This window comes from Chlamydotis macqueenii, chromosome 6 (genome assembly GCF_036417535.1).
Source record: "Chlamydotis macqueenii isolate bChlMac1 chromosome 6, bChlMac1.mat, whole genome shotgun sequence".
Lineage (NCBI taxonomy): Eukaryota > Metazoa > Chordata > Aves > Otidiformes > Otididae > Chlamydotis > Chlamydotis macqueenii.
In genome coordinates this window covers 24552281-24624369 of record NC_141561.1, presented here as the reverse complement: position 1 = coordinate 24624369, position 72089 = coordinate 24552281, and positions in this window count along the sequence as shown.

Sequence of the window (72089 nt, the reverse complement as noted above, 5' to 3'; positions counted from 1 at the left end):
CACCCATGTGCAAATGAACAGCAGTAATGTTTTCATTCTGGTTTTGTATGTACACTTGAAATCTTTTATAATATTGGAGTGAAAATAAAATCCTTTATTTTTGTATTATTTGCAGTTACTTGCAATATATCCATTATATATCAGAATAGATCTGCAGGTTTACGGAGGGATAGCCCATGTAAACCTCCAGCTTGTGTCCTGGGGACAGATCCTTGCAACGCAGGGGGCCTCATTACGTGCTCAGGAACTGGTTGACATAGTCCTCCTGGAAGGAGTGAAGTTTATAGAGACATAAGGTTCTGAGACTTCAGCACTTGCAAAGGATGTCAAAGGGAGTTGTGTTTTGAATGTAAAAAGTTATGAAGTGCTATGGATGGTGATCTGAGACTCAGGTGATAGCAGCTTTTTATGAGCATCCAAAATGACTGCTGGTATTTTTGGTAACTGGTAGCTATTTCCCACTTCTTTATTCTTCTTTCAGGAAAATGAGAAGATAGTACCACACAAAATAATACTGCTTCATTTCATATATTTTGGCTTTTTCTTGCTGTTTAAGAAAAATGTGTTTATATTCTGTTGAGGAACTCCAGAGAGAGGCCCACGTAGAACTGAAAAATTCTCTATTTGGCGCTGCGTGTTCTGTGGAGCACATAGAGAAAATACTGCAGAGGTAATCATTTGCCGAATAAGGTGGGGATATGTGGAAAAATACTGCATGTAGTTGTCTCATTAAAAGCTTCATCACAGACTATGTGGAGCTTTCTACTAAACATTGAGTGTTTGGTTTGCTAATTTAGCATCAGTTTTATGTAGCTGTGTGTGTAACTGTTAACCATCACAGGATCATCACAGAGCTTAGTGGGACTGTCCTTGCAGGAAGACTGTAGTAGCATGGATATCACAGGATTGTGGTGTTATAGACAATGTTGCTTAATACAGTAACAGCCCTTTCTTTGCCTTCTAAATTGCATATGCAATGTTTTCACAAGTGCTAAGCTCACTCAGAATTTAAAAACAACCCCTCCTCTCCAAAAACTAGACAGAATTAACACTGATTCTGTTTCAGTTAATGCATTTATTTATGGAAGAAGCAAGTCTGTTACTTAAGCAAGCCCCTGGGTGCATTTACAAATACCAAACAACACAATTAATCATTTTTGGTGTATTACACTGCTAGCCATTGGCTGTGTAAAGAATATGCCCTGCATTTTCAAATACTATAAGAGAAGTGCTAACATTAAAGGCAAAATCTCTAACAAACAAACAAACCCCACAACTCTCTGCCAGCAAAAAAAAAAAAAGTAATTTTCATAAATTTGCACATAACATAAAATAACCTTTAACAGTGATGACCTTTTTGGGAAAAAAGCCTTGACTTATGACAGATCCCACTGTGTTTTTGGTTTTTTTTTTTTTTTTTTTTTTCAATTCTCCTCTGTGCTCTTGGACAGTGTTGGAGACAGAGGCCTCAAAATATTGCTGGACTGGCAAGTGTTCTGTCCCTTTAAGAGTCTAAGCTTGATTGTCATGATGGGTCTGCATGCTTCAGAGTGACAATAGTTTCAGTCTTATTTAAAAAAAATTATTGAAAAAAATAGGACTTCCTCCAGCAGCAGGCTTTCTAGATACTGAAATGGAATACGTGTTCCCCACCTCATCTGCAGCAGTATCAAAAAAAAATTCTCTGTTTGTTACATATTTTTTTTTAAAGTGCTATGATTAGATGCCAGTAGGGTGCAATTTTTGTTAAATATAGATTAGGATGGAACTGTAGGTTAAAATGTTCTAAAGGAAGAAAAATAAACAGAAGCATGAATGGTAAAAGGAGAAGAATTACCAAATGAATAATAAAATATTTAGTGCTTTTCAATTAACTGTTCAGACGATTAGTATACTAGTATATTATATAATAAAAATAATGTCTATTAATTTTTTGCAGCCATTATCTTGACTGTGATTTACTCCCCTCAAATCATTAACAATGCTATTAAAAAGGTGGATGTAGATTAACGTTCTGGGTAGTGTGCAGGAAAATAATAGGATTATGGCTGAGGGTCAAGAATTAAGCTGAAAACCAACAGATTTTAGAGGACAGAGGTGAGGGACTGGAAGGGAACAGACACCTGAAAGGAAATTAAATGAGGAGGAAGGAATACAGCAAAAACCATTATCTGACTCTGTCCAGTTCCTTACGGTAGCTGAATTGCTTTTCTTGTAAGATTCCTCCTCTCTTCCTCAAAATGCTGCAGTAATCTTAATCCTGAACAAACCTTCATTTCATGAAAGGCACGATCTTTTGGAATCACACAGCTTTTCTTCACAATGGAAATCTGTGTGTACATCATGAAGAAGATAAATATGTGTATGAATAAGAGTCCCTGGGGTCTTTTCTGAAGCAATGAAGCATCCTTGTTTCAGGTTACAATGGCAGCTTGAGGGCAGCATTTCCATCCAGAAGAAAATGGCTGTGACTCCTCATAAATAGAGGCCTTCTTGGAAAATGAGATAAAGCGTATAACCAGGAATGTGTTAACCAAAGAGAGAAGAGAAACATCAGCAAAATGAAAATGAACGGCTGACACATAGTTGGGAAAAGGTTACTAGTGGGAATTTCTTTGTCTGAATGGATGTTTTGTTATATAAATAGATGCATTTTTAGCATTATGTCAGTTGCTAGTAGTAATTAAAATTGTAATCAAATTTCCCTGGTGCTTTTCACACCTGAAAATGACAGTCCTTCATACAAATGTAAGGATTCACTGAGTCAGAATTTTGTATTAACGTTCAAATCTTATGCTCAGGTACAAGCTAATTAGACCATGCATTTAAAGTGAGATCTTTTTTTTTTTCTTTTTTTTTCTTTATAGTTTTGAGTAGAAAGGTTGGGCTGCTACAAAAGAGGTACTAGCAATGCTTTGTAACTGAAAAAAAGCATATTCTGTTACAAGGTACACAGTAGGTTTTGCATGTTCTGCACATTTTTGTAAACACAGACTGGGCAAATGTCAGCTGCTGGGAGAAAGAGGTACTAGCCAGCCTAGCAGAGAGATCCTAATTGCCTTCTCTGTGGAACAAGATGGCTGAAGGTTGTGGTCTGCAGCATGGCTGTGTGATGAACTCTCCAGTGTTTGCTTCTTGCCACCCCCTACCCTCCTTCATTGATACCAATAGCAGCAGAAGAAATGCGGACGCTTACATCCATTTTATTACACCCATTGGCCCAGGTCTAACCACTGGGCATGCCAGGGAGTGTGTTGTCTGCAGCTCTGGTTGTCCCTCAGATACCTAGTGAAGCTCATGGGTTTTCAAGTCTAGCAATTATTTTACACTTTTGCAAATAGGGAAAAAAAAATGGGATGCTACTTTTAATAATAATTAAAAACTAAGGATAAGTTGTGAAGATGAGCTGCAGCTGCTGGTTGCAAGAGCTCCTCATATTGGCTCAGCTCCTGATTCTGGATACTAGCATTCCTTCTATTGTTTTACATCCCAATTTCTGAGTGGAAATCCAGCAGAGCTTTACCTCAAGCCAGCAAATATTCCCTAGAGGAAGAATGGACTCTTGTGTCCACAACAAGAGAGAAAGAAAGCTGGACAGTAAAGAATTATTAGTAACTGGAGGTGCATGGGGAGATATATTATCTCACTATATGGTTGGTATTTTGTTTGGTTGGTTTTGAGATGTGCAGGTTTCATCTCATTACTTGTTTCACAGGTCAGGCTCATGCTTCGCTTCACACATATCTGAAGGAATGAAGGTGAAGGCCTTAAATAGTTGATTTTCTCACATTTCCATAGGCGTGGGTATGTGCTTTCAGTAATTTCTTTGAGAAAGTGTTAAATGACTTATTCCTGTGCATTCTGAGTTACAGTGTGCTTAACTCTTCAGAAGAAAAAAAAAATTGGATTGCCTACTTGTTATTCATTATAACAAACAGCAAAAATTATGATGAAATTATCATACATTATTTTTGTAGTATTTCACAGGAATTAATATATGTAGATAGCATAACCTGACAAAATAAGAGGGAACTTCTAAAAGATTTTTCTCCTCCACAGAAGCAAATAATAATTTGAACATCAGCACAATGATATAATATCATCCATCAGCTACTTCCCAGAATGCTACAAAAGAGCCAATCACTTCCTTAAAGGTCTTTGTATAGTGGCAGTTTAGAGAGCTACAGATTGAACTGGTTTGTCTGACCTAGAACACGCTCGGATAAGTCACACCACCAAATGAAGTAGTGACTGACTGGATTAAAACCTCTCCACAGAAGCACTTTTTGAGTTTTAGAATGAATGAGTGAAATATTAATAAATATGTGCTTTCTAATTTAGAGATTTCTATGTTTTGGATGTGTTTCTTTATATGTTAAAAGGACATTAATCCATAGTTGTCCCTCATTCTCAACTGCTTTCATAATAAATCAGGGTAAAGGGGTGAGTGTAAATATGAAGTACAAAGGCAATAAAAGAATTAACAAATGCCACACAAAAGTCAATCTAACTTTCATTGAGCTTGACATTCATTATCTGCTCTCAAAGAGCCTTACTTTCTGTCTTCTCATTGTTCCATGCTTCAACTGCTATCTTCATGTAAAAAAAAAATTATTGAAGAGGCAGCTTTTAAAAAATTCTGTATTCTCATGAATGTGAGTCATTGTTCTAACTCCTTCTGCCACAACACTTCTGCTGATTTATTTATTGCCAAGCCACTTGAGTTCTCTTTCTGTATCCTAGCATCTCCCTTATATGTCTTTTGGCTTTCTGCTGAGTCCTTCTTTTTGCTGTCCACCTTCTCCTTAGCATGCTGATGTGAAGTCCAAACTAACAAACCTGAACCCCTTTAGTACTGTCGTACAGCATTGTTTATTAGCCAGTGAACTACCTGCCATTAATGTATCTAATTAATGTTGGATTCATATATATTTGTGAATTCTGCGGTTTAACTATGTACTGTGTTAAAAAAAGTACTTTATTTTCTTTGTTTTATAGCTGCTGATTGAGAATTCCTTGAGAATTTGGGGAATTTTCTGTAATCTATTCTCATTGAATGAACATTCTATGTACTATCAAAAGTGGTCTGAAACTAGGTTATTATGAACCTATCCATTAATATGCTTCTTTCTCTGTCAGAGTTGAGGAAATCCTAGTCTTTCTTTCATTAGCTGAGATGGCAGTAATACACACCATTCTCGCAAAAAAAAAACCCCTCTTTCAGGAACAAACAACCTTCAGCAACATTGTATCTCATGTATCAGCCTCATTTCTGCTTCCATTGAACTAAAAAGCAATCTTCCATATGTTATCTATTTTAGTTTTATTCTATTAAAAGCAATACAATATTTGGAAAATCTCTGTTAAAGAACAATTACAGTACTATTTACTACATGCATAATGACCTAAGTTGTCTTTTCTCTCATTTTCTCTTTCATATGCTGTCATACCCAAAACAGTCTGATCTCCTACACACTGCTCCTACTTCTGCTAAAATCTATTAGAATCTTTGCTTAAGTGAGTCTTCTCTATTTCACAGGAATTAATGTACGTAGATAGCATCACCTGACAAATGAGAGGGAACTTCTACAAAATTTTTACAAGATGTTGTGCGAATATACATATATATTTGCACATTTTATTATTTGCATAGTAAGTATGAGGTAAAGGGAATTTTCTGAACATTGATAAGTTATTTTACCTGTTTATCTGGAACACTTGTTCTATTAGCTCTTCTTGTTCACTGTAATAGCACACATAGATGATAAGTTAATACTGGCACCTTTATGTCAACTTTCCTAATCTGAATTATGACTTATAAGCAATATAAAATCTCATTTATATATTCTGTGTAGGCCACAGATAAATATCTATTCTGTTCATATAAAAATCCAGATACTGCTCCAAAGAGATCAAAGTGGAAACCTGACAATAGTGAAATAGCGACTTGACAAAAATTCAAAGTGTGTGTACGCAACCAAATAGAAGAAATCTAAAAGCCTTGCTATAATGATCAGAAAATATGAATAGATAGAAATACCTTTTGGACCTTTCAATGGCTGAGTAATGCTAATATTAGGTAATGAAGTTTGCTTGAAAATAATCTTTTAATAGCATGTAATAACACTGTTTAGGTTGAGAGGGAGCTCTGAGCTTATTTTAGAGTTCTAGCGTTACTGAGGCTGCCATGGTGTCGTTATATAATTGCATCCAGCTGACTTCTTAGCAGTAATCCCAGCATTTGTTAAATAACTCAAAACAGAAAATGACAAAATGGTAGAACTCCTTCTTTCCTCCCTTCCTCTAAACATATATTAAGGCTGCCTTTTGCTGGTTCTTGTGTTTATTTTTTCCCAAATGCTTGTGATTCATTCTTAGCCTAGAAATTCCACTAGTTTCAGCTTTGTTTGCCTCTTTTTTTTTTTTTTCTTTCTCTATTCCCAGAAAAAACAAGAGGCATACAATTCAAGCACCCTTTTTTGTTTATAAACTGGATGGATACCTTACCGTAAGCATGTCCTTAGTATTATTGTTGGCACTTGTTGGTCTATTGCTTGTTTTAATTTGTGTTTAAATATATTGCATGGTAGCAAGCCACACATTTCTTGTTCTCCACTGTATCTGGAGTCATATTCTGTTAAAGTTCACTGGTGTTTATCCTTGGGATTTTGGCTTGGCCAGAGGGCAGAGTTATCCATAGAATTTATATGTGAACTTCACTGGCGTTTAAAGCTCAGTGACATTTGTAACTAGAAGTTTGATTCTAGTCCACTGCTATTCTTAATTTTACTTTGTTTATTATTGCTGCTGTAACACACGTGTTTCTGATGCCATGATTCCAGTTGTCCCTGATACCATCAACCTTACTCTCAACTTCTTAGTATGGCAAGCATTGTCTGAAGAAAGTATCACTTATCATTTCAACTGTAAAATTGATTTTAATGGGAATAGACTGAAACTTCACCCAGATCCATGAATTCAGTTTGTTTAGTTGGTCAAAGAATTACACCCTCTACTTAGATGCCATACAATTGACTTTTATAGTTGATATTTCTCTTCTGTATATGTGTGGTTTTTTTTTTAAAAAAAGAGTATTTCCTGTAATGCATTTTGACATATATCACCCATGTTATTATAAGCATATGTCTTGTCAGGTATGCATACTACAAAGCGTGCCATGTCTTCATAGGGAGACTATGCTAAAAGACAGGGTGATTAAATAGAGAATTTTGGAAAAAAGTAGAAGGACATGGAAATAAAAGGGAGAAAGTGTTTTCTGGAGGCGAGTAGCACTGCTACTAATAAAAATCATACTGTAATACTTCAATACACTTTATTTTAAATATAATATTTAATTTTATTTGGATGTAGCATAAATCCAGGGACAGCAATTGTTAGATTTAAGAGACCACAATATGTCAGTCTTTCATAACAAAGCAGAGAGAATATGGGTAGTTGTTAGTTTAAGGAAGAATTTGATGTTTTGATTGCTTTCTATGTTTTGTCAGTTTGAAGGTGATTCTGAATAAAGTACCTTTTCTTATTTGTGGAGTGGCCTGTTCTCTTCTGGGTATTATATTCCAGGGAAGATTCACTGAATACATTCCTTAAACATGACTGTGCATAAAGCATGTGCAGATCAAGGAAAAATAAATTGCTTCAGACTAATGAGTTAGATCTACATCTTTACTGTTGTTAGGCGTAAATCTTCCTGCGTATAGGACTAAATAATTTCTTGTGATCAGAACAAATTATTCTGGAGAGATGGTTTTGAATATGAAGCCAGGAAATACCCATTTAAATTCTGTTAATTTCAATAGGAAGTGCAGACCGCTATTTTCCATGTATAAAAATATTGAAAATGTGTTTTGTTTGGTGAATTGCAGTTACATGCAACAGACATCACAGACTTGAGTGTTTTGTGCCTCTATACATTTTCATATTAAGACACTATCTTGTTATTAAAGCTCTCTATGTGGGTTTCTCAGGAGACATAGGTTTAGTTCCAAGATTCCATTGTATTTAGACTGTTAAATGATGTTTGTCATCATAGTTCTGGGCTCAGCAGCTCTATGAAGGAATGTGACTGACATCTGTTGGTCTTTCTGTCATTCTCTCCCCAAGGAAGAAGCATGCACAATGTGGAATGTCTTGGTTTGCTAGAGATTTAGGTTTTTATTTTAAAATTCACAAGTTGGTATGGGCTTCTTTTAGGGACAGCAATGTCAGAAAAAAAAAATGTGCATTGGGAATGAAATGGCACAGGCTTTGCAGCAGTCCTGATTCTTTGTGGGAGTTTGCTCCATGCATTTGGATGAGCTGAGGAAGATCCGTGTTATCTAGGCAAACAAACATTTGTTGTTGAGAGTTCCACTGTTTTAGAGGAGTGTAACTGTTAGCAGCCTTCCACTTAGAGCTTGAGGTGTTTTTCTTACTTTCTCTGGGTCCAGACTGTGGAGGGAAACAGAAAACATCTTTGATATGCTTGTACTGATAGTAAGGTGAGGGAATTCTGTTACAGACTTCCTTCATGACCTTTGGCTGTGTGGTATCTGGGCTTGCAGATAGTCATATGCACCCACAGACCCTAAAAGTATCACACTTAGAATGCAGTGCTTCACTCCTGGCCAGCTCCTGGCCTAATGGTCACACAGAAGGGGCAATTTCCATGGACAGAAGAGGAGATACTTTTATACATAAATACAAAAAATATTTTGGTTTCTATTCCTAACTGCTTGTAGTTGTCTGTTGACACCATTCTTACTAGGCCTGTCTGTTGTAGTGTGGAGTTAAAGAATGAAAAGTTTTGCAACATGATTGGAAATAACATTGAAGAGTTCATTACTGTACTCATTGCAGTAGTTACGTCTACAAAATTGCAATCCAACCTCGAAAATTATTGTTGGGTGACTCATAAGTGGTGATAAATTGTTATAACAAGTCTTTAGTGAGTTGGCATTTGCAGATCAGGTCCATAATTAGTGGAGAGATCCAGAAACTGTGCTCACATACAGGCAGTTTCTGGAAAGATTTGAAGTCAGAAGGAAAGAATTTCTGGCACTTGTGTGATTACAAGATCAGGTCTATAATGACTACAGTAAGAGAGTACTGCTTTCATTTATTTTAACTATGTGTAAAATCTTTTTAGTAAATTTAAATTTTACAAAATTTTTCCTTGTGAGTATCATAAACAAAGAAGTGGAATGTGCTGTCCTTGTGCTAGTTAAAGATTCTTCAATCTATGCAATGTCTCCATCAGTTAAATAAGAGCATTTATGTACTCCTTGTTTGAGGATGACAGGATCTGCCACATCAAATAGGCCATTTGGAAACAGTGAACTCTTTCCCCACAAAAAGAAAGAAAGAAAACCAGAAATATATTTCAAGAATAGGCTATGTATCTATCTGTATGTACGTATTTCCAACTTTATAACATAATGCAATGGGATTTTAACCAAAAATCATTTCTTGTGGAGCGGAAAAGGAGTACTAAAATATTAGCACAGTTCACCCATTATATAAAGTAAAATTTGGTAATATTTACAAAAGTAATATTTTCTAAGGAATTTCAAAATGCAAAGAACACCTGGACTAAGAATGAAATGGAAAGGTGTTCTACTATTTTCAATAAAGGCCCCTGATTCTGCAGGCACTTGCAGGAGTAAAGATCTGTGAACATACTGTCAGCTTGCTCATTCTTTCTACGGCCAATTTCATTCAAAAGTTTCCACAGATGCTGAAACCTTTGGTCCTGGAAGCACTCATGAACTGTATTTTGCTCATAGGAGTAGCTTTATAGATGTTAATGGGGCTACTTACATGAGTAAGATAGGTGTTTGAATAATTTTTAAGGAATCTTTGCCTAGATATTAATGTATAATATAAGCTATTAACTAATTAATGTGCACTTGTGAATGGTGAAATGCTCCTGCAGATGCATAAGAGTCTTGTAAATTTGCTAAGACTAATCATGCAGTAATGCTACTAATATACTTAGTTGTCTTCAGGTTTGGGCCATGGTCTTCAATATAGTAGTAATTTAATAAAATTTTATTTTAGGCTTGTGACAGTTTAATGTTGAAACCAATCAATGTTTAAAAAGTACTCTTAAAAGCATCTATTTCTTTGTGCTCTCTGGGAGAATGAAAGCATGATGGAATGAAAACACATCTATAGAAGCAGCTTAGTAAGATCTTTCATAAATATTCAAGTATGCAGTTTTCAGCTGCTGCTTTGTTTCCTAAAGGGCTAAGGTGAAATCTGTGAAGTGTTCTTTGGTGAAAACATTACAGACCCAGTGTTGTCTTACAGATCCTTTCTATTATACTACAGATTCACCCAGTGGACAATATATACTAACATGCAAATGTAAACATGACGCTTCATTTGAAGTTGCTGCTCAGCATGACTGTGTGCCTTATGCTATTTTGCCTGTCTGATTTTTATTTCTCTGAAATAAAAAATAAATAGTAAGATTGGGCCAAATCTGAAATATTCCTTGACTGGGCCTGAATAAGGAGGACCTGAGAACAAAAGGCGTATGGAGATCCTTGATTTAAAGATGGCAACCTCTGAGGCATGTTGACTCACTGAGGAGATTTACACCCTCTTCCTTTGCAGGGCAAAGTACTTACGTAATTTTATGTGTATTTGCTGTTTTCTTGACCAATCCTGTTCTCTGATATATTCACACCGGAAAGTGTATGAGATTCTTGCAAATATCCAAGGAAATCTCATGCATCTATTTGTGCTTTCTGGTCCCAGATTCCCATTTGATTTATTTTCTGACACTTTTAAATAACCCCTGGGATCTATGGAAGCTTTACTGCCAGTTTCAATGGGATCATAGACCTCTTATTACATGGTAGAGTGGCACAGATGAGCTGCATACTAGTTTTCTGTAGTGACTTTTCCAACTTCCCCCACGTTATTAGGGACATGAAGGAAGCTCTTAAAAATTATAATCTAGCCTGAAGCTGTTTTGATCTTCAGAAAATGAGTATACATAAAATGCAGCTACTGTTTGTTCCTATCAGGCATTTTTAGTATTCATTCCCCATAAGAATTCCTGGCCCACTGGAACCAAGAGGAAAAGTCAGTATTTTAGAGTTCCCAGAGATCTTTTTATCTCTTCTATGAGTGAAGCATATGATATGTGCATGGAAGGTAACTGCATGCAGGGTTCAAGAGGAATCACTCTGGTGCAGATAGACTGCCCCACGATTTGGATTAATATAAACACTAGTAATTAAATTACTAGTGTTATTGTAGTGGACTGATCCTGGCTGGACACCAGATGCCCACCAAAGCTGCTTTGTCACTCACTCTCCTCACCTGGACAGGGGGATGAAAACAGAACAAAGGGCTCATGGGTCAAGATAGGGACAGGGAGAGATCACTCACCAATTACTGTCTTGAGCAATACAGACTCAACTTGGGGAAATTAATTTAATTTATTACCAATCAAATCAGAGTAGGGTAATGAGAAATAAAAACTAAATCTTAAAACACCTTCCACCCACCCTTCCCTTTTTCCTGGGCTCAACTTTGCTCCCGATTTCTCTACCTCCTCCCCACCAGCAGCGCAGGATGGGGAATGGGCGTTGTGGTCAGTTCATCACATGTAGTCTCTGCTGCTCCTTCCTCCTCAGAGGGAGGACTCCTCATACTCTTCCCTTGCTCCAGTGTGGGGTCACTCCCACAGGAGACAGTCCTCCATGACCTTCTCTAGCGTGAGTCCTTCCCATGAGCTGCAGTTCTTCACAAACTGCTCCAACATGGGTCACTTCCACTTCTGTCCTGCGGGAACAGACTGCTCCAGCATGGGTTCCCTCTGGGGCCACAGGTCCTGCCAGGAGCCTGCTCCAGCACGGACTTCCCACGGGGCCACAGCCTCCTTTGGGCATCCGCCTGCCCCAGCATGGGGTCCTCCACGGGCTGCAGGTGGATCTCTGCTCCTTCGTGGGCCTCCATGGGCTGCAGGGGGACAGCCTGCCTCAGCATGGGCTGCACCACACCCTGCAGGGGAATCTCCACTCTGGCACCTGGAGCACCTCCTCCCCCTCCTTCTTCACGGACCATATATGAAAGTATTAAGAGAGCAGTTTAACAAAAGATTTGACCCTGGAATTTGACCCATTGTCACCAAAAAGTTGGTCTAGATACTTGCATGAAGATCCAGTTCACAATCCTGCTATTGTAGACAAAAGCTTGTCATTTGACACAGAATTATCCACAACTGGGGTCTCAACAGGATACAGCAGAAATTTCTTTAGGAATTACTTATGTAAAAAACAATCAATGCAGTATTATGAAATAGGGCCCATTATATAATGCCATGTATTTCTAAATTTCTTAAACATGTTACAGGCTATTGCCATTGTTACAAATTTCTTACACAACTAAAACCAGAACTGAAGTTAGTGGGAATACTTAGTGTTAAAAGTGCAAACGGAAGTGACAAAGTTTGATTTGATTTATACAAGCATAAATGCAAAATGACCCTGCTATCATTAAAGGAATTGTGCTAGATTTACAGTAGTATAAAGAAGATAAGAAACTGGCCCAGGGTAGGCACTTTAGCAATAAAATGCATCCATTTGTAGGGTGAAAATGTACAGCAGTAAGAGATGTGAGGAAACTAGGTGGGATTCTGTCTGGCAGGGCCACGAATCATCCTAGAAGAGTCTGCTGTCTAGGCTGGCTTTCACAACACCTGTTTCTGTAAAGAATTTTAAAAGCTGGGACATAAATGTCACCTATCAAAAATTTGCCAAGGGGAGGAAGAAACAAAATGTATAGTGACCCAGGCTGTTCATGATATTGCTTAAACCACTGGCACCCATGGTGTACAGAATCTATAGAAAAAAATCTATGCCTTTTTAGTGTACAAGTGACAAAGAGTTCTTTTTGCTTATAATTTCTTTAAAATGAAGTTAATGGCAATCTTCCTTTGTATTCATTTTTGGTGGAGATTTCGTCCTCTTTCATCCTGTATGAAATTCTTTAGAGACAATTTAAAACCTTAGAAAAAGTGACGGTACAAAGAGTTGTTATGTAATAAGCTCTTGATGTTTATTTGACATCCCTGCTGGTCCTAGTCTGCGTCCATAATCTTCAAGTCTCATGCATGTGGAAGAATTTCTAGCTTGTGGAAAAAAGAAAACATTTTTTCATGGAGATCAGAGTCAGATTCTGATTCTAAAATCTTGAAAAATATCCACCTCTTCCTTACTACTATGGATTTAATCTTAAAAGATTGTCTTTCTACAGAGATAAATGGAAGTACTGGTAAGAACAGTAATACAATAGTCTGGCTGGCACTCCACTATTGTTCCGGTAGGTACAACCATCCGGAGCAGACACTTCCAGGATTGATAACAAACTTCGGTCGTTCAATACGGCTGGCAATACCAGTCCATCTTTAGTGAAGGGCACTATTAATAGCCAGGTAAAAGCATTTGTGTATTAGAAGATTCCAGTTATGGTCATATTGTGTCAGGGAGATGTCAGTGTTCTATCTCGTCTTGCTACTAATGATTGCTAATATAGTACTTACAGGATAATAGATGAGGAGGGATGGATTACAAAGTTATAAATCAATCAAAGTTTTTGTGATACAGTTATATGCTTTTGTGGCTTGTTAAATTATCAAAACCTCCAGATTGATTTTTACTTTAACAATCAATCCTCTCTACTTTTTTTAACATGCAATCAAGAATTAAATTTTTGTAACTATAAATATTGAGAAGAGTGTTATGACACTAGCAGGAAGATTTATTACATTCTGATGGCAGAGCTGAAAGGATGTATATACTATACCACTGAAGTGTCAAGATGCAAAGGTTGATTACTCAGAAAGAGTTTGTTTTACACAGAGGAAACTTGTCTGTATGTTCATCAGTTGATATGCGGCAGGAATTCATCTGCACAAATGTTTATACTCACAGATGGTCTGATGCCAGCCCACAGATACGATAACGCTGGAGTTTGTATTGGGAATGCTTATAACAGTATCTGTGATGAAGCTACAGCAGTACACAGGTTACTGTCACATCTAAGGCTGTACAGCTACTCAAATATTCATCATGGCTTCTGATAGGCAGTAAATGACTCTCAAAGATTCAGGCTTTCTGTTCACACATTTACCCAAAAGGTGAGATTCCAAACCAGGAAGTGTTTTGAGGGAAAGGGAGCAATTAAGTCTCTGGCTGTAATCAGCTACTAGCTTTTAGGTTTACAAGCAACTTCTGTGTTTGAATGCCATCCAGTAAGTATAAAAAAAATTGACGGTTGAGCTTTTGACAGACATATCCTGTGCAATTAATACAGCTTCCAAAAACCTCACATTTTTATTAGGTATATATCAGTTTACTGTGAAAATTGGCCTGTGCAATATTTAAAAAGCACAGCATTGTACACAAGAAGTTATGCCAGTCCACTGAACTTTGGATGAAGAAGGAGATTCTGAAAAGTTAAAAGGCTGCGGATCACTAGCGGGGAAGTTTTTCAGTAGCTTGTACAAGCATCCCATGTAGGTCTACGTGATGTTTCCATCATTAGTGCCACACAAGCCATGCAGAATCTGGCACTTATGTGGAATGTCTTCAGTGCAGCTGCATGCAGTTGGTAAAGTGCAGCAGCAATCTGAGATACTGAGATACATGTCAAGTGTGTTGTGTTAAGTGACTCTGCACAAGTATGGCCCATTGTAACTGTGCTGTGAATGTCCTAGCTAAACCACTTTTGCTTTAGCTAACCTGGTTTACTTCTCAAGTACAACAGGCAAGTAGCATATATATGTCTGGTTTATAAGTGCTAAGCTGACTATTATTTGCAGTTGTCTGCACATATTTTTCATTTTAAACCATTTTGATTAGGAAAACCTTGTATCATGTTAACAGAACACTTATTAAAAGGATTAAAAATAGGCTAATGACAGATATAAAAATATATTTGTGTATAGAGAGAGATTAATTTGGTAGATTTATTTCCAGTGGAGCTCCCTAGGGATCTAGGCTTGTTTTAATACCAATATTTTTGTAAAAAAAAAAAAATAGACAATGCCAAAAAGCATTAGTTGCTAAAGTCTGTAGATGAGACAAACATTAGTGAGCTAGTAAAAATAAAGAAAAAGCACAATCGTTAAATGGATCTCGGTGACCGAGTGACATGGTCACAGACCAATTATCATGTTATTTCCATTTACATGTTAGTATCACTATAGATACTATACTTGTGCTTGTTATAATATAGCAAGATATGCTATACCTAGAAGTTAAGAACATAAACAGTAATTCTGTCTTAGAATAATGTAGTACCTTATGAATATTCAGCTCAATATGAGCTGTCAATGCTGTAAATAAAAGAGGCAAAAGGTTCCTCGGTTGTATGAGAAGAAAAGTATCCGTAGAAGTAAAGAAGTACGAAAAATATTGGTAACATCAGTAGTAAGATTGTGTTGTTTTCTGGAGAGTACCCTTCAAGAGGTAGCTGTGGAAGTAAGAGAGTTCAAATGCAAGCCATGAAAATTATGCAGGTGCTAGAAAACAAGCCTTATTCTTCCAAGAAAGAAGCAAGGAATTCTACTTACAGAGCTTCTTAAATATAAGGTCAAGGAGCACACGGACACCCTTCTGTGGAAAACAAGTGATAATTGGGCTTTTCTGTCCTGCTGACAAAGCATAACAAGATCGAATGGCTGGAAGCTGTGAGAATAATTAGATGCAGGAATTGCTTGCTATGTGAAGTGGAGGACACATCATTATTTAGATTTTTAAGGAAGGGAGATTAGATCTTCTTTAAAAAAAAAATCAACCCGCCAAAAAGTAATCCAGTTGCAAGGAGAAATGCAAACACCTGTGTGTACAGGACAGGAATGTGAGGATGGCAGTGAAAGTGGATTGCTGGAGGTTTCCAGTTATCTTTTCTGTCCTTGGAGTTTTTAAATCTGAGTTCCTCCTTTTGTGGGTTGTAGCAAGAACTGAAATGCTTGCATTGCTCTCTCTGAAATATGTTTGCAGTATTTTGTGACACAGCCAGCTCTGCATTAAGACAATGGTTATAAAGAGTTCTTAAGCGTTGGAGATTCAGTCAGTCAGTCAAGAATTTCCCCAGGCATTCAATTAAGTATATAGATCCAAGGATTTTGTTTGTTTGCAGCTTCCTCTAAAGGAGGTGAGGCTAATCATAACTAGACATGGGACACCAGATAATGTGAGCCAGTGTTTCGAGTTGTACAGAGAAACCTCTTAGATGCAGCTCACTTGTCTTGCTCACGTACTTGTGCCAGACCGACTGCTGTCTGGGAGGGAACACACCTGCAATCCAGATGGGGAAGGCCCTCAATAGTGAAGGCTAGAGTTCATTTGCTGAGATCATTTAGGCATATCTCACCTCATCAGTTTCCTGCTTGTGTTGAAGTTTTGCCTATTGGACTCTTATTTTGTGCTCCTCTACCTTCTGCCTCAGCAAGTAATTTAATACCCCAGGGATGCCAAATATTTTGATTTAACTAGAAATTTTGGGAATCAGTTTGGGCCATCTGAATGAAACGTAATGGTTTCTGATTAACAGATGGCCAGCTGGAAGCATCTAATAATTCTTTCTGACTTTGAACGATAAAATTTTGAAATATACAATTTAATGACTTTTATTTAGGGCTCTTCACAAGATTAGAGTTGTGGTTCCGTTTTCTCCTTAGGTTATCTTTAAAGACACTCTTACAACTCTAGTGATTATTACTGTCCCACTAAATACCTCTCTGAAAAATCCTGCATCCTTCTCCTGGAAACTGTCAGCACTGTTTTTACTTGGTGAGAAGTGTCAGTAAAGACAGATGTCAAAGCTTCTGCTAGTCAGAATGAACTGCAGATTGTGCTCAAGCAAACTGGGAGGCAGGGGTGTTGGTACACACACACTATGGCAACATAATGCCCTGTGCCAAGGAAAAATTCCTTTGGTCATAGTATGTCATCAGTATGTGAAGCAGAAAGGGGTCCAGAGTAGCTTCACCACATTCTCTAGTTTTATTGGGAAGGAGTTAAAAATGTATGGGTTTGAAGCATGAAGACTGAATGAAGATTGTACTGCTTCATCAGAGCTTCGTGGCAGCGCTGGTTCCTAACATATGTGTGATATATGCTACTGTGCTCCGTTTACTTAATTTAACCAGTATTAGTGATGAACCTGCAATTACAACGCATTGAGTTCCTTTAACAAATGCAGCAAATGATGGAGTCGCATTCAGCTTGGCTCAGAAAAACAAAGGTGTTTTAGAGCTGGCAAAGCGTAATTCTGGTGACTGCTGAACCATTCAGTCTGCTGAAGTATAGGGTCCAGCAACATTCAAACACAGATGACATTGGAAGTTCCCATGCCCTTTGTTTCCTTTTAACTTTGCATTATGAACAAGATGTCACAATAGCTAACAGTGATCTTCTGTGACAGATTTTTAAAACAGATGCTTTTTTTTTAATGCAAAGATGGAGGAAAAGAGTGAGCATTATATGCAGTACAGTTTCTGTGTTTATTAGAAATGTAAAGACAATGAAAGAAACACTGACAAATTTGAGCATTTTTTGCTAAGCTATTACCCTCAGGTTTGAAATTGCCTAGCTGTTATAAACTGGTCTCCTGTTTCTCTATAATGTGCTGATCCATTTTAATACTAAAAACACAGTTTGGGGACAAACAGTTCATTCTGCCCAACCTTCTGAAACTCATCTTCAGATGCTTTTGGTGAATATTTACTGTTTGCACTAGTTTGTAGGTTGAATATAATCTTATCTTCCTCACTGTAAGCATCTGAACAAGGCTGTGCAGAGCAGTGTTGTCTATTTTTATTTGAGTTTTGTTACTTGCAATGTTACATTTTTCTTTTCCTCAGCTAAAAAGTGTGCTAACCATTTATTATAAACAGAAACGTGATTGCATTTACTAGACACATGATAAGAACAAAAAGTAGTGTAAACTTTTTTTTTAATTATACACAGTCAGATATGTTTGAAGTCTTATTTGAATACATTATGAGTAGTTAATAAGTTAGAGAAAGCGCAAATCAATTTTGCAAAGGATTTGCAAGGAGGAAAAGAGCTACATTTGTCATGTTTCCCTCTAAAGTAATGTGACCAATGGTAGTGCTAAAATACTTGTCAAGAAAAATCTCTATTTAGTTGTAGCCCCAAAACCTGAGCCCCACAGTTAACCCAGAAAACTGAGGCCCAGATTTACTTGTATTGAGGAAACTCCTAGCAATTAATGTGAAATGAAACTACTACATTAGATGGTCTTTCTTGCTTGTCCAGACATTAAATGAACTCTTTAAATGCATTTCTGGTTTTGCTTTTTGTTTTAGTAAGGGTGTCTGAATTCTTATTGGTGTTAAAACACTTAGAAAGAATAATAAGCTGTTTAGGATAAGGCATTTTATCACTGACATTTTCTAAGATTAGAACAGGTTTTTCAAACAAAAAAGTATTCTAGAAACTGAAAAAATAAATACCATTTGGATTATTTTTGTTGTTCTCTGCTTCTGTATCACTGCAATAAACTTCAGCTATAATGCAGATGTTTCATTGTGTATACATGCTTTACAGAAAAACACTAAGACTTCTGGTCAGCAAACAAGATAGGCTTTCCTGAAATGCTTCTCCTTTTCCAGTGCTTCCTTGTGTTTCATTGATAAAATATTTTGCAACTTCCTGACTGTGTAATGTAGTTGATTTTTTTTTTTTTAATTGATGTACAGAGGAAAAGAAAGCACCACATAAAAAGGGATTGACTACTTGGCTAGCTTAATGACATTTAGGGTTAACTCAAAATTTTGGTTTTCATCCTTTTTTGGTCAATACCCATGAAAATTTACTTTTGCTTTTACCGAGACTTTGTCTCTTTTTTTTTACCTTATGGTTTTAGCTCCAGACTCCCAACAGGGAATGCACTGTTTTCCAGCTCTTGTATTTTTGTTTAGGCCAAGAGCTTCAGCTGGATCTTTCTGTATTTCGCCCCAGGCATTTGTCTCACTTTCCTTTGACAGAAGAATAGAAAACCACATTTGTAGTATTCCTAAATTAATTGTACTTTTCCAGGCTTAAAATACTGTGACAGATCAAGAAAACAGTAGTGGAAAACTAATTCCTTCAAAAAATATGAAAAAAGGAAGTTGTGTAAGATGGTGTAATTAATCTTGCAATAAAAATAATTGTTTACAGTTAAAATTAATGTAACATGCATTCCTCAGCAGATAATAAATTATGGGTTTTCTCATTAGCATTTGAATTGATTTCCTCTAATTTCTGAGGAACACATGAGCATGTGACTAGATTAAGTTTAATTGGACTACAGCTGGTGCTGATTGTGTGTGGATAGGGTGGGGGTTTCTGACTGATTTGGCATCTTCCTGCACTGGGTTTCATTGTTTCTTCCCATTCAGCTTTTTCTGTACAGTTTATAAGGCACTGTGAGAAATATTAGAGAATTAAAAAGGAAAAGAGCCCTCTGATTTGTGAACACAGAAAAATGTAGGTAAAGTATTTCTAGAAGATGTGTGGTGTCAGCTAGCGAGCAGGCTGAAAGTGAGACAACACCGTACTTCAGAGCCAAACTGCTATGCAGTGTAACATTCAGATGATACAGATGTTATGAGAAGAGCATTTGAGAATCTTACTGCAGCAGTGTAGGGCACTGCCTAGTAGCTCTCTGCTGCTTCCTCACTAACTGATGTCACTGCTGTCATAGGAGAAAGCTGACTGAGATCTGTATTAGATTAGTTTTCTGTTTTAACTGAAACCATGAACTGGAGCGGCTGGAGCAGGAGCACACATTCTTTCTTACTGCCTCTCGTTGCACAGGCAGTAAGCCGTGTCAGATTTTAACATTTTGCTGGTAGCATTACTGGAGTTCCTCTATCAGCCCAGCTAGCCCAGATTTCTTCCTCCAACAGTGGCCACTAATAGCTGTCTACGGAAGAGCATGAGGTTAGGTCAAACATATACTGATAATCCTCTCTCTGTTCTTCTAGCCTTCATTGGTGTATGGCTCTAGGATTTCATGAAGAAAAGCTGATATCTTTGTGTTTAATAGTCCTGGATTAATTTTTCTTTCATGAAATTATCGAACAGCTTTTAAAATTCATGTTGAATCTTCAACATTCCCAGCATCCTGTCTCTAATTTTGTTAGTGTAACTGTGCACTGGTGGAACTATTTTCATTTGATACTGTCTAATTCTTGTTTTAGAAAAAACCTTTCAGCTTCTTCATGCAACTTCTGATTTTTATAGTTAGGATCATGTCTTCTCAGAGGCAGGGCTTTAAGCTAAAGAGTCCTGATCTATTTAATAATGTCTGTGTATAAGTCACTCCAAGTCCCAGTTATCTTTGCTGCCCTTTTCTTTCTGTTTTCAAATTTTGCTACAACTTTTTGAGCTAGAGAAACCAAAGGTGTATTGAGTACTCAAGAGTAGTTCTTTCTGGATCCATGCAGTAACATAATAATGTTTTCTGTTTTTTTCCTGTACTCCTTTCTGAAGACTGTAGATTCATAGGGAGTACTGTGCTATTCAGTGTCACTAGGGGTGACAGAAACAGGACTGCTAAATACAGAAAGATTGAAAAGCATCACACAAGTAGTGGATAATTTAGAGACTATGCTTTTTGTCTTCTACTTATAAGTTTCATGTACTGAAAAAGGAAACAGTTTAAAGAATCTGTGGATGACAAAATAAAATCAGTGGAGGAAGTACTGAACTTGGGGCATATGGTGAGGTTATTAATGGGAACGAAAAGGCCACAAGGTATAATGAAAAGGCAGATGCTAACTGAGCAATTTAATAAGAAATGCAGATAGAGAGCCAGACTCACTCACAGTGTAATTCAATTTAGGTCAGCATTTGAGGAAACATATGAAGAATGAATTTGGTTCATGCTGTATAATCTTGGGTTTGATTCTCTTAGTCTTCTTTTGTCTTTCAGGTGCTTTCCATCCCAGCTAGAGATGGAAAACAATGTTTACTGTTGGTTCACGCTGTACTTGAAACAAGTAACACGTGTGAGGGGAAGTAGAGAGAATGTTTTACAAGTCAAATTTAAATAAAAATATTTTAACTAATACATTCCTCAGATAGTTTTCCAGAACTGTTTTTCAAATGTGCACTGAGAAGGCAAACAAAGATATTTTAAAAATGAGTGGTGGACTAAGAGACTTTATATTCGTGGCATTTCGACCTTTCTTCCTAAGCAAGAAAATCTGTAGATAAATCAAACCTGATTAGAATGGGGAGAAAACAGGAAAAGACAATATAGCAGGGTAACACCCAAAAAATTGAGACAAGAACAACAAAAGAGAAATATGAGACATTTGCCTGATACATGTATGAAAGGAAAAAAAAAAAAGAAACAATTTTCCCCTCTTGGGATAAAGATACTAGGCAGGATTAATTCTCCCATGTGTGAGTTTGGCCAGGAATAATACAGTTGCTTTGAGAAACATATAATGGCTTCTTAAACCTCTATGAACACTGAGGAATGTAGTGTTACGTTTCATCTAAAAAGTTACAACTCCAGCAGTACATTGTATGTTAGCATCATGCTGAGATACTGGCTTACCACTAATTTGAAAAAAAAAAAAAAAGGATACCCCCTTTTCAGGAGCTGACACTGACTCTTCCAGATGGATTTTTCCTGGGCTATTTTCTGCCAAATACCGTTCAGACATTTGTTAGGTGTTAGAGGTTTGTGAGACTTAGGAAGGTTAGAACCCTAGATGTGTTGGCTACAGACCAATTTCAGACTATCTATTTCTTGGCACCAGAGCTGTTAAAGTAACATCTTGTAATAGGGAAAAAATCTCAATATCAAACCTTAAATTTCTTTGTTAAACCTAGGTATAATTATCTATTTAATTATATGTAGCAGTGTATTTATGTAAACCATTAATTATTATTTATATGACAGTACTGCCTAGACATTCGTGCTATAGACCTGGTACTTACTGTGTTCAGATCTTACAGACAGAAAAGCTGCAGATTGCATGCAGTATTTTAAAAGTATTTTTTGAACACTGTGGGTGTGGGGTTTCCTGTGCGTGCCGGGGAAGACAGGATTACCAGGGCAGTGATCAGCTGGCAGCGGGATGCCCTTTTCAGAAGCAAGGCAAGATTCGAAATAGGGAAGTAAGCAGCAGTGATGCTTTTGCAGTGCTTTCCAGAAAAAGCCAGCTGCTGGTACTGTGCCTGCAGTAAAAATAGTATGTTCCTTACTGTTTCACTTAAGCACGAAAAATAATTATGCCAACCTTAAAAATAAAATAGAACACTAGCAGTAGTTGAGAAAAAAGGAATGAGCAGTTAGTTGCAAGTCTGATCAGACCTAGTCTGTGCTGTAATTTTCTACTTTTTTTTTCTTTTGTACCTCTTTTGTCCCATATCCAGCTGTGAGCAAAAAAAAAATCCTTACTGTAAAGTACAAACATCCATCTTACATTTAAGCATTAATTTGGAGAGATGCTATGAACTGCCCAGCTTTTCAATGTTATTAGAAAAGCATTGCAGATTTCTAGGGAACATTCTGCAATCACAGCTTCTTATAGCTTCCAACCCTCACTATTTTTTTTTTCTTTTGTGCTCAATTGATATGCCTACATCCTTTTGAATTTGAAGATTTTAGCTAATCTCAAATAGTCTCTTGCTTCAGTGGCACACTGTGATCAAAGTATATAGTACAATTTGACTGCAGGAAAATGCACTGTGTCACATCTCTAATTGGTTGGGCTGTCAGTACAGGATTTTAGCCTGCCCAGAACTTTCAATCTTCTGTGCTTTATGTGCATTAAATCTTTCACCATCTACAAAATGCCTTCCCTCCCCCCCTTACTTTGTGCTGTAGGAGAGCTATAGTCCATAACCTTTGTTTTCAGTTTTATCATAAATTGAAATACACGCACACTTAAATTTTCCTAATAAATAAAGTGCTATGTTGTTCTAAAGCTGCCTTTTCACCTCATTACAGCTCAGCGGAGTGGAGAGTGATGTCATGGTTGACCCAGCACCAGCATGCCCATAAATGATACAGTATGTTCCCCCCTTTACTTCCTGGCTAAAGCACTGGGAAGGAGCTTAATATGAAATTCATGCCGTGATGACAGATTTAAAAGTTGCTACAGACTGTAACAGACAGCAACTGCATTTTGCAGACATACATGACACATACCACTCTCTTGTATTCTTAAGTGATGACATCTTCAGTTTAAAGAGTTATGCTTCTATTGCGTATTATGGCTGTCTGTCTACAAAATTGGGCAGGAGGAGGGAAGGAAAGGACAGGACAGAGAAATCACTGAACTTGATATAGAGCTCTGCTTGGAAAATATGTTGAATATTAATCAGTGGCTGGAGGGGCAGCACGCACCAGTTTTCAGATAGACTGCACTTCTGCTCTGTGCCTTTTGGGGGATTTGGGCTGTTTGGAGGCAAAGCAGTTGTACTTCATCCGGTGAAATGGGCCCCTCGCACTTCTAACAAGGAGACCCTGAAAACCCAAACAGTGCTAAATTGTAAATCTGCAAGCAGGAAACTAACATGCCAAACTTGAGACACCCTTCTTTGGCTGTGCTTTCCAAGCAATCCAATAAATAGCCATCATGTGGTGTCTCTGGGGCAATAAAACATGCCACGGAGCAGAATTTACAGGAATGGGCTAAGGAGGGTGTTGCCTGATAGAGAGCTCTGATGTTCTCCACTTGTACCTATGTCTGTGCTGGGGAAGCTTCTCATGAAAATAAAGCTTGATTGTAAATATGAACACTGGTTTATAACCTTGGCATCTTCCTTCACCCTCCGCTGGCTGTCCTTTTCTGCATCTACTCAGTATCACACCATACATGACAGGTAAATAGTCACTCAAAGTGATATAAAGCAAAGTTATGCAAATATGTAAGAATGGATTACTAGCGTTGCACTAGATCAGAAAACAAAATGACGTTGGCCTCTTATCAGAAGGCATTTCATACTGTTACTGCAGTTTATGCCAAATAGGCAACCTCCTCAACTGGAAAGCATATCCATTAATTTCCTTCAGGATTCTTAGATGCCTGACCAGGATTTCAGAAAAGCTGAGGAAAAAGAATACCCTTGAGAACTCCTCCATGTTCTATTCTGAGATACATGTGTGCAGAAACAAGATTTTATTATTTTTCTTAGAGGCTGAGCACCCTCAAGTCGGGGTTGAAGATAATCAGCCCTGTGCAGAATAATGTCTCTAGCATGGTAGCAATGCCCAGTCACAAGAGACATGATCAATAAAGCTTATAGTTTATGTACCTCAATATTGAGTTTCCACATTGTGATTTAAGGAGTTCCCAGTAACATAACCCATGGGGGCTAAATTTTCCTGCTCTGCATGGATGAAATGTTGCCATTTGTCCAATATTCAGGTTATTTATCATTTGGAGTCCTCCCCATATTATGGAAGCCAAATCCCCTCACAAAAAGAGGCAATTCTTAAAAAGAAGTGTGAGGCTTTGCTCCAATAAGATATCAGCTTGTGAAGAACAAAGCTATTTGAGTTAAATCAAAACTTGAACACTGTTGAATCCACAAGGTTTTGTCTCTCAGGCAAACTTCTTTGAATTTCAAAGGAGTTGTGGAATTTTTGACCGTATTAAAATAATGAAGTGCTATGAATTTCATCAAAAGATCAACTATATGAGATTTCCAACTTTGATCTTCAGTTGCCTGCATGTTAAAGAACATCTGCATATAAAGATCCAGTTCTTCAGCAAAGAACCTGATGTGAGAGTGATATTTCAAGTGTATGACTTATCTTTCAATGTATCCTACAATCTGGAACTAAATGTCTGAGTAAAACCTCTGTAAACACCTAAGTGCCTGACTCTGATTTTGAGGAGATGTCACAGTATTTTTCCCAGCCAGTCTTAGCAGAAATGTTGTAAACAGTTCTGACAGACATAGTTGAGTATGTGGTTTTCTGGCTTCTGTACAGGTCCCAGATGAGAAGGAACATCTTTTTAATTCTTCATTCATTCCAGTTTCCCACATCCATATCAATTTATCTTTGTCTCTTGCAGAGCCTCACTTAGCTGAGTAGCTCTCATTTGTCCCCTGACCTTTGACTACTACTGGTTATGTTGAGTATAGGATAAGGAGGGGAAACGGCCATGAGAAAGGTGTCCTTTTTCTCCATCAGTCCCTTGAGGAATTGAGCCTAGTCACTGTGTAAGTTTCTAGATTTATTTTCATTACAAATGGTATTTTTAAGAACTACTGTCACTGCAAAGAATATGCAAAAGTATTATTTAGGAAAAAGTTATCATTATATTTTCTGGAAGGTCAGATAAGGGTATATTAGTACAGAACTTATGCACATTTCTTCACAGCAGAAAAAATGCACTGGCAGTGAATGTCAGATTTTTGTAAATTACTGTTTTAAATCCGAAAATATTAAACTGCCATCAGTTTGCTAGTTTTGTTATTTTACAGCATATGGAGGATGGTTACTGATTTTTCAATATTAAGATATTTTAAAATGAAACATAGCTGACTGTAAAATGGAAGGAATTAGAGATTGTTTAAAACTAGTGGCCTGTTCTCCAATCTGGAGCATGGATTAGTAGCATGTGAAAAGGGAAATCACCAGGGACGAAATATTGACCGAACTGGCAGACTCTCATCAAATGAAAGTGTAACAAACTAGAACCTTATTAATCACTACTTCTCATTTGTGCTTTGTGTTGTTTTTTTTTTTTCTAACCAATATCATTAATTCCTAAATGTAATATTGTAAGTATGGTTCTGTAAAAAACAACGTGACTTTTTTTTTGCCAATACAGTCATCTTCATTCTAATTCTTGCTTAAAAAAAATGTAATTCATTGTATTTTGCTATTTCTAAAGCCTTCCCTGGAGATGTGAAACTGAAACTGTCATGGAAATATTTTGCCAAATCTTTAGTTGTGTGAATCATCCCACCAGGTATTTCTGACAAAATGGGCTGACCTAAATAAACACCATTTTACTTTTTGTATCTTGAATGAGCTGCCTATGCAGCTGGTGACAGTAAATTACTAAAACTTATTACTGGAAGAAAAATAATATTCTTAAATATAATTTATAGCTGTTAAACCTAGAGCACCAGGACCCACCCTCTGACCAATTATATGCAATTACATGAACCTGAATACGATTGTGCAAAATGTAATTAGCAAGCTATATGTGTATCTGGAATATAAGATTAACTCTATGTGGTAAAACCTTTATTCTGGCATGTGAACATTGCCCTGCCTTGCAGAAACTGGCCTCTGCCTTCCAAAGAATTAACAGTCTGCTTGGACTTTAGCAAACATTGGAGTGGCATTGGCTAGCTCTGGTTACCGTCTGAGTCAGTCAGGCGTTCTCCTGGCCATGCTAGGTGAGAGAGGGTGGAAACAGACAGTGACCTGTCAGCAGGAAAACTTCTTTTTGTTCCAGGACAGAGAAATAATTGAAAAAGGGTTGAATTTGAATAGGTTATAAATATGGATTTGAGTGATGAAGGAAAATATGTGTTACGCATTTAGATCCTCTTCTAGGAACGCAGAGTTGGGAAGAGATGTGTAATATGAAAGCCTACATATATCTGACAGTTTAACAGCTGGAACCTGTGGGATGAGAACTTTGCAACTAGTTTTGTCAGTAGGTAGCTATATCCATTGTTTCCTCCTCTTCCCTGTACACATTGGTATTCATATTCTACTGTGTTGCCTATATTAAAATGTAATTTTTGTTTGTATATATTCTGAATGTATCTTCATATGTCTTTTCTTTGGGATAATTTCATAGTTCTGTCAACCACCAAAGATATCCGTTCCTTCATGACAACCTCAGAGCTAGAACATTCTTGCAGTGACCAGCCCATGGTACTCAAATGGTTGCTGCTGCACCACAAACTGCATCGGCCAGTTTCCACACCACGAGACTGGTGTGGAAGTATCTTCTAGTGACTTAGGTTAGACAGGCAAGCTCCCTGGCCTGCTGCAGCATAACTGGGAAAGAACCTGAAACCTGAGCATCCTCAGGGAGTTTGTAATAGGAAATACCCCATAAACATGTGGAAAAACTCTGTTGATAAGTGCTTCTGGATTTACATATAGATAAATTACACTGCATTGTATTATATTTTAGGCAGATATCATGCAGGTCAAATTACAGTGACAGAGAGAAGGCTAGATGGATCCAGATCTGATTAGCATAGAACTGAAGATGTATACATAAATCATTCTATTTTCTTTGTTTGAGAGTTAACTGGAAACAAGTCTGGGATTATTTAAACTTGTACACTTCATTGAAATCAGTAGGGTAAATAAGTTCAGAATTTGTGTGTATAAAATATTAGTTTTTATTTTTAACTTTCTATAGCAATATTGCTAACTTTAATAACAATTAAGTGTTCAGAAGTAATGACTATTAATTCATTAGAAAAAAAAGATTATATGCAATAGTGTTAGGTAGAATAAACACAACTGCATACACTGCATTTGGCTGTGTCTTTACTTATATGTGCGTTGTGGAGCAGTATTTCAATGCATGACTGCTCAGAAAAAACCAGCATGTGGAGAAGACAGCAGACACAGTACCATCCATATCATCTTAGAGGCAGAGATGCTACAGCCTGTGACGAAGCAACATGGACATCACAGCATGAGGGCCTGCCAGCAGTTCTGTTGCCAGTAGTGGGAACAGAGAGAAGGAACCAAAACAGTCTGTTGTGGTGTCCCAGCCCAGCAACACAGGAAACACAGCTACAGTACGGGAACGTTATATCACTAATGACTTTAAGCTGTCTAATGCTCCCTGGATTCTCCCATTCCTCACTAGTAATTGCTTTTACTGTAACACTCTGCGAATTTGGAGGCTGATTGTACAAATCTTGCTCATATGACTTGTCCCTTAGAAAGACAAGTTATCTTTTGGAGTCAGTAGTTACTTATGTGAGCAAGAGTAGGGTTCCTTAACTGATACCTCATTCAACAACAGTTATGGAAAAAAAGACTTTCCTCTATTTTGCCTGTATTTATGAAGCAATTTTTATTTAATAAAGAAGACTAGCTGCATCAGTGCAACATCTCTGTATAACTGTAAGCCTGTTATACTTCAAAGTGTATTATTTCTCTTTTTTTTTCCATCCATGATTCTCACACAGTACTGTAATGTTGTCTCTGATCTTCAGTGAGTTGATATAGCTCTGAAAGTATGGCAAATTGAGAGGGAAAATACTGAAGTCAGACCTGCTGGTCTACTTCACTTTCGTGCAGAAGAAGTACACCTGATTTGTGTGGGAGGATAGAGGGACATCAACTTCCTTGGGATATATGAAGTGTCTAGCATTACTAGTTTGCTTCCAGTCTATTTGAGAGGTGAAGCTGTGGGGCAAAGTTGATGATGAGGGTGCATGCTTTCCTCTGGAACTCTTGAGCTAATGTGGCCTAAGTGGTATGCATAGTACCAGTTACAGTGAAACATGGCAGCCTATGTCTGGCTTCAGGATTTCATGCACCAGGCAGCAACCCAGAATGAACTATTTGCTGTGCCATATGTGTTCTCACACCTTCATGTGTTGTAAGCTTTTTTTTTGAAGACTAGGAGATGACATGAGTCTCACATTGACAGCATGGGAAAAATAGATACAAATTTGGGAGATTAAGAAATACCTCTTTATGAAGAAGACATTTATGAAGAATACCTCCAGATGAAGACATTTCATAAAAAGCCACTGACCTTTGATAACTAAATCTCCATTTAAATTTGCCTTAAGTTATCTGGACATGGGGTATGGCTTATTTCTGTTATTTAGAGCTGATCATCCTAACCATCAAAGTATTACAGGGGTTTTGCAAGTCAGGTTGTGAATCTTACTTTTGACAAGAAGCAATGTAACTTCTTGTAGCTGTTCTCCAATAGGCTGAAAGAGTTCACGTCCTGACAATGCTGTGACAGAATTTTCTCTGATTTCAGGTGACAATGTAAATGTTTCTATACTTATGAAAAATTCTTTCTGCAAGCAGATTTTCTGCTTCCCTTCCCAGCACACAGTATTTTTCTTCTCCCTGTGCTAATGTGCCAAGTTTTGAGTAAAAATTAGCATTAGCCAAAATTCAGAGATTCAGAACTGAAATATCTTACAAACAAAATAGTTTATGTAAGAACCTGATTTAAATTTTCTGTCTGTTCACTACAATAATTAGTCAAATTTTATATTCAAGTTCCCGTAAATGAGGAAGCCTGGATTTGGACTGAATGGTAACTCTGGGACTTGAGATGATGCTAGGGCTGTTGTACTCTTGTACTCTTTAACATCTGTTGTATTTCAGTGCTATGTGCACTTATGTAGGAGCAAGAGTCATCTGTGAACTAGTAAGGACAAACTGGACAATGGCTGTTGGTTATTTTAGGGGAAATGGAACATATTAATCCCTAACTTCTCAGTCCTAAAGCTTAATCCCAGAATAACCTTTCAAGTTGAATTATTTTATGTTTTGGCATTCTCAAGACTGGAGTCAGTGAAGAAAATCTTGTCCCAAAGCTCATATTGTGCTGATTGTGATTCTGATACAGCATTTATGTATTTACGTAGTAAATCTATTTGCAGTAAGTTTTAAATGTATCAGAAATCAGTACAGTTCATTTTCATCCTATTACTGTCAGATTTGGGGTTTTTGAAGTCTTAACATTAAATCTGTGATTAACCTTTTATCACCTAAATATGTTGACTGATTGCTACAAATGTAGTTTATGGTTTTGAATACTAGTCTAATTAAGAAAATGTTTGAGATAAACTTATACCAGTGTTTTAATCCCATTTCATTGTGTTGCTTGTCATGTCTTCCCCTTTTAGGACGTGATTTGCTCTGTCTTCACGGATGTTAGAAATGGACACGACCAGTAAGTATGTTCAGAATTCTCTCACATTATTTCATAGGCTTTTGACAATGTGTTTGACTGTTTCCTTGACTCTCTGGGGAGACATCTGTGATCTTCTGAAAATCTTAGTACCTTTGAGTTATGCTTTGTGTCCCGGGGGAGAAAGAAAAAAGGTTTTAGATTTAGCCGAAAGTCTTGTAAAGAGATATTTTCAATTCTTTCAGTTAAGACATGTTTTAAAAATATTTAAATGGATGACTTCATGCTTCATTTTATGGTATTCCTGGAATACTGTTACAAATACAATAAATGTTCATTTAATCATGAATACTATGGTAGTTATCATTTGTGAGACAGTGCAATAAAGTCCTCACAAGTTCTAAATTGCCTGTTTTATATAGAATACAATATCCTTGAGCTATAGCAGTGATGTTCATGTTAAACTCAAGGATTTAAGTTTTAAAATGAAGGGTCTTTCTCTTATTTCACCATGCACATGACTTCCCGTCAAAGTTAATCTCTAAATGCACTGAGTCTTCCCATTTTGTAACATATTTTATAGGGGAAGATAATTGCTCTTGTGCTGCTCTTTGGTCTGATTCTGTTAAGTTTATTCTAGAAATCTGTCATCTCTAACAGGTAACAAGAATATCCCCATCTAAATACTTCTGCTATGGTGGTACTGCCTAAAATTAACAGGGGAAGCATATACGATGCATAGTTTATGCATACTCTTTGTAGAGTAGTGAGTGACATTTACTGTTTGACATAAGATATTTACATCCATTCGTCAAAATATAATTCCTCATCACAGTCTTCAAAAGCTAAGCCAGTAATATACATTATTATGGTAATTTAAAAACGGAACATAGTGTAGAAAAAGAACATGATAAATGCATATCATCTTAGTCTTTATGGCTCGAGTAAATGTCATACCTCAGGCTAGACCAAATACGTTTTGAGTTTCCTATGCAAAAATCATTTTTGAAATTTATCAGTCAACAGGCTTTTCCTTAATCATTACTATTTAGCCTAAAGATTTTAAGAATCTGGTTTTGTTTCAGTATCAATTTATTTCTGAGAACTATCATTGTCTTTACCTAGTACTAAAATCATAATTTCCCTTCAGTTTGTAATTGGGATGAAAGTAAATTATCTGCCAATTCTGTGAAACTACTTCTGTGTCTGGATCTTTCATTCTGTGTGATGCTTTAATCTGGAAATTAATATAACTCCTCAAAGAGTCTAAGGAAGGAAGAAAAAAAAAATGATGTTTTATATTGAAATCAAGGAATCAGCAAGATACTTTAGTTGTCTTTATTTGGAGAGCAGTAAATCGTTTTAAGAAGTGGAATAAACCAGTGAGAATAACTAGGAAGGCATTTAGTGAATTACACAAAGGGTGTGTGGTTTAGACCTTTTCTGGAACGCAGGCTGCAGTTTAGCTGTCGAGGCACTATCATTCTCCTCAAAGGTGAAATGATTTAGAGGCCTAGAGAAACTTAATTTTTCTTGATCACCATGTGCAACCTGGAATTTTAATGGCAGGCATAATTAATTCTTCTGATGTTAATCATCAGGGCTGGGCTCCACAATTATCAGCCTAGTGCAGCTGGGGCATGGTGCAGACATGAAAAATTAGGAAAATGAATCAGTAATAGGGTGGCAGATTTAATCTGCATCATGAAAACAAAGTTAAAAAGAGGGAGATTGAGAGAATTTCAGCTGAAGCTTTTGTGCCAATGAGCACTGACAGAACTGAAAAATGTTGCCGATGTCCAAAGTGATTGGTAATTACCAAGCCATTGAATTTTTTATTGTCAATTTATCATTGCGCCAGAGGTTAAATTTAACATCTTCTTCTAAAGCCATCACTCTAGGAGGAAGGCAAGCTTTGCATCACGTGGCCCAGGAGTCAGTGAAAGGTTAATCAGGTATTCCTTTAGTTTGTGTGTGCTTCCAAATCAGTCTTTCTTTTTGTGTCCTTTATGCTGCATACATACTGTGGGATATTTTCTAATTTATATTACCTGTACATTTCAGAAAAATACTAGATTGCATTCCTTATCACAGCATCGTCTGCCTTGCTGTGTATTTATAATGCTGCATTTCATACTTCCCCAGGCATATTTTACACACATTTCAATATGTATATGGAAATTTTATATATACAAAGAACTGTATGACATAAGGCAGGCATTTCCTAAGTAAGGAAAAATATAATCTTAGTGTCTGAAAATACTGTAGGAATTTTAAAAAATTCTTATTTGCTTTGTTTTGGTTTGGTTTTTTTTTTTACTTTCTAAACATGTTATTTGGTTTGCATTTGATTTTTGCTTTGTTCTGAAGCCATGTTGTTTGTGAATGGTCCCATTTAAGAGCAGGTTAATATTTGGAATGCTAGAAAATGCTTTTGGGCTGAAGGACTGTGAGGGAAAGGCTGTTTGCATTTTGCATTTTGTGCAATGCTGAGTACAGTTTTGGCACTTAGCAAATAAGAAATATTCACAATTCATAAAGGAAGCACATTGCTCCTTTGAATCTTCCCCCCTCAAGAATATTTAGTAAATGGTAGGATCTTTTTAATGCAAAAGCCATAAAAGACTGAATGAAAACATCAAAACATCCTTGTAATAGAAATATGTGACATAAATATACATTCATATGTTAGAGACCAAATTGAGCCCTGAAGTAGGTGAAAATCTGTTCCATGAAATAGCAGGATTTGTGCTTCTCTGATTATAGGTTTGGATCGGCCCTGAAAATTCAAAATATATTTTCTTATTGCTATGCAGCTGCCTTTTAATACAATGTTAAGTACAACTTCTGTCTACCTAAATTCCTACCTTAATTCTGCTCAGTAATCTCTCTCCTATTTACTATATTTTTTGCGTGAGTGTTTATTTTAGATTCCAGACTGTGCTCTCATTAAAGGAATCGTATGCATTTTCTATAAATTAAAAATGGAAATGGCCTTTAGGGGAGAGTCAGTAGAGGAATCAATGCATGCATTAATTACTGCAATTCATTACCCAAATAAACACAAGACTCAGCCTTTTGCTGGATACAAATTTAGGGATGTACAATGTTTACAAGAGACAAAGGCTTGTGATCCTGCTCATGTTAATCTGCAGATCAAAGTATGTGAGCCCATTCCTAAAGGAGGCTCCTTTGGGGATACCATAGCGGGGATCAATCCCCCCATGCAGGCAGTGAATTATTACTGCTGAATACAAAAGCTGCTCACGTGACATCACTGTCCCCTGACAACAGGGACTCTTGCTCCAGATAGTGCTTTAGAAGAGCATGTTATCTTGATGCCTCACTTTTCTATAATTAAACTCAAATCAAAAAGCAATAGTTGTACAATGACCACTGATTCCCTTCATAAACAAAAATATGCTTGAGGTCATAGAAAATACTCAGTCATTTGGAAGAAAAGCTTGAAAATGTAATCTCTAGCTTCCCAGAGGCTTTCTAAAATAAACAGAAGGTTAGAAAATATATAGCAAATAAAATTATACTGAAAAAAACCCCAGTGATTTATTGAAAAGGTTTCATACTCTTCTGAACTAGTATCCTTTCTTTTTCTTAAGAAGAGACTAGAAAAGTATTGGAAGAATGCAAGTTTTCTGACAGCATCTGGATGCCTTTCTTCATCATATTTTATAAATGGAGGATAAATTACCATATGAAGGTTTGTGTTCAAACCAGAACACAGAGTGTGATTTGAATCTCGCTGCATTTTGCTTAGCTGCCATTATGGGTGTAAGCTCACAGCACAACACCAACCAGTTACTTCTTTCCTGTTGGAGCACTCAGCTATTTTAATGGGATTCTGACCAAAACTGCAACTAATTAAGAATCAATTCGGGACTATTAGTAAGTGGGACTAAGCTTGCCAGTGTTGCATATTTCAAAAGAGTTCACTTTAATGAGACGAGTTCTTGGACAAGGGAAGAAAAAACCCACAAACAGATTAAAGATAGTGTAGGGACCTTCTCCAGTTAAACTGAACAACTGATGCTACACAGAAAGATGCTGAACTTGTAGTCCTCTCTCATTGATCTATTTACTGTTCTTAAGGAAACTCAAAACAATAATGAATGCAGGTATTAACTGCATGTTAGTCACTCCATAGCTATTTATAAACATTAGCAATTGTTACATTTCGTAGTCTCTCTTCTTTTCATCACAGAAACATACGTTATCTTTTTTTCAGACATATTAACCTTAGAACTGTCAAACCATTTTTGCTTCTTTGGGCTTCTGTGGCATCTGTTTATCTCTGCGTTGCCTGCAGATGGTATTTTAAAAATTTGTTAAGGGATTAGGATGACATATTTTTGACAGCTGTAGTTTTGTTTCACCACAGAACAAAACTTTGCTAACAAACAGAGTGCTCTGAGGGAATGATTTCATTTCCATTATTTCATTAGTTGTATCAATTTCTCCCCTTAATATCTCGCTATTGTGAGTTCAGTTAATGAACTGGTGGCATGTAAATGTAATTGTCTTAGGAGAAATAGAAAAAGCAATATAGGGCTGGTTGGTTTGAATTATTAGAGTGGGAATGCATACAACTATATTAAGATAGTCTGATATTTAAGTACTAAACTCACTATACAGTAAATTGAAAACACAAACCTTGAACATATTAGATGGCGAGTCCTAAACCTCACAATGACCTTAGTTCTTGGGAAACTGCTTGGACAAGGTTTCTCTGTTGGAGACAAACTAAACAGAGTGACAAATCTACTGTGTGTGTGCTGTTTATATTCCCAGCATGTGAGTGTAAATGAGACCTCAGTGCAACACCTTTGTAGTTGATAGACATTTTAGATGTTTTGTAGAATAAGTTAAGAATTTACACAGGAATTACCAGGAACCTTCATTATTTCAAAACACCAGTTAATTTGGCTGCAGAGGACAGAATGTGCTGGAACATTTCTAGAATGCTTGTTTGAAATATGAGCATCTTGGCTATTTAATTGTTTGCTTTCTATTTTACAGTCTAAACTGTATTGCTAAACACACAGTGTGCACTCAGTACAACATTCTCTTGCAATATATATCAATCAGAAAAATTGTAAAGAGGCAAATAATTTTTGGATTATTTATCTTTTTAGGAAAAGTTGGCCTAGCCAGGAGCAGAAGGGTCTCCCTGTCGCTGCCATTTACATTAGTCCTTGCTTTGGATACATGGACTCTTAATACAGAGACTGTGTACACCTTGCAAGTACTGGTTTTAGAAGATAGGTCTTTTTAACCAAGATTATTTAGCTTCTGTGAAAAAGGAAACAGGGTTTGTGTTTGTAATGACAGGTGATAGCAGGAACAACAACAGAGGAAAAGAATCTGGGGAGAGAGGAAAAACAACTACTTTAAGGAGACTGAAAATAAATCAGGACTGTGTGTTAAACATGCACATTTCTTTTTATTTTTTATTTCAAATCTTACTTGGGTATTGCACTTTTAGTAACCTCAGATGTATGTTGACATTTAACAGAGAAAATGACTGACAGATTAACAGCTGTGAACTTTTTTATTTTTAATAAATAAGCAAAAAAGTCATTTCCGCTTTCTTTCCAGTGGGTTGTGTACTAAGATCTGACAAAGATAAAAATAGAGTCCTCCCACATCCTGGTTAAAGCTTTAGACTTTTACAAAACAATGGAATGGAACAAAGTGTCACTTGAATGTACAGAAGTATGTTTGGAAGGAGGACAGGCCAGGAGAGATGTGACTGACATTTCCATGCCAGTGGAGATCCACAGACCAAGCATCAACCCTGGGGCGAGTAAGCCTCAGAACAGCTCCCGCATGCTGTAAAAGCTACTTCACAGTAGTTGTGCAGCCATTCCACATCTCATGGAAAGAGAATTCTACTGACTTGACCTCAGCCAAAAGACACAAGCAATATCCTTTTTTTTTTTTTTTTTTTTTTTTTGATTCTTAGAGGTAATCTGAATGTTTTTCTGTTTATACTCTACTAGCACTTAGAAAAGCAAAGCCTCTCTGTTTGAGCTGAAAGAGATGGAGCTCTCATCACTTTCATCTTCTGGACCTTATTTTCACTCCTCTATAGTCAGCTATGAGGATCTCTTTATGCTTGCTTATGGTCAGCCTGTTCAGCATAACAATGTAACTGCAGAATTATCAGTACCATCAAGTTCAAGACTCCTTCCCAGTATATGGTCTCCTTTAGATTTTAGTTAAGGATATATTTTTTATACAGCTTCAGTTTCTGACATCTTCCCGACTATTCACTTCCCTCTAGGAGAGCAATGAACCTCAAATCATGGTGTGTGGGAGTTTTTTTTGTTGTGGTTTTTTGTTGTTGTTGTTGGTTGGTTGGTTGGTTTTTTTATGGAGGAATTACCAGGAATTTTTGTAGTTATTTTATGGTAATACCTGAAAGGGGCTTGGTAAAAAGGTAGTGGAGATCCTATATCAGGTAGGTAATGATGTCTTGTTGTCTGAAATTTCTGATGCTGTGGAAACTGAGTAAGTCTGAACTGCCATTATTTTTGGTTTTACTTCTTGGCATGTATTTACTGCTTGCTTTCCCATGCAGTCTGCCAACAACTTTTTTTACATGCCTGCCAGCAATATGGAGACTGCAAGAGTCTACAATTGCCTTTGCCTTCCTTTCAGAAATTCATGAAACACATTTTTTATCCTTGCAGGGAAGATCTTTCTGTCTCTAAACAGGGATTGGAGGAGGTGAAGTAGACTCTGGGATGCATCTCCAGGATGCATTTCCCAAGGAGAACTTCCTTTTCTCTATTGCAGCGAGGCCCAGCTGCTCCCTCAGGGAGGAGGAAGCCAAGGGTGGTCAGAATAGAGGTCAGGCAATGACTTCACTGATGGGACAAAGTCCTGCAGCACCTGAGTCAGGAAAGCACAGCAGGGTGGTGACAGTAACAGATCCTATAGATAGACCAGCGATGACTAAGGCAAAAGAAAGTAACAAGTCAAGTCAAAAGTCAGCCTAGGAAAGTCAAGCAACAATTCCAGTGTAAATCTGGAGAAAAGTACACCTGCAATGTACCTCAGGCAAGGAGTGGGTGCCCAGGATGGAGCTTAAATGCAGCAGGGGTGTGTGGAGGCCCCAAGTGGGGCAATTAAGGTCTATTAGTGCCCTCAAGGCCCAGACAGAACTTTATCATTTACAGTTCAATCTGCATTTCTCCTGCTTTGTCCAGACACTGAAGTGTTTTTTTTCTCTGCCACCAAAAATGAACTTACACAGTGTCTCTGCACTTCCCTCCTTGTCCTCTGCTCCTCAGCTCTGCCTTTCTTCAGTGGTCTAAGACTTTTAATGCAAAGTGACAGCAAGAACAGTAAAACCTTGTTATAATGTCACTTGAGGTTTGGATAGAAAACAACATTTATTTTAACAAATCCATGACCTCGTAGCAATTTTGCTGCTGGCACTGTGCTGCATACCGTGGCTACTTGGAACTTCACAGCCCCAGCAAAGACATTTGTACTTCCCAACCACGACTGATTCCTCAAGAAAGACTAGAGTATTTCTCTTATTTGCTGAAGGAATGAGGTTTACAACACACAGCTGAACTCATCTGATACTCCCCAGTAAAAGGCAGGGGTTCACGTGCACTCAATCAAAATCATTTTAATAAATCATAGCCAAAGGGAGTGGGGGAAGAGGGCAGGACAGACAGGAAATAGATATGTTAACATTCACTTGAAATGATTGCTGCTGATAAAGGCAACCTGCTGGCTCTCCTACTTTGTTGGATAGTAAAGCAAGGTCACAGAGCACAAGGAAAAATAGAAAAGCAGTGGTATGAGAATCATGGACATTATACGCAAGAAACAATATTATTAGGAATTGAACTGAACAATGGCAAGGACTGCATATTAGCCCATGTTTTGCCAGTGCGGATGCTGGGTGTTCAAAACAAGCCTTTGCAGTCTTTTATTTAAACACCTCTAATAAAGTGATTTTTCCATATGATATGTAACTAAGTAGGTTAAATTATGACATAAGCATACAGCTTGACTTTAAAATACCTACATTTTTTTGCCTCTATAGTGCTATAGAAGGGAAAAATCTTTGAATTGAAACAAAGAAAAAAATTGAACAGAACTAAAATTATGTCATCTCTCCCTCTGCCCCCAACTCGGTGCTAGCTTCATGAGGAAACACAGTAAAGGACAGCCCAAATTAATTCTTTAATAACATCTGTTCCAGTGGCACTGTAAACCTGGCATTTGTACAAAGCTGTTTAGTCGTACATTGGCTTTTTCAAGTTATTGTTTTCTTCTAAAAGAAAATTGCATCTTTGAGATTTTTTCATTAATGCTAAATACTAGTGCTATAGCATCTGGTCAACTTTTGTTTTCTCCACTTAGAGAAAGTCAGCTTCATTTACAGCTATTGACGCAGTTAGCTCTCACCTCTACCGAAAAATAATCATAAAGTGCACGTATGGCTATGAGATACAGTGGGCTAGGAGGCACAAAAATGTACATCTTCATTATGAGTTTCTCTAGTTTCCTTTGGAAAAAAACTTCCAAGTTTAGATGTACTTGAATAAAGTTTAGAGTTGAGGATTGTATAACCACAAAGCCTGCAGGCTTCTCTCATTATTTGAGGGTTTTGGAAGTGTGGACAGTATGTACTAGACCAAGCCATAACATTTTCCATTGGCAATCACCTGACAATAATCCTTGCAAGCTATTAACTTAAGGTGGAATGGAACTGGACATATATAAAGGTAAAATAGTAATGGCAGGTGCACACCTGAGCTTACAAGAGGCAGAGGGCTGTGGTGCACCTTAAGACCATGCCACACAATAGCATGTCCAACTTATCTCTGCTAGTAGGAAGAGCACATGAGGTAAATTTGCACTTAGGTTAGGCAAAGACATTATGATTAATCACTCACTCTGACCTTAGAAATTGTGAATATCTGTAAATCTTATGTATTTTGTTTTCAAAACATGTTCCTGGCACCAGACTGCACAGAAGTAATTTATTCACCTCAGAAGCCTGTATAGCCAAACTGATTTGCTAGACTGGAATGTAGCAAATACAAAATCTTTACATGGTAGTAACTTTGATCCCAACAGAAAAACTGTCTGAATGAAGGTCCTTATCTTTTATTGTGATCAAACTGTGTGGTTGCTGTACCTATTCAGAGGCAACAGAGCTCTGTGGGATGTATGCAGCAATCTGCTTGTGCAGCTCAGAATGCACAACTAGGGGCTAAGAAATGAATGCAATGGCCATCTAAACTACATATGCCTTCTAGTGAGAGTGAGGTCTGTTTGTATGATTGATGACATGTTTGTTATCCTCCTCTGGGTAAAACATTTGCTGCAGGCAGGATTTCTGCAAAAACTTTAGGACTGAGCCTTAAAAAGGAATTTCTTTCTTTCTCTCTTTCTTTCTTTGAGTGAACATAAAAGGGTCCACAGAGCAGTGGTGTGTAAAGACAAAGCCAGGCTGAGTATTACGTCTTACCAGTGATACACAAGTGTTAGTCAAATGGAGAGATGACAGTGGGATAAGGAAACAATTAAATTTCAATAAAAGAAAATAAGGAATAACATTCCAGTCAGATCTAATCACATTATGTATAGCATAACTTTCAAATTGTAAGTCCATAAAACCCAACCACACCTCAGCCAGTTTGTCTGGCATCTGTCCTGTATAATAAGCCAGAGGTTCCTCGTGGCACAGCTTCAAGGCAGTTTGAAACCATGTCTGCAGTGAGGATGGCACTGAGCCATGTTTCCAAAGAGGCAGAATATTTTTTCTGGTGGGAAAGGTCAGGCAATACAGAGCCATGAGAGATGAGATTCCCTTTTTCGGCTTTTTCTTCATACTTATTCCTTCAAATATATTTCTTTTAATAGTAAAATTAATTTGCAAACAGAAAACCTACCATTAAAACAATGTTAAAGATCCATTTAAACTGACAGGCAGCAGGAAATTCAGAACCCAGGCAACTTGGCTTGTATCATTACGAAACTTGGCAAACAATTCGATAGGTTGCCGCTTACCTTTCCCCGGTCCTGTCTCTTCCCCAACAACTTTTAAACCTCTTCACTAATACAGATAAAAAGGAGAGAATGCAATGGAGTCTCATTCCCATGTTCTATATTTGATATGTGCAAGGCATGCATGAATATAATGGTTAATTTACATTTATCTTCGATTTTAAATAATCATCTTATTCATAATGCATAAATGGATTCCATATGCTACCAGACAAATCATTCCTAGTTTTCATTATGGAAGCACATATGGGAACTGTGCTCACCCAGGGTAAAATCCTGGCTGGCTCCATTGAAGTCGATGGCAAATTTCCCACTAATTTTGCAAGTGCCAAGATCTCACCCTTGGTGTTCAGCCACCCTAATAATACAGAGAGCCAGTGTTAAGAAATAGCACCCTGTCCTCTTGTTCTCCCTTCTTATACCTCAGATAAGTTTGAGCAAGAATTGAGTTATTGCTGAATTAATGTAATCTATTCGTCTGAGTTTCCTAGCTTGCATCAAGTTCTTTGCTTGGGGTGAGAGGGAAACAGATTTACAGTTACAGTAGCCACACAATTGTCTATAAATGTTAGCAGTGCCAGTTATTTGAGAGACTTTGCAGAGAGAAGCAAAGGCCACCACTGGGAAATGACGTAAGAACTAGCATCCACTGGAGAGGAAGGAGCTTTCCAGCAGTAAGCAGCGTGTCTTTGGGAAACTTGGTTTGTGGCATCTTTTGTCACAGTCATGTCACGGTCATGATTTGATCCGGTCCAACAGAAAATGATGTTTGACCCATTGCTTGTTCTATGTGGCCCTTCTTGTAACTCTTCAAATGTCTAGAAAGTGGATTACAGACAACTGCATTGTTCTTGCAATCTAATTTATTTCCCAGGGGCCCTAACACACTTCTCTATAATGCAACAGGGAATGCCCTCCTCATGTGGCTAAAATGCAGCCCACTGTGGCATAGATGCATGTCCAGTCATTTGTCAGTGCAAATGCTTGGGTCACATGATGGGTGTTGTGCAAACAGTCTATGTTATTTGAAAGAAGATACCTCTTGTGGCCCATGTGGAGCAGAGATGGAATCTCTGTACTTTGGTTGCACTCAGTGAGAAACAGAAGAATGCTCAAATTCCTCATAATTTCTGTGTTGGATTTACAGTACTCCAACATTCCTTCTTGCACATGGACAAGGGATGCACATTGAGAGGAACTTTACTGAAACTTGTTGGATCACTATTTTTCATCTTGAGTGAGATGGAGCCTAGTATCAGCCATTCTAGAATTGGATGGTTGATTTCCAGGACTGACCTTGATTCAAATTCATGCATCCCTGAAATTCATACAAGTTGAGCCTCTGGAAGCTTTTTGCATATGGAGTGTTTTAAATACGTATGAGCAAAACCTCAATTTTCTTACCAGAGCTAGGAAATAATTGACATTCTAGCTAACAGAACAAATGAAAATATTTTATTTCACATGTGCACACTTTAAAAAGTGTTCACAAATTTAAAATAAGTCAGTTTGAAATAAAAAAAAAATTATGGTTAGAAACTGTAAAGACATTTTGAATTTTTAGTTCTTTTTGCTCTCTTTTTTTGACCATAAGTATTAGGCTGGTTCAGCTAAGATTCTTGAAGCATTCCGGTGAAATTGTAGATTTGACAAATAAATTTATGATTTGAATTTATGAAAACATGTAAATCAGCCTAATTATTTGTTAAGATCCATTATTTTGGAGTCCTTTCAGTAGAAAAAATTGTTCATTAAGCCAATCAGCCAAGTTCTTGGCTGCTGCAAATCTGAGCATCTCTACTGGTGTTCTTGGCAAGATCTCTGAAGTCATCACCATCACATCACTGTCTGCTGAAGCAGACGTTTTCCATGTGTAAGGACTATGAGATTAGGCATCATGTAATATATGAGAAGCTGGTTAATAAAGAGCTGGAACAGTAAATTATATTAATAACTTGAATTTTAGCTAATTTGTTTCTGCAAGGTATTATTCCATTTTATTTGTCTGCATTTTTATTTTCAGCACTAGGGCATGACAAGTTGTGAATTATGATCTATTCATTCATACCCAGTTTCAACACAACTGATGTGAATTAATACTCCATAATTCATATAGTGGAGTGTCTTATTAGAATTATAAAATTTTATTAGAAAATGTTTTTTAATATTTATATTGTTAATTAAATGATGATGAGTCTCATAAATTCTGAACAATGAATTAGGTTGTATTAGGCACTGTTCAGATTTCATCTGTTAGCCAATCAAGGTACACAAACTTCTCTATTACTTAATATACTATATAATAATATTGGGCTATGAGATTTTTCTTTAATATGTGGAATTTCTTATTCAGATGGACTTTATCAGCAAATTTTTATTACTAATTTGTAAACATAAGGGTTAGTTTCCTTTTACAGATGTTAATTCACTGAATGTGAGAAAGAGCATTTAACTCTTCATTTAAAAAGTAAGAGAACCTCAGGTCACATAAACCTTGGGCAATTAAGCAGTGTTGGTTTTCAGGGCAACAGAGGTCTCTCCTGTCTGCTAACTTTCCTGAAGCACTTTAATCTTCTATATTTTGAATCTAGCTCTGCATTTCATCTCCTCATTGTGAAAGCCTCCTTCCAGGTCTCTTTGTGAAAGCACTTAAACATGTGCTTAAAGTCAAACATATGCTTCAGTGTGTCCTAAATTAAAGTGAGATCTGCAGTACTCTCAGGCATATAGAAACTGAAGATGAGATGCAGACTAGGAATTGTAATTTGAGATAGATGTGTATTACATGACATTACTAGGATAAAGATATCCCTATTCTGATCCTTATTCATGAAATCAAAACCATCAATGATGTGGAAAGATGCAGCAGCCAGAGTGAGTTAGATAAAAAGGTGACTTGTTCAATTTAAAAAATGATTGTCTTTGCATGATATAAACAATAGGAAATAATTTAAACCCATTCTGTATCCATGTAAACACTTTAAAAAAAATTCTCATACATTTTTCTAATTGATTTCTATGAGAATTTAAATTTGAATTTAATCATACAATATTGTGGATGATTTTAATGCCCGTAGAAGTTAAATTACTTTGAGTCAGGTAAAGTGAAGACCTGCAGAGATGTAGCAATAATTCACTTCCTCTTCAGTTTTTGATTGTTCTTCTGATTAGAGATGGCAGAAGGGCCCAGTCCCAGGTAGAGATGCTCTGTACAAGGAATGCAGGGCTGAGTCCTTTACAGCAAGGATTATGTGTAGCAGCATTCTTCCCTGTCAGGTGTTGCTGCTGTAAGAGTGCAGCCAGGGTTGCCTACTGCTGCTTTATTAATAATAGAATGCTCACAGAAATTCCATGCAAAATTGATTTTTTGAACAGTATGTAAGAATGTAATATGAAGTCTTAAAATGTCATTGAAAAATCTGTTTGTAATTTACTTTGCCTGTAAGAACTTACTGCCCCACTATAAACAATTTTACTGTATTTCTCCCCATTAAACAACAATTTTTTGCATATTTGTTCAGCCTTCTTGCTGTGACATGCCACTGTGAGCTGATAGATAGATATTTAAAAGCACATGTGAGCTCTGTTTCTTTTGTTGCCTTATTCAAATGGCAAGTGGAGGTATCATTTTCATCACCATGCAGGTGAATGGTGTTAATGGTTCATTATCTAATGCAGAATGTTAACTGATGAATTGCAAATGTACTATTTGGAGAAGAGTGATCATGCTTCTGTGGCTGCAAAAATTGTTCTTTTTTTTAAGCTCTGAAAAAATGACTGTCAAGTGCAGAGCAAAGATTCCTGGGGTTGAGGCCCAGGACAGGGGAATGGGAGAGATTAATTTTCATTGGTTTGGGTCCAAAGCTTTCTTTGTGACTTGAATCATGTTACTAAGCACTTGATTTAACCTTCCATTCACTGACCCTAAACTTTATCAATATAATTGAAGTGTAAATTTACATGCATCCCTTAATGATGCCACTGATTAATAACATGCATGTACAAATAAGCTCTAGGAACTTCTAGCAGATTTAAAAGACTGAAGATATTTTTCTGCCTCATTTCTTTATCTCAAAAAAAGACCTGAAAATACTGTTGGGACAAAAAAAAAAGTATGTTCACTGATGTTTGCACAGATTCCACAAGTATTCTCCAAATGTGTGGCATTTTACTTTTGGTATGAGTGATTGAAGCTTTTTAGATGACAGAACCCCAAGCATATGGCCTCCTTGCTTAATACAGTGTTTCTACTACTAAAGTGCTGAGGAACAGCATTGCTTGAGTTTGTTTGCATAGCTGTTCATTTCTCTGCAGCTGGGTTGTGGCTTTTGACTTCACTGTATCTGACAAACCTGTCAGGATTATGAAATTACAGAACCACTCCACATTAAAATATCAAAGATACAGTTCTGCCAATTAAACCTAAGGGTTTTATAGGAGTATGAAAGAAATTTTGACAACCCCTTCCAACATTTGCTACTATTTGTATAACTGGTACGATTGAGATTCCAAGAAGCTAAGTTATTTCTTATTTTCTAAAGTGTTTCCAACAGAAAGGCTGAAATTTAATAACCTGGAAAAATACAGGAATTGCAGGAAAAGCTAGCTGGCTTTACATGGTACTTCCCCATAGGTTCTTGATCGGCTGGAGGAAGTTTTTATACTTTTGGATTAATAGCAGAACTTGAACTATGCATGGATTTCCAGTTGTTCTTCAGTCAGGGGTAGGCTTTAACACTTGACCTGAAATGAATAGTTCAGAATTGTATTATTCTGAAGTTCCACTTCAAAGTCCTCTTATTCTAGGTGTAAGTACAAAAAACAGCAAGCCCCTCCCCAAACAATTAAAATATACCTCTAAAACTAGTGGCTTCTAACTAGAAGAGCAAGACCTATCTTCCAGAAAATGTTTACTACAGGAAACCTTTCCTAGTAGGTTTTGTACCTTTTACTATAATCATTTTGCAACTTGCATATAAACTCTTGGATAATGGCTGAGCAGCCATTCAGCCTCTTTGCTTGCTCCCACACCTGACCAGACTTTCCAACCATCAAAGTATATTAAAACTCTCCTAAAACAGGGAGAAGTCTAGATTTTTCCCCATTGGAGGTTGCTGCTGAGGTACATAGCTGAGGAGTGGCCGTTGCTTTTAAAGAGGAGTTTGGGTTGTTGGATACCAGCTAGTTAGTAATGGGTTTAGGAAAGTTATGAGAGAGTACATGTCTAGTAGAATGGTTTGTTGAGTAGCATTTCTGTAGGGAGAATGAGATAGTCAAGTAGATGTGAGGCCTATGAAGGTGACAGGGCTTGGAGAGGGAAATATGTTATGAGAGCTGCTAGTTGGAAGTCAAAACTACTAGGTAGCTGAGGAGTAGAAATCTATAGCTAGTCTAGGTTCCATAAAGTAATATATATTACATGAGACATGAAGATTACTGAAATTTGGAGACACTGCTTTGATAAGGAAAGGCTGCATTGGAGCTGAATATGAAATGCAGCAGTACGTGATTAGTCCTCTCTAAAATGACCTCTATTAACCTGTGGTCTATGCTGCAATATAATCCTTTCTCTGATGTGGGCCAGGATGTTGAGCTTGGTTTCTGCTTCTTCATGAGCATTTAGTGCTAGTTAATAATGAAATGGAAGTGGGAATGCTACTATTTGGGGATAAATGTCATTTCACACTGCTAAGAACACTTGGGAGACTTGATAATCAGAGGTTATGGCTCAGTATTTTCTACAAACTGCTATGCCATACAGATCTGTTTCTTGAATTTTTTGTAATAGAACAGGATTTGTTTGTGAAACACAAAATTTAGCACACAGAGTATTTTGTTTCTTCTATGTTTTTAGTGAGTATATTCCTATCTATCACAGAAAGCTCTTAACATTTCACAGTTCTCCCCATCCCTTTGCTAATATAATATAGGAAAAAAAAAAGTAAGATGCATTGGACTGGAACTCGGGAGACTGGAGCTTCATTTAAGCATCTCCCACAATCTTTTTCGACCTGGGCAAGTCACCTTCCTATGCCCACTTCTTACCTGTATATTACGGATAGTAATTATTTGCCTCAGTTTCCTAACTAGACCATGAGCCTTGGGAATCCAAGCTGTATGCAGGCAAAAGCCAGTAAAAAAGTATCCTTATTTTAGTAGACTCTTTTAACATCTCCTGTACCTAAAAATACATAACAAAAAAGCAAAGCTCTTGTAGAAATGATGGATCTTTTTCTGTCCTTTGTGAACAGCCTCATAGGAAATGTATGGAAGATACAAGGGGAAATATATGGTGATGACACAGAGTTCCACTATGAAAGCTTGCAAACGTAGCTTGGAGTTGAGACCTGTTGTTGATTACCTTTTACCCTGTCCATGAAAGCAGTATCTGTTTTTGTAGAAAAGCAGTAATGAATACCACGAAGTGCTGCTTAGAAGGGATGACTATATGAATCTGCCTTGTTAGAATCACAGAATTGTAGAATAGTTCGGGTTGGAGGTCATCTAGTCCAATCCCCCTGCAAGGAGTAGGGACATCTTCAGCTAGATCAGGTTGCTCAGAGCCCCGTCCAACCTGGCCTTGAACGTTTCCAGGGATGGGGAAACCATTACCTCTCTTGGCAACCTGTTCCTGTGTTCCACCACCCTTATTGTAAATTTTTTTTCCTTATATCAAGTCTGAATCTGCATCCTTCTATTTTTAAACCATTACTCCTCATCCTATCACAACAGGCCCTGCTAAAGTATTTCTCCCCATTTCTCTTATAAGCTCACGTTGGGCACTGGAAGGCCACTACAAGGTCTCCTCGGAGCCTTCTCTTCTCCAGGCTGAACAGCCCCAACTCTCTCAGCCTGTCCTCATAGGAGAGGTACTACAGCCCTCTGATCATCTTTGTGGCCCTCCTCTGGACTCACGCCAACTGGCCCACATCCTTCTTATGTTGGGGGCTCCGGAGCTGGATGCAGTACTGCAGGTGGGGTCTCAGGAGAGCAAAGTAGAGGGGCAGAATCACCTCCCTTGACCTGCTGGCAACACTCCTCTTGATGCAGCCCAGGATGCAGTTGGCTTTCTGGGCTGCAAGCTCAGATTGCTGGCTCATGTTGAGCTTCTCATCAACCAGCACTCCCAAGTCCTGTTTGTTTCAAGAGCAGGAAAAAAAGTCTGAAACTTGTCAGGAGAAATATGGTGTATGGCTAGCTTCATGCATGTCTTGGCTTCCTGCACTAAAAGAAATCATTTGGTAAAACTGAGCAGATCTGGTTTGCTTCCTCCAGTATTTGATAAGCAAGAAAACCTCTAATGTTTGGCTAATCTTTCAAAAACTTTATTGTGCTTTCACTGTTTAGGGAAATTTTTAAGTTAGGATTAGCCTGAAAACCTACAGATGTTAGCTCTTTATCCTTTGTCAAAGATCAGATTTATCTGACTAACCAACATTAAAAATGTATAAATTTGTGGCAAACACAATGTATCTTGAATATATTAAAGAAACAAACAGATGAACCATCTGGAAACAAGATGTACATCTGAAATAACTATGCCATTGGCAAAATCCAAGCATAATCCCTGGCATAATTTACACAGAACAACTGTATCAAGAGCCAGAAACTATTTTTTTTAGAAGGCTGAGTTTAATAACGACTGCACATTATCATTCCACTTGCTGGGTAAATATTGACAAAGGAGTGTAGCATGCTGTAGAAATGTATCTACATCCTGCATTCCACCTAGGGAAACTTCTGTATTCTGAATTTTCCCTACTATTTTTTTAACTTTTGTCTTTTCTACCCCTTTCTTACCTAAAATGATTGCAGTAGGTGTAGCACGGCAACTACAGGAATCAGTTTGTTAACTTTGAAATTATTTGTGATAACTGCTATTTACATATTATAGTGCATAATTCATTATGCACACCAATGCTTAATATTATGTAAAATAGGACAATTTGATAAGTGGAGAAAATTTGCACATCACCATTAAGTAGACCTTAATTTTACCATACACCATTAAAGATCCACACATAATTCATCAGCTTTTTTCTTTCTGCCGTCACTTGAAAAGATTTTGCATTGTCACATAATCCCAGTGCAAACTACTCACAACGGAAATAGTAATTTTACTGCTATGTGGCTAACCAATGTGTTTCGGCTGGGTGCATTTTCCCATGGCACTGGGATATTTTGGCAGCCTGCAGTTTCATTGGTAGCGATCATGGAGCAACACAAATTAGATCTTGTATTCTTTACATCTTTACATTGCTGGCAAAGGTGACACACCTCAACAAACAATGCATCTTGAAGAATGGTTTCAGGGTATTTAGAATGGTGAATATATTGCAAACCTGGAGAGAAACTAGGTTGCAGTATATCTTTAAATGTGACGGATTTAAACCCATACCTAATGCATCTCGTAGGTTAGCATTAATTTGACTTGCTGAGTGGATGGAATTTATGGGTGTAATGCATTGCACTAAGCAAATAAAAACATCTTCCTTCAGTAATAAAGGTGAAGGCAGGCTCCATACTGGTAAGCCCAGCACTGTCCTGAAAGCTTTAGCTATGTAAGGTCCCTCTTACTGCTGTGGCCCAGTGATGCAACACATTGCAAATGACCCCTGTCAGGAAATACCATTCTGATATTTGACTTCAAGCTTAGATTTGTTTTATTTTTTAAAAACCTTTGCTCAGCATTTGTCTCATCTTCTTCAACACCGTTTTCATTTTTGCCGTCTTCTTCTCCTTTCCACTTTCCTGTTGTTCTTAGCATCTTAGCTTTCTACTCCCTCAGGTATTTCAAACTATGTTATTTCAGAAAGTTTTATCACCTTCCTCCTCACTTTAGCTCTCATCTCACTTGGTTCTATAATACATAACAGCAAGCAATGTTAAAATGCTTGTGCTCTTACTTCCCAGTATGTCATGCAAGCACAATTACAGAAAGTATAGGCTTTGCTCTGGAAAGCTTACAGCTTTAATTAGACTTGCAATTTTAATTAGATTTCCAGAGCAAACCTTGGAAATGGACATGGAGAAAAGGAAAAGATTTTCCACACTGGTAGCAGGGTTGGAAATAGAACCTATCTATATGTTTTGACTTATTACACTATTTTGTCATTCTACTAGTACTTCTTTTGCTTCTACTCTTTTCATAAAGAAATTTGCCTCATTTTGCCTTTCAGGAAAAGATGACATGTTTATTGTGAAACCTATTCTACAAAAGCAAGGGCTTGACTTATTGAAATTAAGCTCCACTACACTTGGAGCTGAGCCTATACCAAAGACCTAGCTGGGACTGTACTCAAATTATGAAGTGTTTGTCTGAAATGTAACCTATTTTGTAGATTGATCCTTCCCCTTCAATAGAGGTTTGAGAATACAGTTACATAATCAGAATAAAATAAAGTTGTTTCAGTCAGTGCAAATGGGCTGGATGATGATTTAAACAGGTAGATGAGATTTCCCTTCATTTGTGGTGAAGCTGTATGTGTATATCCAAAGATAAAAGATGTGTTGAGTATTCTTTCCCCCCCTCCTTTTTCTTTTTTTTTCCACTTTCAGGATTACTTTTTAGGCGCTGGCAAGTGTTTGCTCTTTCCAAAATCTGTGGAAATTATGATCTGTGTGTGTGCCTTTGCCTGTGAGGTCAGCCAAAGGATATTGCCATTGCTGAGACTGATTATTTTAAGCTCTAAATATTCCAGATTCTATCAAATTCAAGAAAACTTATATCTTGCAAGAATGACCCAGAGCTTTGTGAATCAAAACAATGCCTTCCCTCACTAATAATGGAAAACTTTTGGGGTTTTGGCCGCTGAGTTTGTTTGCTTGGCGTTTTGTCCCTGAACACTCTTAAGCCTAAGCAATTACATCTACTCAAGTGAGCTAAACGAACATACTCAAGCAAATGAAGTTCCACAAATGCTTAAGAGCTTGCTGGCTAACTTTTCAAACTATATGCTCTAGTTCAGCCACAAATTAGTTGGCGAGACACTGGAATAGCTGGGTGAAATTCTATGGTCTGTGTTTTGCGCCACTTCAGACTAGATGATCACAGTGGTCCCTGCTGACCTTGAAATATGTGGATTGGGCGTTAACCTATGTTAGCAAAGCCAGAGTGAGAAACATAGGAATGTGGGGTTTTTGCACATGAAAGCTTTTTCAGTTTTTAAATTTTAGCAAATCCACTATTAAAAAAAAAAAAAAAGAGTTGTCTGGAAGCACAAAAAAAACCCTACTTGACAGTACTTAATCATTTGCCTAGTTCAGTGTTAAGGAAAAAAAAAATCTGTTAATCAGGGGGATTTTTCTAACTGCTTTTCTGAGATTTTTTCGAAGTCTTCATATGTCCAAGCTGTTAGGGGCTTCTAATGCTATAGAACCTGCATGGTCTTAGCTGTAGCATTTACTTCTGAGGGGCTTGTTGTTACAAACACAGCATGTTTGAAATCAAACACAGATTATCCCTAGGATTTTCCATCTTTAATTTATTACTATTTCTAGTTATAGATGGAGAAACTGAGCTTTTTTTCCCATTAAAACAATTCTCTAATAGTGTTATCTCAAAGGAGAAATTTTATATTGCTTATGCTATGAGAAGGCTTATTCTGGAGTGCTTACTGGGCAGGATTCAACAAGATTCTCTCTTTTTTTTCCTGATGTGCAATGGCAAAATGTGGGTTTTAATTTTTATTTTTGATTAAAAAACCCAACAATTTAAAGCACAATGCTTAAAAACAGATGTTTGGTACAACAGTTTCTTTTGCTTCCTTTTTTTTTTTTTCCTGTGATAAGCACTTAATTGCAAAGGAATTGATATCTGTTGAGCTTCTAGTAGAAACTGAAGATATAGCTGTATATCAAGTTTGATATTGACAACTATGCATGTAAGATCCCATTTCATATTTCTTCATAGTTGTGTATGGAAGCTTACTTGTTTTCTGTAAAGTGAAGTTTAGAAATATGTTTCAAAGGTAACTTCTGATTCTGTTGACTGTTCTGATTTACTAGTTTTGAGGATGTTGCCTTTCTGATACAGCATCAAGCAAAGGCATGAGAGCTGTTCACATCCTTGTTTCTCAGACTTTTAGCTGCTGTTTCTCTAAACTCAGAGGTGAGAAGAATAGCACTGATGTTGCGTAGGCTGAAAGGGTAAAAGTCCATCCCTGTTACACTGGTTCAAAATGCAGAGTAAAGAGTCATCTTTACTGTAAAACAGGAGAGGATTGACTGCTCTTCTTGCATGGCTGTTCAAGTGGAAAGTGTACCCTTCCTCAGCTGTAACTACTGTGAGTTGTTATGGTTTCTTTCTTTCTAATATGAGTTCAGAATTCATTCTCAGTGTATAACCATTTCATTCCAGTTGGTGAACAGGACTGAATACTAGGAATGTAAAACTGGTAGCCTGTGGGTAGTTTAATTCAACCAGAAGTGGTATATCTTGGTGGTACTGTTGCTGATACTGATGGCTATTGTGTAATATCATAATGAAATTTAAAAACATTGAAAAGCAATCTATCTAAAGCACTTCTGACAGCTTGTATCTTCCAGTTGGATGATTGGCTCACTTAAAGGCTGGGCTTGATGTGGATTGTATTTCTGCAACATGAAAGACTTACTGCTTTTTCACGTTTTACAATTTTTGTCAAGTAGGTTTTGGTGAAAAGAAAGTACTGCTGATTGTACAGTGATATACAGAATGATAAAAGCTATGAGGTGTTATATTTTTACCTGCAGACTGCAGTGAAAAATGATAGATAGGTGAGCTCGTGGTCTCCATGTTGTTTCACTGTAGCTCATCCCAATATGGGAATACTATGTCTTAGGCTACAAGAGAGCTCTCTAAATCAAGATGCTGTAGTCAAGAACATAAACCATGTATTTATTGATCAGAACCACACAGAACTGCTTTAAAAGTATGTCCCTGCATGCATGGAAGTCAATTTCTTCTTTGATCATTTCAAGGTCCAATTTAGGAAAGCCAACAAAGACTGTGCCTAAATGGAACAATAACCTAAAAACTCAGCCTAGATATAGTTGTTAGTTCCAGTAGGAAACAGCTAGTATTAACCCTAAAAGAGTGTTAGAATTTTGAGTTGTTTTTTTTTTCCTTGATTCTTTCAGCCTATCCCATTTTCTATTCAAAGTATGGAGTCATTGTAATTTTAGCCACTTTAACACCATGTAGTGAATGGTACAACTTGCACACTTCAAATTTGCAGGAGAAAATGGCATGTAAAGCAAAGCCCCATGAAACTCCATGAAAATTATAATAGAAACTGTGCTAGGTTGATGCTTCTGCTTAGTGCACTTTGTTTCCATGATGCAATGGTCAATGTACTTGAACACTGTGGCAGTTTTTAGCTGCCATAGCCTACTCATACCAAAAAAAAAAAAACCAAAAAAAACCAAAAAAACCCCCTGAACTATAGCAGAGCTACCTGTTTTACAAGTCAAACACAAAGTTTTGATTTACATTGCTTTTTTTAGAAAACAGAGGGACAGTCATTGCACTACACTTTCTGCAATATGTTCAGTAACAAACCATTCCTGCATTTTGATAACCGCATTTTTTCTAGACTGTCCTTAGCATACAACTCATGTGACTGTTTTTCATCAAAATGGGACCTGAAATGGACTTCTGCAGCTGCAATGGAAATTTCTCATTATCCTTGATCAATTCTACACTTGAAATCCACTTACAACTTCTTTTTTTCTTGTCTTTGATAAGCAAAAAGAGAGGATTCCCTAAAAGCTTTTAGGTTGCTACAGCTGGTCCTCCACTGACAAGGTAGTTACATGTGCTCCTCCTCCTTTTAGTTTGCTGGTTCCAGTATAACATCTGGCTGCTCTGGATTGTGTATCAGCCAACCAGTTTCATCCAGACCCCAGTCTTGGCTAGACATTGAGATAGACAGGAAACAACACAGCCTGAACCTATTGAAAAAAAGATGGAGAAGCTGCCAGGGGTATCCTGGTGATTTTTTTGATCATCAAGCCTGATCTTTTTGACCGTCTTTGGGAAAACAATGACAAACAAGTTAAATGAGAATGGTGACAAACTGAGAATCTTACTGTCCTCCTAAATGACCTGTTCATTTTCTCTTCATTCTCTCTAGCTTTTTCATTTAGGTCTTACTGAGCCTGGAAGTTTCTCCCTCTCTTTCTGGAGGTAAGAAAAGGAATCTTCTCAATTCCTGGTGAATTTTTCTTCTTAACATCCCTGATGGCTGGATCTTATTTTCGCACTGATGTACTAGAAGAGGAATGTAATTAACTGCATTATCTCTGTGTAGGAGTTACATAAATCTACTTGGGAGAAGAAGACTCAATAAGGGGATAATTTCCTCCTTTGATATGTCTGACTTCTATTGATTTGAATGAAAATGTATGTGCATCTGAGGCACAATTTACATAGAGAAGGGCCTGAACTGAAATCTCTGGGTTGACCTACTAAATTAGGTGGAAGAACAGGAGACAAACTTTGCTTCCCATAAAGATCTCATTTTGCAAATAGCTGGGAAGTACAGGAAAGTATTTTTCAAAGTGCATCATGTTAACAGATATGCTAATTCTGCAAATACCCCTGAATTGCTACAGTTAGACAAATCAAATACAGTAAATTCTTTATTATTGTAAACAACACAAAGAGTTTTCTTTCTTTCTTTTCCCTATTTCAAGCATAAAGGAAAATTACTGTAGGAACAAAAGTAGTGACAAATCATAGGCTATTGTATGTGAAGTTTTTAAAATTAAGAAGCAAGTAACCTCTTCAGCCTGCAATGCTTCACAAGAAATGAATAAGAAACATTCTTAAAGTAACATTATTCTCTTGACATTCTCAGCACTATTACTCATCACAAATTCTTAATTAATCCTGAGATTGGCCATTTTTGCAATTTAACGCACAATAAAATCATGCCTTATCTGTTTTCATAAAGGAAAGCAGGGTGACATGAAAACTTTCCTCATCCTCTCTGAAATGAGAGAGTACCTTGATGCAGGGATTGTGTGCAAGAGGTGTAAGACAGCTCTTAGTGCCATTTCTGGAACACGCGTGTTTTACAGAGGCTTTTCTGCTGCACTGCTGACAGAACTGGGAGAGGAGCCCATCATGCTGCTTCGCAAACAGTGGTGTGCCTTACAGCTCACTGCCAGGAATGGCCCTGTGCTGTTTGCTGCTTCTATGCTGCCTGCTCTCCTGCAAGAATCACCTTATCTGCTGGAGCAATGAGACCATTAATGGAAACCCTGTAGTGTGCCATCAGAGCTTCGCGTCTTGATCAATAGTTATTTACCTCTGAGAGGTCAGAGCTTGGCTAATATAGCTGAATAATTTTATTGATAGATAACATAACAATGAAAAATAAAGTTTAAGATAGAAGATGAATGAATTCAGCAGTTTCTTCAGGGATGAATATTATTATTTGAAAATTTTAATAGCTGGTGGAATGCTGAAAGGGCAGACAACAAAAGCATTGAATAATTGTCCTAGGACTATAATCAGACTTCCATTATTGACCTCTGCTAATATTCTACTGTAACTGTCTGCCAAATTGGTTCCTTGGGGCTTGAAATATACAGTGATGTTATGAGTTCCTATTGTAAATTGCCACACAGAAAAGTAGCAAGTCTCTGAAATAGTGCTGGCCCTAGTTTGATCAATACTCAATTCTAAGCAGTGCAAGAGGCAACTGTTGCCATAGAAACATTGATGTCACCGAGGTTGAACAGTGGCTCTTACAACAAATCATTTCCTTTGAGCAGTTGTAATTGACTATATGTACAGTTTGCTGTCACCTGAGACTATTTACATCAAGCTAGTAACAGAGCTGCATTAGTTATTCTGGGAGTAAGAGGGTTAGCTCTTGTTTTTGTGACCTTACAAATACCTAGGAGGATATTGCCATGGCAACCAGAGATATAAGAGGATGAACATTAAGGTAGCTACATAATGCAGTGGCTTTCTTTTGGAGCATGAAAGGTAGTTTTAATAAACTTTATCTAGCCATTGCATAAGATAAACATTACATTAGATCTATCTCTGTCACAACTTTTGGCTTCTAGAAGTGTTACCTTTGGCGTAGGTAAAAGCAAGAATGTTTGAAACTGATTGTAGAACTTAAAAGCTGCCCATTTTGTGCTGAGATGTTATAGAAACACATTTTTACAAGATTACAGAATAAGTTTAGGATGGAGAGCCTTTTCCTGCTTTCAGATGTAATGGTGCATGTCAATTTGCAGGTAGTGCTCTTTTCAGAATTTGTCTGAATTGTTAAGGTCCATTTTCTCAGTTAGCTAGGTATTATTTATATGTATTTTTTAAACATAAGGTCAGCCAGGTGCTTAAATACCTCTGTGCCCTCATTTCACAATCTGTTACCTCAATGGAGGCTTTAAAGTAGGCACTGTCTAAGCTCCTTTAGGGCTTCCCCCATTGCATCTGCCTTTGTTCTCTGAAAGATTTCTCTGGAGCCAGTGGAGCATCATTGTGCCCTGCAGTGCTTGGTAGTTCCACAGAAGGGTGAGGTCGGGTTGTAAAGCACCTGCAGTGTCTAGCAGCATCCGGGCAGTTAAAAGGAAAACGTCAGTACTGCCTAACATACTTAGAAGCTCTCTAAATGCAAATCTACGACCTTACTATGAAAATATAGTACTTTTAAAACCATCTGATGTGATACCATAATTACCTAAATCTGCTACATTCTGTAGTAAATACAAATTTACTGACCTGTCAGTCAGTCAAATAGACCAACATTCTCTGGTACATCAATAATAAAAATACTGTGCATCTATAAGCTACCAATTTTCAGATGTAAATAACTAGCCTTCATATACCTGTAATTGCATGTATATATACTGTTTTCATGTTTTATACTGCAAAAATGTAAAATTAATATGATTACTTATTCTAGTGGTGTGATATATAGGCTTAATGGCCTCATATACTTGTAACTATTGAGGAAATAGATTACGTTATGTGGGTTTTTAAAATACAATGCCAATGAAATCTCATAGCATCTCACACCTATCACTTCTTTCACAAAATTCCATCTGCATGTGTGACATCCTGTTTATGATAATTCATGGTTGACTTATGGAAATTCATAGCCACAAGAGATCAAGGCCTCCAAGACACTTCTACAAAAGCAGCAGCAACAATGCAACAGACAAGAACTATTTTTGAAAGTAACGTTTATTTAAACAGAATATATTAAAAAAATTATTTTAATATTCCAGGACAAACCTCTCTGATGAGGAGGAAGAAACTCTCCTGAGTCTACCCAGAAACCATTTCAGGCTTTGTTGGATCTTCTTCTGAAATTTCTATTACTGCCTGCTGTTAAGGACAAAATCCAGGGGAATTGCACCACTGGTACAGCAATTTGTGTACTAGAATGGTTCAGAAAGATATTAGGCCATAGGTGTTGCCTGTGTCTTCAGGTGAAAGAATTGTGACATTTTCTGCTGTTTAGAAATACACTTTGTGGGAATGTATTTTTGAAATACAACATGAAATCACAACTGTAAAATATACAGTATATAAAAGTAACTGAAAAGAAAGTACATGCTGACATTTTGATTTAAGTGCAATAAAATTAATTTACAGGGAAGAACTGAGAATGCTGCATTCTTTCCTTCCTTCATTTTCAAACAAAGGCTTCCTTTCCTACCCACCCACCTTTTCTAGGGTAAAGACAATGACCTCTAATGTTATATCATTTTTGTGATCCTGTCACACAGATGACTGAAAAAGAACACAGCCCTGTTGACACATTTAAAAAGTCCTTCACTAGAACCCAAATGCAAACAGACCCTTTTTTTTATTAATCAGAGACTGTACAGGCAAAGGTCTGGTGTTAACTCTGTTCTTGTTTTGTTTTTAGGTGGCCATGTCAGCTGTTACATGGTTCTGGTCTAGTTCACATTTTGGGTTGATCAGTGTTCTGTGATTTTGGTTTGCTTCCACTGTGGTAGTCGGTGTTAGCAGGCAGATGACCTGCGGCTCGCTTAGGTGAGACAGTCTTTTCTGAAATGCTCATGATTGGTTTTGAATAGTTTCAAAGACAACTTGAATAAAAATGAGAGATGAGATTGAGATGGCATTTGTGTTTGGACATTCTAATACTGTGGAAATACTTGAATTCTGAAAAACATTGGCAAATTGTGAACTATAAACACTGTAGCAGCAGGATCAGACACAAAGAAGATCAGATAACTATTTATGTAACAGGCATAGTTAATAAGAATATCACTATTTTGGTAAGTGTGAGAAGCTGCCAGTCCTCTGTGTAGTCAGAGCACCATAGCAGTGAGGACAAGTTAAAAATACAGGGTGCTGTGGAGCAGTGGACATACAGAAGCAGCAGAAGCAGAAGTATGAGAAGGTGGAGATTCTGCTGTCATTACAGATATCCTTCTGTACCCTTCGTGATTCACTGGCAGAGAAATGCAGACACAGACCTGATAGCCTCCCTGTTGAAGCGCAGGCTTTGGGACAGGAAGAAGTATTTCATACATTTGATGTGCTACTGCAGGCTAGAACTGTGCGCCGTGAGCACAGTATAGCCAAGGGACAGCTCTTGAAGCTTGATGAGCTCTACAAATGTGTGTGTGAAATACTCAGCAGAAAGTTTTAGGTTGCCAGTGGTCTTTGGCCAGCATCATGAATAAACTTTCCATGACCCATAGAGAGAGCTATGCTCAGTGAGAATGCTGAAGAGGTTGAAGCTGAGGGTAGGACTCCCAGGAGATGGAGGCCTAGAGAAGGAGAGCAAAATTCTCAAAGCCGGCTCTTACAGTCTGTGTAACGAATTCCCACAGGGTGACTTAAATGTGCTGAACTTTGTTCAGCACTGTGTCCTCCATTTTGGAACAGGGACATGGTACTTTTGTTCCTCTTGCTATTGTAGCCCTTTTTGCAGTGGATACGCTTCACTGCAATAACTATTTCTTACGGGCTGCTCTGTTAGCTACTGCAAATGTAACATACTCAACCAAATATTTTGTCTTTAAGAAGATTCAGAAATGCACACATCTTATGGAAAGAAAGGAAATGGTTTCCCAAATGCGAATGCAATAGAAAGTCAATAAGGAATTCTTTTTTTGGCTCTGAATATCTTTTATGGCCTGGAATTCTGAAAGCTGCTGTTCCCTTTCTTTCTCCACCCTCTTCCCTTCCCTTGATTAACTTCTCTGAATTCAGTGCTAATTACTATTGATTGACATTACTATTAAGTCAGGTCAGTAGTGGAATTTTCCTTTCCAGATTTGGCACCTTGTCGTTCCCAGTCCTGCTGTTACATTTTAGTTTTGTTTTGTTTGTCAGAAATGCAGCCAGTCAGAGCTCTGCTATTACTATATTTATGCTCTTAGTTACAACACAAACTATGAAACACTTTTTCTCAGGGAGAAAAGAAAGACCAGTTACAGAGATCAACTCCTTCTGTTAAGGATCTCATATAAATGTCCATATCCTGGAGAAACAACAAGCATTAAATTTCCTTTCTAATGCTGGTCAAAAGTATGCAGATTTCTAACTTGCCATGAATTCTTTTTATTATTATTTTTCACAAAGTTTTGCCTAACCCAGCAGAAGCTGGCCTAAAGAATAATTGATTTTGAGAAATCTGGAAAAAGTTCTACGTTACATGTTGAATGCTTGCTAAATGTATTAGTTACCCTCTGGAGGGCTAAAGATGACTAGTTACATCCAGCCTGTCATTAGCTATGGTGCTGTGTTATATGCAAGAGACTTCTCTGTGAATGGCTTCAGCAGTATGAGTAGGTTTGATCTCTCAGTCTTGTAACTGCAGTCCTTAGCGTATCTACAAAATTATTGACTGGCATGGTTTATTTTGCATATATGGGGTAGGGTTTTTTTTACCAGTAACAAGTGGAGTTTTCTTGGTATAACTTGGGATCACACTTCCAGCGCACACCGTGACATAGTAGTCCTATTATAGTAAAACCCTCCTGTGAGGGATTCACCAACCCTCCCACCTAGGAGATTTGAGGTTAGGAATTCTTGTGTTGTGATTTATTTTGTGATTTAACACTAGTTCTTCTGGGGACCCAGTATCTCTGATATGAGGCACACTTTTACCAACATGCTGTTGATCAGTTACCTGCCATGGCAGACTGGGTGTGGTATGGCCTGAACTCATGTGAGTGTTGCAGAGATGTGTCCCACCCTTCAATTCCGGTATTTGCAATAGATGCTTTCTCCATGCCAGGGACTTTATGTGGCTGAGTTCCCTTTGAACTTCTAGCTGCTTCCTCCTCAGTATGAGGCTCTGGGACTTGGCTGAGATGTCTCCTCCGTCTTCTGGCAACTGGCTTTTACTTCCTCTCTCCACTGTCTTTAGTCAGGTGTAAGGCTGCTAAATGCCCTTTCCTGGGGCTTCAGTGGAGATATGATGGGACTGAAAAAAATGAAAGGCTTCCTATGTGACAGTACCCCAAACTTAACAGAAAACAAAGAGATGAGAGAATGCAAGAGATTTTTTTCACAAGAGAAGTAGTGCTGGAAGTTATAGGCAGGGCTGTGCAACAGCTCTTTGTATGTGTTACTAGTAGAAATCTCTTGATAAATCAGACAGTTGCCTTTTTGGGACAAGGAAAAAACGTGCAGAAATTTCTGCAGAATTAGAAAGAAGTATTCCTCTTTCTCCAGTCTGTCTTAATAATTATTTTTCCCTTGATAAAGATTTGGGCTTAGCAAGTGTCATGGAGCAGATCTGCAGTGGTATGCAAGACTGCCATCCAGCTGGCTGTCACTGGTGGGTTGGTGTCCACAGGCATCAGTGGCTTGAGAATGTCTGTGTGTGGGAAGAGTGAGGGAATGAAGGAAGGGAAATTGTGAGAGGGTGCTGTTCTGTCTGAGAAAGCTCTATCAGTACAACAATCTGTTGTTAATACTGTCTTAAGACCTCTTGGTGTGTACTAAGATGCCCACATGCTTTTCCATGATTGAATCTTTCATTACTGTGACCCTGATAGTCAAGGCAGCTGCCTGTCTTCCCCTGCACACCTGTTTATCATATCAACAGTTTCAGGGCTACAGCCTTCTGGAAAAGAGCTGTATTTCTCTGCCCCTGACCATACACTGGACACTGGAGGAAGAGGAATTGTTAGTGGCCTGGATATTGCTGAGAAAAGGTTCTGCTGGGATTTTTAGGTCTGTGCCATTTGCCTGGGCTGTGCCTTTAAAGAGTAGAGAAGCCATGGGTGTCCTCTGTCTCTAGGAGGCTGAGCACTGACTCCTCTAGGTGCTCTCACCCATTTTTATAAGAGAAGTAATGAGTGTCTCATCTATTCCTGCTGTGCTGAGACCAGAAGGATGGCGGCAAGCATGGCTTGGTCCTCACATCCTCAGTCAGGCCACTGTGGATCCCATCTCTGCCCACTGGGCATAGCTCAGCATCTACATCCTAGTGCCTTCCCTCAGTCTGTACTGTTTCTTGAGCCTTGCGTCGTGCTGTCTGAGCAGAGACAGAGAGCGTGGGTGTTCATTCAAGGTCTTTTACGGAAGGAAGTTGTGACAGCTATGATGGATGAGTAAGAAGTTGTGAAGAAGCAGGAATCAGGTGGGGAGGTGAGGAGGCAATGATAGGAATAGCTTCAGACTATCTTGCAGGCCTGGGGCTGCCAAATGTCTAGGACAATGTGAAAGGCGGGCATGGTTTCAGAGCTGGATCTTAGCTGTCCACAGCACAACATAGTAGTTATGGAGGGAAGTTGGGTTTTTGGCATCTGCTTGCACATTGCGTGTCTAATAGAGAGGTAATTTATTTGGTCTTTAGTGTAGGTGTGTCCTATACCAAACTCAGACAGGAATCCAGTGGCAAAAAAAAACTCAATACAGCTGGGTTTTTTGCTGTTTGGTTTTTTAAAGTTCCTTGTCACAGCACTTGCTTTATCTCTTTATTAAGGCATTATAGGAGTCCTTTTTTCCATCCCTGTTAATGCCATTTCTCTTCCACAGTGCTTTTTTTTCCCAAAGGATTTCCTTGCCTTTCTAGTTTTGGGTAGCTTTCAGTCAGTCTTCTCTGGTGAAGATAAATACAAGTACTTTTTATATAAAGAAATATTAAGCATTTATATTGGCATTGACCATTTTGAGAGTTAACTTTCTTCTCCAATACTCCAATATAAACTGCTGTTTGGTAATGGATGATAAATTAATCTTCATATTCAACTTTCGTCTATGCAGTTAATATTAACATTCATAATGCTTTTTTGGTTTAAGTATGTAAATCTCTGACTATGCTATCCTTTTACGAGGGCTATATACCAACCTCTATGTCTATACTTAAGTGAAGCTTTCCATTCCCAAAATAGGAAATGCTGATCTCAAAACAGCGTGAGTTATGGATTTCTTTTCATGGCAATACATGATTGACTTTACCCAGGGTATGGGAAGAAAATACGACAGAAACTATAATGAAAAAAATGCACTCCATTTGTCCTTCATGCAGACAAGCATGGAGTTCCTGTAGTAGTATATATTGCATCTACCTTGGTATCAATATAAGATTATTAGTAGATAATAATATGAAAGTTAATCGTGATTAATGTAATTAACAAGCATACAGAAAGCAATAAAGATTTTTCTGTGTTACTGGAAATGCTTTTAGATGCCATTATGTCTCCACCATTGTGTATCTCATATTTAAAACTGTTCTTTCCTTTAGCTGGAAGCTTCCTTCCCTTGCAAAAAGTAGAGGTGAGCTGGATGGTTCATCTGACATAAAGCACCTCGGGGCCAGAATACTTATGCAAAGGAAGGAACTTGTTCACTTAAGAAAGTGGTGGGACATGCTGCCTCCTTTCCTTGCCATGCTCATGCTATTATTAAATAACATAAATAATAATAATAAATTATTAATAGCAAATTATACTTAGCACTTACATATGCGATTTATTACCAAAAGGTGGAGCTAGGCCTTATTTGCTTAGTGCAGTAGGCCATATTCTCAGCATTTCAGTTTGATTTTTGTAAAGGATCAGACTGGCCTGGTACTGTAGTTTAAAAATTACCTCCAAAAGCCGAAAACAAGGGTGCTACAGTGGGTTCCATACTTGTCATTTAATCTGATGATGTCTAGAGTGGCACCATAGATGTTACAGGGAAAAAATGCACTGTGCTACTGCCACTGTCAGAAAAGAACTTCTGAGAGTTTACATATGAAGATCAGTGTTAGAAGGCAGAGTTGGTTTCCTTGTCTGTGGTTTATTATAGAGATGTTTTGAGCTTAGGGAATTGAGTATGAACTATCTCAAAAGGGACTGACTTTAGTTAGGAGAATGATGGTCTCACATTAATGGTGTGAAGGGAAAGCCTGTCCTGAGGACAGTAGTGAAGAAGTAGTAGAAGAAATGTTCTAGCAAGATGGAGGAAGCACTGTGAATGTGCTGAAACAGTTGCTCAGCTGGGCTGTGTTCCTGTTGATCAGTGTCTACAGAGAACACAATGGCCTTTTTTTCTTGAGTACATTTACTTATTTCCATATTTATCCCATCCACTAATTCAAGATGCAACTCAGACAAATCTCCTGTTTAATCATTCCTGGGCAAACTGGGCAGCCATGCATTCCCAGTGTTAAAATACTGCACTGTCAATCTGTTTTGGTGCTATGAATGGGTTTAGAACAGCCACAACACCAGTTTAAGTTTTGACGCTTTGAGAAAAGTTATGTGTTAGGGAGTGTGGTTGGACCTGCCTCACAGGCTCAGTAATAAATGACATTCATTAGATGCAGGTATACTTCTACAAAACAAACCCTAGGATGAGCTACGATACTTTGCAGTGGAGAGCCTGACTGATGCAGAGTAAAGCTTAACACATACCTAATTACAGAGCAGATTTCCCCTTTCTGAGATTCGGAGGCATTAATTAAAGAAATTTATTACAACCTGCTCCATTATCTCCAGTCACCTTTTCACGGATGAAGACTAAATTCTCTCTCTTTCTAACAGAGTTCACACACAGAACTATAGCAGTTTGGCAGAGACTTTCTACATTAGGTAGGCAAGCAAAACAGGATTTAAGAGAGATGGCCCACTTGGTAGATCTACTTCATAAATCATTTTTCTTCTCCATCTACTCTCTGTTTCTGGGAGGTGTTTAGACTGTGAACCAATGAGTTAACACATCTTCTGGAAAAAGGTATTGGCTCCTGGTCAGGCATCCTGGCAGAGACATTCAGAGCAGGTGCCACATTTGTGCAACTGACACTGGCACAAGGCTCAGGTTGAATGCTTTCCAACACATTGTGTCTATGGCACAGGTGTTGGAGGCTGATGCCTTTGAACTCTGTTGTGTCACTCCAATCTGCCTTGCATCACTGTAGCCTGTTAGAGGGATTACTTTGTTCTCTAGTCGAGAAGGAGGCTGCTGATTTCCAGATGTGGGGGCTAGCTCACATTTTTGTATGATGAATTGGCAGTAGCTCCAGAGCAAAAACAAGTGTCATTCTTGGGAAAGTAACTGTGCTGAACACCTCCCAGGCTGCAACACAACAATTCAGTGTGGAAAAAGTGCAAGAGGAGACTGCAAAGCTAAGACTCTTACAGTGAGAATAGAGTCAAGAAGGAAGACACTTGCTACTGATACAATTCTTTAAAAAATATTTTCAAGTGTAAAAGCTTGCCAAACATCAGAGAGTCTCTTGCTGTCTTCACAGAAAAAGGCTGTTGGCAAAGGGAACACCCTGAAAGTGAGTACATGGTTCAGACAATACCCAGGGACTGCCTGATGAACAGAAGAAAAAATACCAGAGGGACTTCCTACATGGGGCCCAGCCTTTCTGTGTGATTAGTTAGGTCCAGTTAGGTCAACTTACACTGCATATTTCCAAACAAGCTATTTATGAATAATCATAAAGATGAGTCAGAGCTTTTTTACAGGAAGCTAGAAGAGAAGTCTCTTGCTGAGGCCATCTGGAATTCCTCCGAGTCTCATCAGAAGAGCCTTGGCTGCCTTACCCTGACAAAGACGAGGAGCACAACAAAGAGGTCATATTCTAGCTGGGCACAGACAAGTAAGTAGGAAGTAGCCAGAGCCCTTGTAGAACCAGATGTGTCTTTAAATACAATATAAACAAAAATAAAGGGGCCTCAGATGCTCAGCTCTTGAGGTTCAGATCTTGGATCCAGACTACGGTCTGTCTGCCCATGATCTGGATAAGTTGTGTCCAAAACACACTTTTTAAAAACATGTATTTTAGCTTCCTGCAGGTTGTAGTTGCCAGCCTTCCTGCTAACTTGATCCTCTCTCACCTTTATCCCACCAATGCCAGGCCAATTACTTCAATTAGAGTGTGCCTACCCCCTCCAACCTCACACCTGGCTAGATTGCATTGCACCTCTGGGCATGTTTTGCCTTCCAGTACCAGGAGGAGGTGTAGGCACAAATGCAGCCATGCTGGAAGCCTTCTTTTGTAGCTGGTGACTAGGATCACTAACTCTGCTCCATGGGAGTACCTGGAGCTTCTCATTATTCTGCTGCTTATGCTTCCAGCATGAACACGTGTTCTTAGGGGGGCACAGGCACTTGCTGATGTAGCAATCTGCCCTACTGTCCAGTCTTTAGAGAAGCTATGTTCAGTACTTGCTGCAAGTCCTTCTGAGTCCTTTTTGGAGCAGCCACAAGCCTGCCTTTTACACTCTCATTCTGTTCTAAATAGATAGTGGGAGATTTCCAGGTCTGTGCTAGTCTCAGCATTCACTTGATGTAACTCCATTGAGAAACAATCACGTAAGACTTTCATTGCTTTCCAAGTTCAGCACTGCAAGGGTGTAGGGCCTGCCAGGAGGTGAATGTCTGGCAAATGATGTTTGTCTATGCTGCTTTATTGCTTGCATTAGGAGTTCAGTATTTCAGGCCATTTGGGGAAGAGTGCTTCATGCCTGTACAGCAAGCATGAGGGCACTCATGTCAAGCTGTCTCTTTACAAGCAAACATTAATTCCTCTCTTTTCCCTCTTTGCACAGCTGGTGCCCAAAGACTATGCAGTTAAGTCTCCTCTAGGGATGAGTCCCTCTCCCTTCTCTTTGCTTATGCAGAGATGTCCAGAAACACCTTCCCTGGTTCTTGGCTTCTGCTCACTCCTATGTGTGCAGGGGGCAGCTGGGGGGCAAAGGAAGAAGGCTTCTCTCAGACAGGCTCCGTATCCTTGAATTCATTGCTCACGAGGGTCATATGCCATCTTCCTTCCCGACAGCAGCTTACAGCTATCATCCCCCCTACCCCTAGTCTTTGGCTTCGCTGTTGTAGGCCTCCTTTAACTATCATCTGGTGCCAATCCTAGTTCCGCCTGTATCTCTGCCGGGACATCTGGATATAGCGGATCTTAGCAATCATGGCTGTGGGGCAGATTATTGAAAGCATGAACCCATGTGTTGATGGCTAAATAGAAAGAAGATGGCGACTCAGAAGATAGCGACTGCTGCTACAATGGAAGCAGCTTATAGTAGCCTCTCTTTTAATATGGCCATCTGTGTTGTCTCGGCTGTAATGCCTTTGAAACAGCACTGGAGACTGGAGGTAGTGCTTCACAGAGCATGAGGACAGAGTGGGACAATTGGGACACAACATTTTCTGAGATAGGTGCTGGGGTTGAAATCAGCGTAGTCCAGATTGTATGAGTGGGCATCTTGCAGTATGAATACAGAGTTTGCGACTCTTCACACAGTTGCCCTGTATTCCTGCAAAAGACAAGCCGTATTAATCTCCTAATGAAAAGAGACTTCTGGCTGATTCTTTCTGTACCAATATTTGCTGTGATGAATAGCAGATTGATTACAGTAATATGCAGGTACTCTGTCTGTAGGAGACTGGTTTTTCCACCTCCAACTTATTAGTGTTACATAGAGCTTGCTTTATTAGCTCATTCCTAGTTCATCTAATGAATTTTCAGCTTTCAGAGCCCCTCCATACATATATTTCACACTGAAGGGCAAGGAGAATAGTTTTTAAAATTGCAGGAGAAGTAAATAATTCTGAGCAGTGTTGAACCCTGCTGCCTAGCTGTATGCTTTATAGATAATTGTTCATTGATCTGTCTGGTGGGAAGGAACTTCTGAATCTCTTATAGCAACATCCTGTTGATTCTGGGAGTTGGGGTTATTTCCCTGCCTCTCATCTCTCTCCCTCACTGTATATTTTTAAGATTCCTGTTTTTGAAAGAATGCCAAATAACAGGCTAAATAGGTCAAAGACTGTAAGAGAGGAAGGACATGGATGGAAGCTTAAAATTAACACAGGGCCAAGGTAAAGAGTCTTGAGGAAAATAAAATGCATCTTGTAGTTTCTTTTCAGCTACAGCATGTTTAGGATAGGTGACTGATGGCATAATTAATGAGTAGGCAGGATTACTGTGCTTATGTGATGGCATTTTGTGCAAGTGTGCAGTGATATATTGGAGAAGGACTGTAAAATACCTGAAACTGGACAATTGTATTAACCTTAGGCAAGTTTCTTTTTCAGTCAGAGCTTTTCTCCTATTCCAAAACACAATGTTGTCTTCTTGCTTTGTGCTCAGTAGAGGAATATTTTTACCATTCTCTATAACTGAGAGGGTAAGTAGGATGCCCAAGAGCTTTGTCTAATCATTTAGCTAATGATCCTGCTCTGTAATATCTGTTCATGTGTTTAATTCAGTTTAGATTACTGTTCTGATAGTTCTTTCTGGCCATTGGTTTTGATAGAACTCACTTCTACACTCTGCATCCCCTGAAGAAGGAAGGTCATAGCTAAGCTCTGCATATACTGACAGTGTCTTATTTTAGATTGTGCCTCAATGTTGGGCATTCAAACCAAATATTAATCTTTAGTTTATATCGATGTATCTTTAATTGTGCCCCAGGTTTCACATCTGCATTTTGTGGGTCGAAATATTTTAAAAACCACAGTTTGTATCATAACAGCATATACTTACTTGTAAGGAGGGAGGAAGTGTTAATGCTCCATGCAGTAATCACTATAGGTCTGTGTAGTCATTCTGTTTTGCAGGGAAAAAGCCCTCAAACCCTTCCACCCTGAAGTGTTTGAAAAAATATAGCTCCATAACATGCTGGAGAGTTTATGGGGTAGAGCTATTGGAAGAACCAGGGAAACCTGTGGACAGATGCAGGAACTACATTGCATTGTTATTCCTCCAAACCCAAGAGAGAGACAATCTCATGTTTTTGATGCTTAGCTATCATAGAATCTAAGAACCACAGAAAAGTTAGAGTTGGAAGGGACCAACATCCTGCATCATCTAGTCCAACCCTCCTGCAAGGAGCAGGGACTTCTCCAACCAGATCAGTTTGCTCAGAGCCCCATCCAGCCTGACCTTGAACATCTCCAGGGATGGTGCATCCACTGCCTCTCTGGACAACCTGTTCCAGTGCTTCAGCAGCCTCATTGTAAAAAATTTCTTCCTCATTAAGCTATCTTCTTATGTATTACAATACGTGGGGCCAGACTCTTAGCTAGAATTTTGAAGTACCTTCTCTGATGTGCAGCACTTTATATGTCTTGATGCTTCAGTTTGGAGTGTTTTAAGACTTCTGCCACATCACCTGCTATATTTTTCTCCAGTATCTAAGCACATTAGTTTCTGGCTTATTAACTGCCAGTTTTCTACTCAGAGTAAGATATTATGAGGAAGCCTATTGTGATATACTCATATATTATGTTCTTTTGAAACTTTTTAGCAAACAAACAAAACCAAAATAGCTAGACAAGCATGAATGGAAGACTCCCTAGGTCCTCATTTCACCTCTCATTGAAAAGTCATTAAAGTTGTGGCTATTCAGCAAATCCAAAATCTAGCACCTGTTTGCCAGATAAAAACCAGCTGCAATTTGCATACCATATGCAGTACCAGTTTGTTAAGTTGCTTTGCTTAAGGTGTTTTGGGATATTACCTTTGTATCAAAGAAGAAATGTTGATGCAATAGAGCAAAACTTGTAGTAAGACTTTGTGATATCAGTATCTTGAAGTCATGAGATTACATGAGGGTTGAATTTTTGACTTGTAGAGTTTTTATTTCTTTATTTTTCATTTCAATTATACAACCCAATTTTTTTTTGTTCTAAAAATATATTTCACCTCTTAGCTTATTTCTTCATTGGCTTTGATTAGGTCATGAGTTATTGAAGAGAAATTAATTCTTCTTGGTTTTTTTTCAAAATAATTAGAAAAAGACAAGTTCCCTGGGCAGGCCAGTCTTTTGGAATCCTCTTTATTTAATGCACATGGGACATTCCTGTGAGATTAGTTCATTTTGAAATTGTTTCTCTTCCTTTAAAACAGAGCTGGCATGTAAAACTACTTTCCCTTTTTCTGAAAATTATTGTCCTCTGAAGTGTCTGGAATTCTGAAACTGAGGTCACAGAAAATCTTTCTTGTCTGCTTTCAACCTGCTGGCATTTTCTGCTGTCCTGTTTTGTTCACATACATTGGTGAAGGTCCTGTAAAGTTTTTCACAGCCTATGAGGTAAGGTCAGTTTACATGAGGTAAGATCAGGTTTACTGCAGTGGCAGTCTGAAATGGCACAATGTCGTAGTTCAGCCCTGATCAGGACCAGACTACACAGTCTGTCTCTCGCTCCCCCCACCCTCCAAGAGAATAGGAGGAGATGATATAAGAAAAAACAGCTCAAGGTTTGAGATAAGGACGGGGAGAAATCCTTAAAGTTACCGTCACGGGCAAAACAGACTCGACTTGGGGAAAACTATTCATTTATTTCTAAAATTAGCAGGAGAATGAGACAGGGAACAAGATAACCTCCCCCCACCCCTCCCTCTTCCCGGGCTTAACATTATCTCTACTACCTTCCCCTCCCGAGCGGCACGGGGAGGGAAAAGGGAATGGGGGTCGCGGTCAGTTCATCACGCGTTGTTTTACGCCGCTGTATCATCGTCGGGGGAGGAACTCCTCGCATTCCTCCTCTGCTCCAGCGTGGGGTCCCTCCCACGGGCCACAGTCCTTCGTGAAACTGCTCCGGCGTGGGTCATCTCTTCCACGGGGTGCAGTCCCTCTAGAACAGCTGTCCCAGCGGGCCCTCCATGGGCCACAGCCTCCTTCAGGCCTCCACCTGCTCTGGCGTGGGGTCCTCCACGGGCTGCAGGTGGATCTCTGCCCCTCCGTGGACCTCCATGGGCTGCAGGGGGACAACCCGCTCCACCATGGTCTTCACCACGAGTTGCAGAGGAATCTTGGCCAGGAGCCATATTACTCCTCCCCCTCCTTCTTCACTGACCTTGGCGTCTGCAGCCGTTCCTCACAACAGGCTGGCAGACGTCTCTCAGGATCCTTTTTACATCTTATTCACTTCTCATCTCCTCTCCACTTCTTGCAGCCGGGCCGGGCCGAGTTGGGCCCAGTCGGCTGCCCGGCGGGAGGCCAGAGGGTGAGGCCTGCAAGGCCCATGAGGCTCGCGCCTCCCCCTCTCTGCCCCCCGCTCAGCTGCTTCACATCTTCTCCTCCTCTTTTTCCTGTTTTCCCCTACTTAAATACATTATCGCAGAGGCGTTATCACGGGACATTCTGCTACCAATTGGCTCGGCCTTGGCCAGCAGCAGGTCCGCCCTAGGCCCGGCCGAGTCCACTGAACAAAGGGGAGCGACTTCTAGCAGTTTCCTACAGAAGCTACCACCTTAGGCCCCCCCTCACTAACAAAACCAGAACACACAAAAATGTGGACGGTGCTAGAAAACATACATCCTAGGCCTCGAATAGACAACATGGAGGGAGCAGAGCTGAAACTGAATTTCATACTGGATAGCACAATACTTGACATTCCTCATTATATCTGATGTTATCTTCTGAATGAGTTCTCATCAAACTGTAAAAAGTACTGATTATAAAGTAGTACATTTATTTGTGAGAATCAGTCACAAAGAAAGGGTGAGCTGTGAGCTTAGTAGGATTTTAGTGCTTGGTAGGCTTCGATTCAGGTTTTGGTTCTGCTACAGATTTACTGTGTGTTCTTGGGCAAGTTGCTTATTTTCTGTGTGGCTAATTTTCATGCTGTAAAAAAAAGTAGAAACTGTAATACTTGTTTTCTCTTTACTCTTACCCACCATGATCAAACTAGTGATACTCTGTTACTTACCCTGTATGTATGATGCAGCCATAATCTTTAGTCTATGGCTTGATGTTATCTGTCAAACTGTAGGAAAATAGCAGAAACTAATCTTGGAGATTCGGAGTGTTTCCTAACACTTTAAATTCCATATCACTTCTGTGCAAATCAATGTTACCTTAAAAGAGGAGGACATACCTGACAAAATTTTAAGAGATCCACAGAAATGATACCACTGGAGCAGTAATTATAGAATCATAGAATAGTTAGAGTTGGAAGGGACCTTTAGAGGCCATCGAGTCCAACCTTCCTGCAAGGAGCAGGGGCATCTTCAACCAGATCAGCTTATTATGATCTGGTGATTCTTAGAAACTTCATATTGTGATGGCTTTTCTTTGCTGGTGCTAAATTATGTTGAACAACCATAAATCTTTTCCTGAAATCTACTTTGTGTACAAGGAATTTCTAAGTGATTATTGCAGAGCTGTTTGTCAAGGAGGGAAGAAGCAAGTGATCTGCATAATAGTAAGTTGGTTCTTGTGACAACTCTGGCATTAAATATGGGCTGGGTGATTCAGCACCATGAAAAAAATTCCAGTTATTAATAGGTAATGGGCACTTACTAGAAGTATGTCTCAGTCAGTAACTTTCTATAGTAGCATAAACTTACATAAGTTTATCTCTGAAGTGGTTCAGCTTAGACAAAAATAAACTTCATTTAAACATTTTGTTTCCACACCTCATCCTGCTATGATTTACAGCAAATCCTTCTAAAAACTCTGTTAGAAGTAGCAATCATTAGTCAATGCCTATTGTAATTTTATTTTCACAAGAACATATTTGAAAAAGCTTTTCCTATTTAAAAGCCAGTTTCTACTGCATACATGTTGGTTTTGGTCTCCTCGTACAAGCACAGAATAGTAACTTCTGCTGTGACACTGATACTGTCTTAGAAAAGACATTTGAGCTAAGCAGAAGGGCAAAACAAGGTCACTGGCATTATATATCTACAGCAAGCTTTAAGAAATGAGTCAGACTTACAGATGGAATGATAGTTTGCCTTGTCATGAGAACACACATCTTCAAAAGGTTCCTGCTTTGGAAAAATAAAGTAAAAACCATAAGGAACCACTTAAGGAGGCTGCATAAATAATTTGCCATTTGTGAGCGATATATGCAAAATGATAGGACTGCAAGGACTGTATTTGATGGAAAAGCTTCTAACCATTTAAACTGCCATCCTGGTGTTTATTACCTGAATCACCTCCGGGAGTCTGATAAACACCTGTGATCTGCTGGTAATTCAGGAAAGGAGGCAGCACTCTGCATGACCTGCTTTTTTTCTCTCAAGCAGTCATGGTGTAATAAACAGTGTACAGTGATTTTAAACATGCAAAGAATATATTTAGAGAAGTTAAGGCTACTACTCTTGGTTTAATGCTTAACAAAGCTAACAGTAGAAAGCAAGGGGTTTAGTGCCTCAATATGATATACACAGAAATGGGAGGAGAGAGCAAGAGACAATAGGAGCTAGTGGCACTTGGAAAGCAATTCAGTCATTTGGTTTAAAAATGAGAGTAAATGGCCAATATTTTAAAGAAAAATAAGGAGAAGGCAAGGGTTTCTTTTAACCTATGCATTTTTAAAGTTACTACATGATCAGTAAAGTAATAATTTCCCAGAAAGCAATATTTAAATATATCCATCATCATTTAGATCTTGGACACATACTTAAATGTTATTGATTATTTGCAATTGTGTGCATCCATGTGTAGGTATATTAAACAAAAAGGTAATGGTAGCATGTCAGTGATTGGGATAAAGTGCAAAAATGGAACTGGAGTTTCTAATTACTAGTTGGTTGTTGTGTTTTTTTTTTTAATTAAGGAAGCCACGAGCAAATTATAGACATCCAGTTTATAGCATTGCAATCTTATAGGCTTGCTCTCATGAATATGGTAATTTCTTATTTTATGCCCTCTTGAGATGTCTTGTTAAAAACATTTTATTGGTGATCCTAAAATTCTGTAAATTTGAAGCTCTTGGCACCCTGAAGATAGTTAAAGT